Below are 72,089 nucleotides of genomic sequence, written 5' to 3'. Positions count from 1 at the left end.
GAACCCTATCTCAGTCACTGTAAAGTAAGAAAATATCGAGTGCACTTTTCTAAGATTAAGTAACCATAAATTAAATATTGAACTTGGAAGACATACAAAGCCACCAACCCCACTACATCAGAGGCTATGCTCTACATGTTAAACCATTGATGACGAAAATCACTACTTACTTCACTGTATTAAACACACTCAAGAAAGAAATATACTCTTTGAAAAATTATCCAGACAAAATGTAAATGTAAATGTCCACAGTCATGAAGACAAATTATTTCACTACATCCTGTCAAATAATGAAGCCGTCAATATCAACTGTCACGTGTCATAAAATATTAGCGTGTATATGAAGCAAAATGGTCCGTCTAAAAGTCTGCATACTCAAAATGCAGGAATTGTTCACTGGAATACGTACTGGTCCGACAAGATCACCATTATTAAATACAGTTACACCGCTGTCCACACAACAAAACCTCGTTAAACTGAACCCCCGTTATTAAGTATTTCGTACGATGAAACTGATGGTCTTTGCATAACTGTAATCAACAAATGTTTAAACATTCCGCTGTTCTCGAGACATGGATTGTTCCATATAATGTCGATAGTCCTAATAAGAACCAAGTCATTTAGGAAAACAAAGTGAATTTAAAATATAAGATAATAAGCTGTCGGGCAAAAGAAAGTAAACACTTGGAAACTGGATTGGACCAAACGATTATCAAGTTTACAAAACGTTCCAAGACTAAAACAAATCGCAGAAACAGTTCAAACTTAAGGCCCAATACACAACTATGATACCCGTATCATATACATCAGAATCGGATAACCACTTCTTGTTTGTTTCATTCAAGCCACCAACAAACTGGGTGTATACTTTTGCATCAGGTTTTGCAAAACCCTAAACTTAGATCCTTGTCCCACTTAACTTCGTTATAACAGAGCATTCACGATATGTGAACTTATAAGGGAACTTATGGGTGAAAACTCGCATTTTGACTTCTCGTTATTTTTAAAACTAAGGTATCTTAGGAACACAGGAACACAATGCACAATTCAATTATTATTTATTAAAGATATACTTGGCAAGAAACAGTGGGACTAATTTTCTGTAAAATCCCATTTTCAGACTTAAAATAATAATTGTTGTAATTATTTAGATACAGTGACAGAAAGTAGATATGCAGAGGAAATGTTGTGAAATACTGCTTTAAATACATTACGACTTAACAAGGAAAAATAAGATAGTTTGTACAGTCCGCAAAGATCTACATTTTTATGGAAGTAGGGTGACGTCTAACGTCTTTCTATATGAGGTCACAGCACAATTGTATCCTAGCAACATAAGGTCCCTTTTCTCCTGGCGTGTCACATAACCGATGTCGTGTCATCCGGAGTTGAAAGTATATTGACAAACCTTGGGGAAAGTATATCGTGTAACTAAATGGTAACATTTGTGAGAGATGTTTAATGTTTCTGTACATTCCACAATAGCATTACGTAACGACACTGCCAGTGCATGCATCACGTCATTACTGTCATAGAGTAGACCTTTCTTTACCTATGTCAATAAACACGGTTTTCCAAGCAGTTGCATCTTCAATAACATACCAGACATAGGATAAAAAAACTATACTTGTTTCACTTGGCAGGACATTGAAGCCCAATGTTTGAGAGGTTGATCACCATATATATTCCCCTTGGATTGTGAATTCCAAAATTGGGGCGGTCGGGTAGCCTAGTAGTTAAAGCGTTCTCTCGTCTCGCCGAAGACCCGGGTTCAATTCCCGACATGGGTACAATGTGTGAAGCCAATTTCTGGTGTCCCCCGCCGTGATATTGCTGGAATATTGCTAAAAGCGGCGAATACCAAAATTGCAACGGAAGTAAATCCAATGGTTTTAATGTAAATGAATGTTTGAAAGTGAAAGACTGCAGATATTGGTATACCAATGATATATGTAGTCGTATTAACCAGGTTTAACTTCAACTCTACTTAAAGATATGACCAGTATTCGGCGGTGACATAAGTTGTTATTGTCTGTTTTTAGATTCACTGCCCGTTCACGTGATTCCAAGTGTCACGTACGTTGGAAAACTTTCAAATTCTATAGTTACGCTCAAGAGCATATTCCTCCGGTTTAAAACTGCTGCCTCGTCAAGACAGAAAAGACAAATCCTGACAAACAAAAAAATATCCGTTAAAATTGCAGATAAGTTTGTTAAAACAAATGGGAAACATGTTTCCTCCTCCCAGTGGAAGAGACGCTTTCTATCGTGTTTTATCTTCCAGTCATTGTTATCATCAAGAGCATGTTTCGCCCTGACAAGTTTCAATTTGTTGTGTAACACAGTCTGATTATTTCATTTAAAATGCACTATACCAGTCCAAGGTCTTTCTTCAAGACAACCTATCACCATTTTACAGCAGCTTATCTTCACGTACGTTTGCACTTGAGCGGATTTTAAACCACTCAAGTTGTTAACTGGCTTCGAGTCGCAAAGATAAAACGAATTTCCATATTCCAAGTATTTCATTTGGCGTTTTACTGGCCCAATCTCATGTACATATCTACTGTTAAGTGTTGTTCAACATAAATATTTTCCAAATCGGTTCAATCTCCCTCTCTTAGCCAAGCAGCTGTTCCCACTTCAGCAGTTACTGTCAACACGTGCGTCTCAGATCTCTTTGGCAGAAGAAATGGAAACGAGGGCCGCCATTTTGAAAAATGGCGGGGCGGATAAACAATACTGAATTAATTACTTTGAATGGGCAAATTTGTTTACTGGCCCAGCCAGTTCTTTCCAACGTGTAAATTGAATGTCGTGGTGAAATAGACAACTCCGGAAACATCAATCATCATGTACAGGAGGAACTGATCTGGTATGTGTCACGGGAATCGACAGACATCTTGTTTCCGAACCAAAGAAACAGGTTTTTCTTTGGGATTTAAACATGTTGCAAATCAAATAAACAAAGTTTAATTTGGATTTCAAGTGGCACTTTTTTCAACCTTTTAGCAGGTCAGTCTTGATGATGTATGATGATAAATCAAGATTGTGTTTAAATATACTTTAATTGTTCACGCAAATATACTTGTAACTTTATTTTTAAAAAAGGTTTTAAATTATTCAAATAGATATTACGTCGAATACAACAGAACATCGAACATAATCACTCTATATATTGTTTTAGATGATGTATTTTTATAGTCTCAGAAGATATCCAACATGCAGTTGAAATCGAAATGCTGCTTCTCTCGAACTACTGATAATTCGATATATTTCCGCAGACCTCGTGTCAATGAGGTTTACTGCACAATGATTCTAATTTATGTAGGTGTTTTAAAGTGAACATATAGGTTTTGATAGTCTTTAGTCACATCATATACAAATACCTTTCGCTTAAATTGATCATGGGTTGCTATATGAGTTTAAAAAAATTTATTTTTGTATTATTCCTGTCAAATAACGACGAGGACACCGAGAATGGACCCCACACTTTGTACCCATGTGAAGAATCGAACCCGGGTCTTCGACGTGACAAGTTAACCGCTATGCTACCCCGCCATCCCTGATGGCAATTATAGATGAAACACAATAAACATCGAAACCCCCTTAATCCGGACCCCCATATTTGCACGATCACCATTGTGAGCGGCAACGTTTATTCAAATGACCGTTACGATGTCGCTGAGAACGAATCGTCCAGATTAACAGGGTTCTCTGTAAAATGCTATTGATACGACAGCCGGTCAGGGGGTGAGAAATGGTGGAATGTGTCTACACGAAGTGTAGTTGAAACTAGACTGTCAATCATCCATCTGTCACAACACAATCTCCATGTGCCTACGTAACTCTGAATTATGCACAGCGGTAAGTAACGCACATGTACAGGATACGTCCTGTGGAGATGGCTATCAGCTGAGTGCATGTCGGTGTATCTGACGATATGATCACTAGCGAGTGCCTCTAGACGAAACAAGAATTATCTGCTCTTGTACTCGCAATGTCAGGGTCGCGCACCGGAGTCAAAATAGTTTCTTTGTCTACACGCTCTTAACTATACATTAAAAATGTGAATTTTCACAGCATACAGATCAACAAGAGCGATAAATCTTGAATTATTTAGAATTGTACTTGATTCTATGTGTCTTCCCGTTATATCTAGGCAATGGGGTAGCCGGGTGGTTCAAACGGTGGACCGTCATACCATTGATCCGTGTTCGATTCCCGACCTGGGTCCACGACACTGGACTATTGCTAAGACCGGCGTGATACACACTCATTCACTAGTTAAATCTTAGACTTGTGTATTCGACAGGATTGAATACGAAGTCTGACGTAGGAAGCCAAATGTAGGACTACTCGTGAAGGAAGCCACGTGTATCAGAGATCTTCGTTGTTGTCACCATCACCATTTGTACAACGTGGAGTCAACACTTCATTTTCTTGAATAAACAATGGGGATATATTGCCAGAATGATTGTCAACTATTGACTCGGATAGAGCGAAATCAAATTAATACCCCTTCCATATCATCCGTTGTTATGGGGTAGAACGGGTAGTCTGGTGGTTGAAGTGTTTGCTCGTCATGCCAAGCAACCGAGTTCGATTCCCTAAACATGGATATGCCATTCGTATTTATGAAGTTCCATTGTGAAGACACAGCGGAAAGTTTGAAAAATTGGACGGTCGTAAAGCCAAGCACAGAACAGTTTCGTATTTGCAGGGGTGAAATAGTTGTTCACACCTCAAAGTTTCTTTCCCTGTGAAACTGCAGCCGGACATCGTTGATGGGAACTTGACTTAACTTGGACCACAAAATTTGAACAGAACACAAAAATGCCAGGAGAATTGTAAATTCAAAAATCAAAGGCCCCAGAGACTAGACTAACATTTAGTCTATGAAATCGTATAATACACAATACTCTTCTCGCCTCTAAAATTAAACCAATAATGTTCCTTATGCTGATATCATAGAGCTTGCTAGAGCTGGCTAGAGCTTGCTAGAGCTGGCTAGAGCTGGCTAGACTTGCCTTTGCATACATATCTAGATTGTTTTGTTTTTCATAAAATAAATATATTCCCCAGTCAGGGTGCAGGACTACCGAGAGACCTATCCAAAAGACCTACCTAACGCCAATACAAATACAAACTTTAAGGTCTCATTGTCATAGTTAGCTTGTACTAGCTGCTACTATACCGCGAGTCCATTTACGTGGACAAATACAAGCCGTGTGAACTAAATTTCAATATGGACGTAGTTAAGTGCACAGCTTGTGAGAAGACACTACGTAATTCCACGTGTTACTGCACAAGCTGTGCAAATAGAAGCTGGTCTCGGACAGAAATGACCCTTGTGTACACATATTACAGTGTCCATCCCATCCAGTTATCTAACACCCAAGTGGTCACTCAATCAAAGTCACGCATTGCATCAACACTGTAACAAACCATCAAGTCACTATGTAAATTTCACTCAATCACGTACTGTTCCTATTTAGAACGTGTTTCGTTATCTAAGTCATGGCTAAAGCATCGCATGGAATAGCTGCCTCACAGATCGGGGCGATTAGGTTGCGATTAGATTAGCTCTAAATTTGTACCCTCAAACCGCATTAAGTCGAACCAGTAATTTTCAACACCCATGAATCAGGAGCTGGTCTTAAGTGGTCATTACAGCCGATCGGTAAAGACCGGCGTTGTGACGTCATACTTGTTACGTCACGACTATTGAATACGGAGTGACATCCCTAGAGGCTTTGAACGTGTCTGTAGGACATAAGCGGCAGGTCGCGTCAATGGTAGAGTTATATTTGGGCGATTACAGTCGTGAAGAGTCGTCTGTGAAATTTAACACCTTCTTCTGGTGTTTAATGAAGTTTGGGCCGTGGTCTGTGATTAAAACGAAGTTAGCGTCAGTGTTATTGATGACGGGGGTTAGGGAGGGGAGAGGGCGTGAGGGTCGGGGTTTAATGGTAGGGATTAGGGGGACCCAGGGATGGGATGAACCACTGATCGGTCAGCTGTATCCGATTCCTTGGTCAGTTCAGGAGGAGTTAGCCATCAATGTACGTTGGAAATAATTAAAGCCCATGTCACGCATCATCATGTCCTTATCAGCTGGTATGTGTCCATTTCATTGTATCATCATGTTGTTCATTGATTGTACTTTTGATGAAGAGGAATCGTATTTCGATACCAAACGTTTGTCGTGTCGTAATGGCGAACAAAAGAGAGTGAGTTTATGGAAGGTTGGGTTTAATGTAGCCTTGAACATAGAGTGAGTGAGTGAGTGAGTGAGTGAGTAATCATGAGTATATAGTTGTACCTTCATGTGCAAATAAAACATACGAGATATTCATAACTGTTTCACACAAGTTTCACATACCTATCACTACCCGAGTGAGTGAGTGAGTGAGTGGGTGGGTGGGATAGTGAGTGAGTGAGTGAGTGAGTGAGTGAGTGAGTGGGTGAGTGGGTGGGTGGGTGGGTGAGTGAGTGAGTGAGTGAGTGAGTGAGTGGGTACTACTTTAGTTGGTGACAGCAAAAGGACGTCAGTCAGTCGAGCCTCGAATTGACAGTGATTCCTAACAACTGGAACACGAGGCCATCGGTATTTACCCCAACAATGCACGCCTATATGGGTTATTTAAATCAGTTACATTCCAGATTTAGCAACGGATGCTTTTAGTTATGAAACAAGCACATAGACACTCTATCAACACAGCAGATTCACAATTTGTGTTGATTATTATTATGTTTGTTTGTTTGTTGTTTAACGCCGCACTCAACAATATTCCAGCTATATGACGGCGGTCTGTAAATAATCGAGTCTGGACCAGACAATCCAGTGATTGACATCATGTGCATCGATCACGCAGTTGGGATACGATGGCATGTATCATCAACCAAGTCAGCGAGCCTGACCACCCGATCCCGTAAGTCACCTCTTACGTAGTGTAAATGAAACTCCATCACATATTTAACTTTCCCTTCGTCATATGAAATATCTTGCCGATGTATCTCTACATAAACATGTTACCCAAATTAGTACAAATGTATTATGACTCATAACCTTGTACAAATTAAAGTAAGCAAAATATAAGCAATATTCCCTCTATATTCAACAATATTCCAAGCCCAACTCTGTGTAAACATATCTGCATTCAATGTGAATGCCAATGTATGTTGAGTATACATATATTTGTCTTTCAAGGAAATAAACTTACTCGAATCACAATGGAAGCGACAAATTTGCGAGCACCTGGTGTCATCACCTGGTGTCATTTGATGGTGATTCATCTACACATGATTATAATATAAATGTTTAGAAGGAAAAGTACAATCGAGAGATCTCAGGATTATGGAAATGGTTTTGTTGTCTTTATTGATAATCCAGAAATATGTTAATCCGAACGATTTACCTTCGGTCCAGTGAGTTAAAATCTAACGTCGCATCGGCATTATTTCAGCCAAATAGCGAGTGAGTGAGAACGCCGCTTTTAGCAATATTCCAGCAATATCACGGCGGGGGACACCACAAACGGGCTTCACACATTGTACCCATGTCGGGAATCGAACCGGGTCTTCGGCGTAACGAGCGAACGCTTTAACCACTAGGCTACCATACCGCCCCTCAGTCAAATAGCGATTAACAGGGTTAGATGTATTTGCAGGACACACTTACCCTTTCAGAACATCTTGTGTCGTCACTGATTTTCAGTGATCCATTCATATAATATTCACCTCTATTTTGCCTTTTATCTGTTGCGGTGACTAATTGAGACTGGTAATTCCCTTGCTTTGACGTTTATATTTGCAGAAAGCATCCAAAATGTTTTGATATTTTTTAAAGGGGCATTATATTGTTCGTATGCATATTAACTGGTTCTAATAACTCGATGGCGATTGTTGGTATTATTTTATACTCTTATTGTCCTTCTATCTCATTGTTCTAACGACCACTGGTCCATTTGAAATCACCATTACTCAAACTTGACACCTTGCCAACGATTCCAGCAGCACATGTTGCGACCCCATTCACCGACATCATGGGGGGTATCACGTGACACCGTGCAGTGGAAAGAAATCAATCACGTGACAACACCTTCACCAGAAATGATCACGAGATGTTATCGGAACCTGTCTACGCGTCACTCGGCGTAGGAAGCGGCTTCACTTTTAGTCCGAATAATGCTATCACTTAATCTCGGAAGACACCTATTCAGCTTGTACATTTCGTTGTCAATAGCGTGTTAATTTCAAGGTCCGTAGGTTCTTCATCAGGCAGGGAGTGGACTTGTCATATCATCACTGTCAATTTCCTCACCCCAACGCTTTGACGTCGACCATAAACAACTTAACTAAATTGGCAAAATATACAGGATCGAGGCTTAAATGGACAAAACCTGGCCCCAGTCGAGCAAATGTGTCGCATTCTACCCTGATTGTGCGGCCAATGCATGGCCAGAAGTAATCTCGAAATTGAATGTTATCTTGTCATCACATGGTCAATATCATTATAAAATCTGTTATATTTCGGCCTGTACATTGATAACATCGCGCTGGGCCGGTGTAGTGTTACATGTCGACCTGTCTTCCGGCAATACTCTGGTAAACAGGAATGACTCAGACTCGCAGTTTTGAAAAGGAAAGAATTTCCGCATATGACCCCCAAACAACTAATAGGTTATTAACAGACATACTCAGGGTGCTGTCTCCGAGGTTCGAGGCACAGGAATGTGTATATGCATGTATATTTAGGATACACGTGTACATCCGCATTAAAAATAAATTACAATGTTTCAAAAATATTTCTCTGAAGGAACGTTTTTCTCAAGCCTTGCAAAACACAATATGTCACTGATTTGTTGTTTGTTGTTTACCGCCGCACTCAGCAATATTCCAGCTATATGGCGGCGGTCTGTAAATGATCGAGTATGGACCAGACAACCCAGACAGACATCATGAGCATCGATCCACGCAATCGGGATACGATGACTGACTTGCATCAACCAAGTCAGCGAGCCTGACCACCCGATCACGTTAGTCGCCTCTTGAAACAGCATAGTCGCCCCTTACGGCAAGCATGAATTACTGAAGACCAATTCCCCGGATCTTCACGGGTCCATATTTCACTGGAAAGGAAACGGGGCACAGTCGTCTCTACACATTACACATGGGTATGACAAATTTAGATTACAAGTTAATGAGCTCTCTCGTGTTATTTCAGCAACAGCCCCGCTATATGACGGCGGCCTGTAAATAATGGAGTCTGGATCAGACAAACCATTATAAGCAACGATCAACGCTTCTGGGTCAGATAACATGCATTAACCAAGTCATCGATCACTCGATCCATATGTCGCTTCTTACTACAAGCATAAGTTGTCGAGGACCAGTTCTTACCCGGCTTTATGCTGTACAACATTCCTTCTCTTATGTGAGCCTCGATCCTCTAATCTTGGGTTCAAATCCCAGGTTCGAGCTGTTTATGAACCTTGGTCTGTCAGCAACGTGCTACTGGCCTCACCAGAGTAGTAAACATAAGACTTTGAGTCCCCGATCCCACGCTTCAACTGAGGAGTACGGTTTTACGCCACTTTAAGCAATATTCCAGAAATATCACAACGGGGAACACAAAAAATGGGCTCCACACATTGTACCCACGCGGGGAATCGAACCCGGGCCTTCAGGGAACGCTTTTACCATCAGGTTACCCCAACGACCCGCGGCTATATAACTGACATACTGTGCAAAGTGATATTAAGATGAATTCATTCACTCATTATCTTAACGGAGTGAGGTGCATGCAAGTGGTTAAAGCGTCCGTTCGTCATTTCAAGACCCGGGTTCTATTCTCCGCAGGGGTACACTGCTAGTGTTCATACCCCGTGGATGTCCTGGATAGAATGTGTCTTCAGGAACAGATGCTTGTCTTACAAGCGATTAACTGGATCGGGTGGTCAAGCTCGCTGACTTAGTTCATGCATGTCATCGTATCCCAAATGCGTAGATCGTGCTCGTGATGTCAGTCACTGGATTGTCTGATCCAGACCCGATTATTAACAGTGTCAGTGAGTATGGTTTTACGCCGCTTTTAGCAATATTACAGCAATATCACGGCGGGGGACACCAGAAATGGGCTTCACACATTGTACCCATGTCGGAATGGAACCCTGGTGTTCGGCGTGACGAGCGAACGCTTTAACCACTAGGCTACCATACCGCCCCGATTATTTACAGAACGCCGTCATATAGCTGGAATATTGTGAGTGCGGGGGTAAACAACAAACAAAACCTAGTGTTCCCAGAATATTACTAAAATCGGCGTAAGACCACACCCCAACTCCTACTGACAAAGGTATAGAGCTTGTTCATGCTGTTGAAATATTCTGAATATGTTGTAGTTATTTATAACATGTTCTCGGAGACAGCAACAAACAGGGCGTGGAGTAACTGTACTAGCACGCATACATAATGCCATGGCTTATGGTCCCCGTTGCAATATTTATGATCAAATTGCTCGTCTCGGCGTGTATGATGATGACACCGCTTAAACCATTATATAGCTGACACAATACACACATCACATTACACTTTAAGTGTCCTGTCCTAACTCAGAAAATCTACATCATTAAATGAGTTTCCCAACAAAAAGCTCACACGAATTCCCAACAAAAGATCACACGAGCATAACCCAGGCCCCCATTACCGTTGGACTTCTTATTCAAATTTTATTGCCAAAATATTCACCAAGCTAAGAACGGCGGACTTTTTTCAAGGGGAGTCGTGTGACAAAATGGATATTAGCTTTTGGAACAAAACATGGACTTGCCATCTCGACTGTTAATAAATCATATTTTCCTAATTTATGCTTAATAACTGTTGATAAAGTTTGGACTTATTCGCAATAACCGCTCTCTGGAACTGAGGTCTTCCGCGTGCGTGATTGACATAATCTCTCGCCACCTGCGAGCGTGGTTGTTTGTTAAAAGATAAAATGTGTAATCACCGGCATGTATTAAAGATTGTGCTTGATCTCCTATCGATTTTGACTCAACACTATAGCTTATTGAATACATAATTATAAATCAGATTGACAGGTATCGTCCCAAGCCTTGCTTTATTAGCTAGTATGTCGGTGTGTATTTCCTTCTGTCCTTTACGGTTGACAACTTTGTAAATATGTGTCATTGATCAACTGTACATTGCAAACGATTTTGTTGACAAATAGAGTTATTGACTATCCAAATATATTTACATGGCGAATATGTATATAGGTTCATATATACATCTGTCAGTGACAGACACCATACCAGTTATAAGGATTGTTGAAATAGATGTTTTGTTGGATATTGTGAATTTGGCAAGGTAAATATAGTTAACAAAATCGAATATCACTTATATTTTAATTTGTGGAAAATATTACGTATTACGTTTAAAACCCATTCCTAAATACTATTGGCAAAAGCCTTACATGTTTAACTTAGTTGATATGAAGTCCAGTAACTTCCCCAATCAATATCATAAAGCTATGTAAATGTTTAAAATATGCATGTACACGTTGATTCTCTGTCCAGCCTTATATAATTTATGATGCAAATAAGAACATAAATGAATCTGTTTTCATGCCCCGCCTACCCCTATCTAATGTTTTTTTATGATCCTTTTTAACCATTTTTAAGAAACGACTAGCGTATTTTCCTACTCAGTTTTAAAATGTCATGAGAAACAAAAATACTTATAAATAAATAAAATATAATATAATAAAGGTGTCGTTACAGTGATTCCATATCAACACATAAACGTTTCGCAGCTGAATATGATACGCGGAATAATTGTTTGGTCAAAGCAGTGGACGGTTATACGCAAAAGAATAAATATATTTTACATTTGGTTGGAAAACACACCACAATTAACACATGTGTGAAATGTACCACAGTGTATAGATATATTTATTGTCATCTTTCAATGCCGTTTCTATATATAAAGATATTGTTATGAATTTGTAAAATAATTAATTTTATTTCCAAATGAACCTTTGAGGTCTACACATTGAAGTGATGGAATGAGAATTACAGAGTGACACATCTTTGATCTTTGAAGGCAATAAGATTATTTTGAGAATTAAATTAAATTTTGATAATATGATATTGGACATCTTAAGTAAATAATTTATGGATATGATTAGCAAAAGTCGTTCCGGGTGTTGAAATGAAATAAACATTAAACGCCTTCGCATAGTGAGCTCAAGGTGTCTGCAAGAAACGTCCATGCGTATATCTGAGTCACGCAGAGCATGGAAAATACATGACTTGAACGTTCAGTAGATGTTTTTGTTGAGCGTTGCCAAGTGACATGTTCGTTTTAGGCGGCGCACAAAAAATCTAGGTCGTTCGATTTGAAACAAATACAATCAAGACATTTTCATAAATTGAAGTATTTTATTATTTGGATCATTTGTGAATGACGAATGTCTATGTACAAGGATGTATTTTAATGACACAGCTAACCAATATATCAACAACTCTGAAACAACAGACAAACTCAACAATTATCAACACATGTACAACAACCTCACACTGGGCAACTTACACGACAGTATTCATACTAGAAGCAAAAGTATCAATACTATATTTTATTTGTCAAACTTTCGATGGTGTAAGCATCGAGAGTTTTAACTACTAATGTAATGTCGTGTATGTTGCGAACCAATTTAAGATTGTCTAAACATTAAAATCCTGATTTGGAACAATTTACACATTTCGTATCGCAACTTTCACTATTCTAACTCGTCCTGACAGATTGTTCGCACCGAAGAATGTCGAAAGTTTCCGGAAATTACCGACCTGGTGTTCGGAGATTTTTTTATATCTCCGGTGGCTGCAAGAACTCTGTTTGTTTGGACTGTCACTTTATCAAATTAAAGTTTCATTGTCAACTACGGAACACTAAAAGCACTAAATTCTTGCATATGTGACGATCACAGCTTGGGGTATTCTCATATATAAGGCACGACCGAAAATACTGATTGATTACTTACTTATATGCAATATATTGTCTTTAAGTACACAAGAATATTCACAGGGTAATAATATCAGTGTCATATTGCATAAAATAAATATCCTTGGTCGGTATTGCAGTTCATTTTTCAATTTCATCATGACATGCATAACTGTATGCATGATGCATGCAGTGTGGCGCCCGTGAAACGATAGCTGCGATCTAGCACCTTTGTCAACACAAACTTATGCATGATGTGTTTTAATACGAACATATCACCAGAAACACAAAATTGCACTTTCATCCATTTGGTCGAAAAGTCGAAGCATTACACAAGGACGTCATTCATCCTGGGAATTATAATATCATTGGACAAGTGGTCATCGACGGTATAACTTCCCGACGTCGTCGTGTCGTCATCGTTGGCGTCGAAACTGAGGTTTCCATCGTCGGGGAACATTACTTGGGAATTCTGGGCATGACCGTTCACATAGAAAGGGCCATCGTTGAAATTGTCACTTTCCGTAAAATTTCGATCAACGGGAAGATCCGATTGGAATGTCACGTGCTTGGCAGGTCTTTGACTTGATGATCGAATACTGGACTGACTAGCATTCGGAGTTTTGTCGAAACCGAAAGTTCCTCCGAATGAATTGGTAGACAATTTGCCAAGTCCTTTCACATAGTCCGATGCTTTCTTTTGACGATACATTTGGCGGGAAGACATGGTTGTTGACACTGAAAACAACAAAAATAAATAACTTAAAAAAACATGAACAGAAAACATTTTCCTTTCACGAGGAGACAAACACAATTGAACTCATGTAACCCTAAAAGACTAACAGTTCGGAGCAGGAATATGACCGTTAATTTCCCATCTATGTTCAGTTTGTTTTCTTTTTCATTGCTGATTAGATTTCAACTCTACTGTTTATTAGTTCTTTTGATATTTTTTTAAAAGTGAGTGAGTGAGTGAGTGAGTGAGTGAGTGAGTTGAGTTTAATGCCGCTGTGAACATTTTCTTGCCAAAGTGAGAACCAGGTGAAGATTTTTCATTTTTAGGTTTTAAAGGTTTTTAACTTCATCATACAATAGAGTATTTAATTCTACCGAATGTCCGTGCATCTCAAATATATCTGTCCTATACTATTTTGAAGTGTGTGGAGGCTTATTCCCGGGTGTAGTAGTAGTTGTAATAATAACAATAACAATAATAACAATAACAATAACAACAACAACAACAATAACAATAACAACAACACTACTACTAATTGCGCAAAACATATTTTAGTAGGATTACATCATTACAAAAAAAGGAAAATAGTAAAAAGATCAATATTGTCCACAAAATCCAAAATCCCAGAAAACATTAATTTGACCTGTGGCTGACCAATGGCTGAAGAAGCCGTCCTCCAACGTCTAATGACAGTATTCACACAGCACATGCCTAATTGCCTGCCTCCATTAAGTGTCTCTCTGTTAATCCCTATTGGATTGTGCTGATCTGGTGGGGCTTCAATGGAACACCGACGTGATGATTAGCACGGGGATATGTCGTTAACGACAGTGACAACGCTTCGGTCAAATCTGACCTTTTCGTGATAATGACCACTGTAAGACATGCAATCTACATGCTTTTATTGATCGATCATAATGGTCACTCAGTGCGGTCAGTCAAGGAAAATGGAAGTCAAATCTGGACTTGCGGTTGACGTGGTCGGGAATATATTGTTGTCGTTAACGCTTGTTTAGTCGGGATTAGGCTAATGGGAATAGGCTGAGCGATTCGGTTACTTCTGGTTAATTATTGAAGTAAAAGAGTATTTTTGTTTCTCTATAAATAAATGCCACATGTTATAAGCAGTGGGAGTGAATCATAATTGTGCGAGCCAATGATTTTAGAATATAATACATTCAAGACACATTTTATCCGCGCCATAATGGTTTTCTCTGACGGATAAAGGTTCGATGTGGTAGCCTAGAGGTTAAAGCGTTCGCTCGTCACAGGTTCGATTCCAGTGCGTATATGTTTGGAGCCCATTTTAGGGTCCCCCGCCGTGATATTGCTGGAATATTGCTGAAAGCGGTGTAAAACCTCACTCACTCACTCATAAAGCGGCGTAACCGCTCACTCATTCGTTGGACGATTTTAAGGAGTACACACCTTTCTGAGTGACTGGGGATACGCGTCCGTGACTATCCTCGTCACTTCCGCCTCGACCACTGTCACTAGTAGTTGTCTCCCCTGAAGTATCGCTGTTGGCATCGTCGCTGCTGCGTCTTGGCATCTAAACACAAACGAAAATAACATCATTTTTTTTATTTAAATGATATAGACCCAAATTTCAGAAGGGGTAGAACGTGTTGCTTAACATTTAAGGTTCAATAGTTTGCCGAAACTAATACCGGGAACAGGAAAGGAATTCTGAAACGCTGTCTTTATTGTTAAAATTCAGAAAACAGTGTGACCATTGGACAAGTTTTAGATAATAAAGATATGCGTTAAATCAAAGAATTTCAATAAAACGGTCACTTTACAGACAAAGAAATAAAGAAAGTGTGTACTTACATTAGAATCGACGCCATGCATTCTAAGGAGATCCTTGTGAATCTTGAGCGCCGTCGACCACTCGTCTGCCGTGGTGTTGCCCGGATACATGCCGTCATCGCCAGGCTGGGTGCTCTGTAAACAAAAAACGGTAAATCAAGAACCGGATAGATGTAGACTTGATCAATAACATAACACTATTAGGATTGTAACAAATACTGTCAAGCTGAAACCATAAGACCGTGGTCGGGGTGGGGGGTGATTACTCCTTCAGTTCAGATCGACAGACTTATACGAACAACCGTTAAGGGTCGAGGAAGTTCACATGCCATTAATACCAGGAGATTCTCTTATATAGCACAATTCTTTCTCACTGGAAAAAACCATCAAATATGAACTTTATTCATTCAGTATTTTAGGCCACAGGCCCATCATACAATGGTACTACAGTCGTAGTCAGTTTGCTCCTAATACATATCCCTTTATATATATAAACATAGGTTTTTGAAGCATCAATTAAAACCCAGCAATATTTGTTTTGAAGACACATCGACTGATGTCACTGAAACTCCGAGCGAACAGGGAGACCCATCCAGACATTCCGGTCGATATGTTGATAAACGCCGACTTACATACAAAATACATTCCTCCGTAACAAAGATTGGTACATCCGGAAATGTGTTAATCCGGTAGTATATTTATCATTTCGGATTAACGGGTTTTTATTGCCTATGTATAATTTAGATTTCATAAGCAGGGAGTCTCACGTGGTCATAAAAGATGCCTTCAGTGCAAAATTAGTACCGGAAATAAAGCCATAAAACAACTAGTACGTACCGGAAAAAGGCATATATACAGTATATGTGGGGGTTGGTTGGGTACGTTTTTCCCCAACTGCTTTCGTCTCGTGTTACTAAAATCGGTTTTGCTTTTTTTGGCTATGCATGCCTCCATTCAGTCTCAAATGTCAACGCCGGGCAATCAGCTCGAGCAATCGCATCTTGCCTAACATCTCGAGTATTTTGCGCAACTGTTGGAAACTTCCGAGAGTCAATTTCAAGACATGTGATGTTTATCCTACAGATAAAGTTTGTGAAAGGGGGAAAATATTATCACAAGCCAGGATTTGTCTAATAATACGAGCAAAGCGTTTGAAATTTACACAACGTAATACACCCGTCCACCCGCTCCCATAGGCGGTTCGAATTCTACATTCGTCAAGAACAAAAATCCAATTTGTCAAGCCAGTGCTAAGATTTAGTCCTTACAAAGTGTTCATTAACCGTGAAATTGAAATACAAGGCCGAATAGATGTCTTAGCACAGTGTTGGTATGTACTCAATTTCCTTTTCGTGTCGCTATCGGAAATTATGTCATTAGGGGGTTGATTTGTCGGAAGAATTGGCGCTGTTGAAGATAAGATTGCCCCGTATCCCACCCGAGGGAAGGTCACGAAATATCCCAAATATCCACACACCCTATTGGGGTGTAATCGTGTGATATACTCATACACCTTCATCGTGTAATATGTTTACTTTGACCTATCCCTGTGAAGCTAGTCTTTGTTAAACTTTGCGTAACGGTAAAATGATACTTGATCCGTGTGAATATGTCATGGAATGGGCAACGTCCGATCTGTTTCGTAACAATTAGTCTCTCAGACTAATGGAAGATTTTGTCTATGTGTTATTGAAATACTTAAATGTTGAGGTTTGTGTAAGTTTGTAAATTATTTGTTTATAACAGACATGGTCAGCTGAGATCATCTTAAAACAAAATGAATTTCTTAAATCTGTGAACATTCTGTCTCATTCATGCCTGAGGTTTTTTTTATCACTGTTGTGCATGTCCAATATACCTTGATCTTGTTAAACAGAGTTTTTGACACAAGAAATAATAACTTCTATTACCGTATGCACCGATGACGAAGATGTTCAATTTAGAATCTTGCATAGGTTTCTTTACTTATTATTAGAATTATAAACTGACGAGTAAAAGAAAGCATAACTTGAAAATTGGAATTGACGAAAAAATTACAAAAGTTATCAAAACTGTACTAGACTGAAAACAGTCGCCGAAACACTGTCCAAAACACAACCATAACACCCGTAAATACATAACCATTTCTTGATTGTTTTCATTTTTAACCACTATCAAACATGGGCGCATACTTTATTTTGCCTGGCAGCTTGGTATTAAACCTATGTTATCTAATAACAGTTATGGGCTATGTATATTTACATATATCATAATTGGCTTCTAATAATGAATACTTCACAACATATTTACTAAACGAACTTTGTGCATGTCTTTTATAACACGAATAGAACTCAATAAACTTGTAAGCTGGTGATTTTTCACGATAATATTTTGGCAAATGATGGGATCTTCACTCAGAGGGTACGTGAATACCAAGTGGTATTATTAAACATATTAAATTACCAGGTAAAGTTAAATAAATAATATTTGAGACCATACCCACATGTACATAATAGTACACTTCTTGAGCAAAACAGTTTCCACGAAAATTTAAACATGAGAAAGTAAAGTAATACAACTTGAAAACACATACTCATAATAGTACACTTCTAAAAGAAATATAGAACAACGCCAGAAATTAACCAGTCTCCATTATCGGACGAAACAGACTCCACTGGGTGTTGAAGGCAAAACTAGTAGTAAAATATTATGAATTGATCACTGAAGAACGTTTCAAAAGTTTATTGAGAAACACATATGGAAGTAAAGTTGTACAATTTAAAATTTAAGCATGTGGTGAATGTGTACCTAACAACCCTGTGCTGAAATAACACAGTATAGTGCATGTCGTTAAGTTATGGTAATTTATGACAATCCTTATCTTAGGTGCTAGCCATTTTATGAAGACGTATTCCTTTACGTGTTTAATTTGGATATAATGTGTCAACGTTTGAAGAAACTGCCAAGAAATATTATGATTAATACAGTTTATCTCAATATACCTATCAAGTTATTACACGTTGTCTGATGAAGATAGCGAGGTGTCTTTAATATATTCTTGTCGCTCACAACCAGCTTATTCAAAGAGGCAAGGGTTAAATGAGGCGTGCGGTGCCATATCATTAACGCTTGTTTAGGCCGGTTGGGTCAGTGGGTGGTAAGTCTTAGCATGTACAGAGTGAGTGAGTGAGTGAATATTGCTTAACGCCGCATCAGCAATTTTGCAGCTATTCGCGGCGATAGCATGTACAGAAGCTATACGGGTCTTGTGACCAGAAACGTTTGAGATTTAGGAAACGTCTCAGTGATTTCATATACGAAGCTATTCGCTTAATATGTAAGGGTAATTTTGAAGAAGGATATTATCAAGCGCATGACAATACTGTAAAATTTAGAAATACAATCCATCAGATGGCGTAGCGCATGCCCCGTAATAGTAATAACAGTAAACAACATTATTTATGTTGTATGTATTATCTGGATGGTTTTATTTCATTTTGCTGTTTTGTATAATGCTTTTCACACTCAACTTACTGGTTTCAAATTCTATACATATATTCTCCAAAATGTTTGTTTCAAATATCTGAAAATCGTTACACAATCAACAACAAAATCCCAGCTAACGATCGCAACATCAGCTGTGCAATCTACAAGAAGCCATGTCTGTTGCATCACGCCGACACTCGAGATGTCTATTGCTGACAATGCTTGTCAATTTCATCTATCTGCGTAATTAACCTAGAAATGTCGTAACGAGCGTCAATCAAAATGTTTGATCTACGAAATCGAACACTTATGCTCTCAGCTCCCGTGTCGTCAACACTGTAGGTAAGAGGGTCTGGTTTTCCGCCCGAGGGTGGGGGTACGAGGCAGGGGGCGGTGGAAGGGGGGACGTTAACGAAGCATAGGCAATGTCGTGTATCTATGTAATTAATTGCAGAAACAGACTCGTCGGTTGTGTAAGATGATGTTAATATCAATACTGAAGCCCTGGGTGGTCGCAAATGCATTAGATGTAATCTGCGATATCCCATCAGCATTTGTTAACGACAATTTTGTTTATTTTAACGCGCGGAACGCTGAGGTAAGAGATTGTCGAACATGCTGGTTACATGATAAGATGGTATCGAATTACTTTAATCACAAGCAGCTGATATCTTCGTCTGATAGTCTCCTTTCGTCCATGATATTTAATATTTTTTAGGTTTTATTTCCATTTTGTAAATAAAAAATAGAATTGAAAATTTTGAAACTTAAACAACTTTTCTAAATAAAACTATAGTTAAAAATGGAAATAAAAATCTTCTATAGAAAATAAGAACTGGGTTTTATTTCAACATCGCGTGTGGACAGTAATTATTTTAATTCTTTACAATAACATATACTCGGTATATCTCGCTCGGTGTTGTTGTAAGGATTATTAGTTGTCAATCAAGTTTAATTTGTTTTACAATTAACATGGTTCGTTGGCATTATGTTATTACATACATGCACTGAGTGCTCGTTGAGACAAAGAATAAATCTGTTTAGATAATCGCCCCAGGCATGTGCTATTGACAACTCAGGTCGACTATTTACTTGCTTATCATTATGTTTACCTTAACAGCACATGCCATTTTTTGACAACATGTCAAACCATGTTTTTAATAAAAACAGTATGACAGAAGTGTGATTTAACATTATTTTGTAGATTAGAGAAGATCAAACTAATGGTATTTTTCAATTCAGTTTCAGATTACATTTAATATCACAAGAAGCGTCACTCGCCGAGAAGACGTTTTTTTTTAATTTACAGCCTACACATGTTTTTCTTAAAGCACGATGTCAGTTGGATATCGCTCGAAATTTATCGTTGATAATATATATCTATCAGCTTACTTTCTCAGGGCCTAAAGTGCCGAGAGGGGAGATAAAATTTGACAATACGCTTCGTCTCGGTGACTTTTCCTTCCCCCTAAGACGCTCTTATCATCAATATCCCCTTCAAAATCTTGTATTCCCCTACTATCAGAGCTCGACAAAGACCCCTGGGCAGTGCTTTGTGAAGCGACGCCTCTTACCCCGTTCAGAGCGCTGAATGTCAAATATTTGGGTGTCGAGGAGATGAAATGAAAGAGACATGCACAAGGATGGACAAGCAGCGGGTGAAAAGTCTGTTCTTGTCGAAACGAACACAAGTATTTGTCGTCCTGGCCATTAAAATACCCCCTTTCACATGAAATGTACAAGCGTCAATTTCACTGAAAGAAACACCACATAACATGTGACGGACAGCGAAGGCTTACACAGTGTCTGTATGTTCGGGTTTTAATCACCCTTCCCCACAAGAGGAAATAAAAGAACATGTTTTATTGGTTTTATGATCGGGAAGACGGCCCTTGGTTATTTACTGTTGTAGTTTTATGCAGTGGCTGGATTATGAGATTCTTGTCAATGACATCTTTTACCCGAGAATGAAAGTGATCTCGAAGCGTGAAATATAACAATAAATTTTCCACAATAGAATTACACCCTCGACCTAGTTCTTTGTCAATAAACATTTCATAAAGTGTGATCTTAAGAGAATTTTATGGAAAAATATATTCCTTGTAAAGTGATCGTAATAAAGATATGCGTTTTACATTGAGTCTATGAAGCGATGTTTCAAATGTTAATGTTTTTGCAGAAATTAAAGTTTCACCCCCGTTGATATATCATAAACTTCATGGACTCGTTTAATCCAGAGGATTGTTGAAAGTTTATGACATATTATTCATACGAATATGATCATTGCTCTAGAACTTTATGATCCTTTCAATAAAACCTTGAATTACTAGAATAGAAACTGAATGACCAATACTTACAGAGAATATCAATGGCTATTCTACAGCAGAACTAACAGATACATATTTTCATGTGTTAAAAATTACTGACATTATGCTGAAAATAGGATTTTACTATCAGTTTGAATGTGATGTAATTAAGTACACATAACTTAAGTAACGAAATCAAGCGAATACGATGACTGAGAGTTCAATCTCAAATTAAGGAAAATGTGTTTGTTTTATTTTGTACGAATCTATTCAAAGTTAAAGTTTTATTACCGACAGATCGTAAAACCGAGGTCTAAACAAACACTGTGCGTAATATGGGGGGCCGATATTGGATGCGAAGTCACAGATAATGAAACCTTTGAAGGAAAAGTTCTTGAGGTATGTGCAAATATTTTAAAGGTCAACCACAGGAATATATAACTATTGAAGGACCATTTCCTCCCCCTTAGGGCCTTTATTTGACCACCGCTGACCACCACGATGACCAATTCATTGGCTCATCGAAAAATTGTTACTTTGAAAGTCAAACGCCTGAGCCTGTTTGCTCGGCCCCATGAAGCACACAACAATTGGGTAATCTTTAAGTGGGCAAACTGCTCTAGCCCTCATTTATGTTAAAATTGTGTAACATAGCGCACAAGCTGAAGTAGGGTTGATGGAGAATTCACAGTATGTTTTCTTTCGCTGTGTCAATCTGCTCCCGCGGTAGAGATGAAAGGGCTTGTCATTAAGTATTGCACTAAAAGGTGTTTGTAGTTACAGAAGAATGGACTTTGAGGATTGGGAAAGAATGAGGTGTTTATATGGTAGATTACCCCTGGCCTGATGCAATATTAATGCATTTGCTACTGGACAATGGAACAGATTAAGCTGCCATAAAACAGTCGGGGGGTAATATTGTTGAAATGGATGGTAGTGTGTTGTCGCTATTTGGATTTGTTGGATTGATTAAGTTGATTGATACGCCTAGGAGGGAAATATATATATTTCATGCCGAGATGTTGTTTATCTTACAGATAGAGACGAGGCTATTAAGATACACTGACAAATGATTGAATGAAATATACACGTTTTTATCTTTTCTAGAGCGGGTGAATTTCAACAGATGCCACATTTCTCATCACAGAACCTCCACCCATGCAGAGTGTAGATCCAATTCAACAGCACTTCCCATGAAGAAATAATGTGAATACATGTATATGACTGCATTCAGATTACCTATTCATATACAAAATGCCATACTGTGAACAATAGAAAATATTTGATTTATTCATGAAATGTATATGGTATATTTACTTATGGAACATATTGGGACTTCATAAGGTCACGCTTCTATGTCACGTGACCTAGACTGCGGTACTAATTACAAAGAGCCAGACTAGTTAAATCCCCCATGTCCGCAGGGGACAGAGACATGTCTATATTCTGATATCGACAATGTAATCAACGTCGCTGCATAACGCCTACATTGGAGTTTGATTGACACCAAGGTGTAGATTTCCTAATATGTGATATACGCAGGTAATACACAGGAGCGGGATGAAGTAATATAACGGAATTAGTTGTGTAGATGGTGGCAAAAATATTTTATATAGACATAATTATGACATGTTAGTTTAGTAAACACCTAAGTTAGAGAATCATCAAACTCGTTTTCAATAAGGACTTAGGAGTACATAATAACGAGAACGATTAAATAGATGAATATTTGAGAAATAATAATTTAATCTCAAGAAATGTGAAGGTCTGCTGTTGGAAAACGAGATGAATATGAGAAACTAGGACTCTCTGTCAACACTTTTTTCATTCCCCAAACGTGCAGTATTATGATATGATCACGTGATTGTATTGTCTTGTGATTTTGTTAAAACTCACCCCTCCCCTTTGGCATAAGCAATGTTACTTATCTCATGCTAATATTATACCCCACAGATATGTAATTTGGAATGTATAGTTAGAGATGTGGCCGATCTTCAAGATAAGAATATATCCCGTCAACATTGTTCGAGATAATGAGAGTGTATATCTGTCAACCGACTAATAATGTCAAAATGCGCAGTGTCACATTTTCAACTGTTTAATACTCAGGTCATGTCGAAGAAGCGGAATTTTTGATACTGACATGTTTTACATCTAATCTGACAGATATTTATATAATAGATTTATAGATATATAAATATATTTACCTGAGTGCCATCTCCGGGTCCCAGTATTAGCTTGCCATGGCTGTCTATAGACATGTGACTGGACACCTGGGAGTCGAAGGAGACGTCGTTGCGGATGACGATGGCGTCGAGCGTCTTCACCTTAACCTCATCGTTTTCAGCAGGGATGGGGTGCTGTGGTACCGAGTCCCCCCGGGGAGTCTTCCTTGCCCGGTCCGCCCGCTTTATAATGAGGATCGTGACAATGACTACCACGGTGACGATGCCAGTGAGGCTGCCAAGGATGACGACAACGATGGCGTTTTCCTCCGTCATACCGGTGCTTTCGTAATAAGTTTCATTGCTGGCAAAAATGTGAACCTCAAGCGTAGCATTCGAGCTCAACTGTGGAATCCCTTGATCAGTGACGATGATAACCATTCGGTATTTTCCGACATCTTCCTCTGATAATTTTCTTTTCAGAAGCAACTCCCCCGTGTTGCTATTGATACCAAACGTGTCCGTCTCCTCCCCAGCGTTTGTCTCTGGACCCTCCCAAGTTGGGGGGACCCGGCGTTGCCCCCTGGCGACGTAGAACTGAAAACGAGCGTTGATCCCTTCATCAGAATCATTAGCAACAACGGATAGAAGAGGTGATCCGGGGCTTGTGTGGTAGGGGATCGCGATTGACGAGTTGGCAGGATTGGGAGATTGTATCTTCGGCGGATTGTCATTTTCATCACCGACTTCTACTACGACTGTAGTTGAGCTACTTAGAACGGGCACCCCATTGTCCTTTGCCCATACCTTAACCTGAAATTCCTTGACCATCTCGCGGTCCAAACGCCGGGTAGTACGCAGCTGACCACCGGGTAAGATTTCAATCGGAGGGTCATCGGAATTGTCATCAATGCTGTACATGACTTCGCCATTCAGCCCGGTATCAAGATCCAAAGCATGAACTTTGTCAATTTCAGTCCCAGGTGCGCGGTTCTCCATAACCTTGAACTTGTACAGATTGGACTGAAAGCTTGGCGCCACGTCATTGACGTCATCCACGGTAATCATTAACGTCGCTGTCGCGTTTCTCGGAGGATAACCTCTATCTCGAGCTACAATTGGGACAGCCATTTTGGGCATAAATTCCCTATCGAATTCGATAGCAGATATCACTTCCCCAGTTTGCAATACTTTCAGTCCCATTTTATCAGCGTAGGGTATAATATAGTCGATTTCCCCGTTCGAGCCTGAATCTTTATCACTGGCTCGAACTCTTGTTATCACGACCCCTTTGACATTCTCGACTACAGAAGCGGTGTACACGTCTTTACTAAACACAGGCGAGTTGTCGTTCTCGTCCTTGACAAGCACCGTGAAATTGATGGTAGTGTTAAGGGGAGGATTTCCTGCGTCCTGACACGTCACCGTGACGAAATGCTCCTTCATCACCTCGCTGTTCAACGGCCTCACGACGATGACCTTATATTCATTAACGTCCAGTCCTTGTAGTTCGAACATCTCGCTGATGATGTCGCACCGAATTATCCCATTCCTGCCAGAATCAAGGTCAAGGACAGCAATATGGGCGACTACGGTGCCCGGTTGAGCATATTCCGATACCAAACCCCCATACAGCAGATTAAGGTTGATGGATGGTGGGCTATTGATAGTGTCTTCAACATATATCTCAACGGCAGCTTGAGATATTAAAGGCGGACTCCCACCATCTATACATTCGACGTAAAACTTAAACCTTTCTCCCTGGGCTCCTTCAAGAGAAGAGACAACAGTTACCTCCCCTGTTGTGGCGTTGACGTCGAAGTAGCGTTTCACGTTACCCGCTTGTAATGGGCTGAACCTGTAGTAGGCAACGCCGTTCTCGGGGATGTCTACGTCCGTTGCCGTCACCCTGAATATTGCCGTTTTTTCCAAAGTCGTTTCTCGCACCGTGACGTTGTAAGAAGCGGGGGAGAAAACGGGAGCGTTGTCGTTGACGTCAATAACGTCGACCTTCACGTTGACACTGCCGGTGGAGGTGGGGTTTCCGCCGTCTTTTGCAAAGATTATGATTTGATAACTGCTAGCAGCTTCTCTGTCCAGCGTTCGCCTTACAACGAGGCTGACGATAGTTCCTCCATCCAAACGGCTGACCACGTGTAGAGTAAATGGGCTGTCATAGGGGGTTAGTTCATAACTCTGGAGCGAGTTGTTTCCAATGTCTCTATCAACTGCCCCATCAATAGCCAAAGATGAGTTCACGGAAACAGCTTCAGATATTTCCAAAGCTATGGATGCTTTCGGGAAAATGGGCTTATTGTCATTGATATCTTGTAGATAGACACTTGTCCATATCTTTCGGAAGTATTGACTTGTCGATGATTGAACTGCCACTTCTAGATCCAACACACACTGAAAGGAGAATCCACATATATCTTCCCTGTCGAGCTTCACAGCCGTGTAGATTTCACCTGTCGTGTTGTGAATTGTAAACAAGGCACTGTACGGGTACCCCTGCGTGAGGAAGCTGTATCGAAGAGTTCTCATCGCATCGTCAGATAATGCTGATTGCAAATCAGTGGCATCAGATATACTTCCTACATACGTTCCAGCCTTCTGTTCCTCGTCTATCCGAAATGTCAAATCTTGACTGACACATGTAGATATCAACACAGTTGTCAATATCACGACATACATCTTCAAACCCATATTGACCGCTTCACAGTTATCCCACTCGAATCATAATCCACGAAATGGACAACACTGGTAGAATCTTGTTAATATCCCTCTGATGACGTCTCCGGAGCTTGTGTATTTCCTTGTGTCAACATACAGCTGAGGTCTATTTCCCTGGAGATCTTGTCGATTTCAACCTGTAACACAAGAGACACACTTTAGAGAAACCGTGTTTGCTGCCAGATCACTCCACGATAATTTGGTTTTTCTGTAGCTCCTCTAAACATGAAAAGGGATCTAATGTAGTTTGTAAATCTCTGTCCAAACTCACAACGAACAACTACCAAACATGCCTCTATGACTCTGGGTATCCGTGTCTGTCACAAACTCATCTCTCCTTGCCCACGCCTCGCGCTACTATCAACACAACCACGGTGTTTCAATGTGCCATGATCATGTTTACAGCTCCTGTATAAAGCCCAAACCACGCCCCCTTGCCAATCAACCAATCATAGCCTATCAGCTACTGACTCGCGCCGCAGGGAGCGCGCTTTTCTGACAATGAATGGATTCTCTGCTTTAGCAGTTACTTCCCTTTGCCATAAGATTGATGTGCTTGAACAGTGTTATTCAAGTTAATTCATCAAGCATGAAATTTGTTATTTTTGCTGTTAGCAGAGGAAGGTCATTGTATAAACATAATATTTGCACACGACTAGCAGTTTTGACAAGTGTGAAAACAAATATAATTCGTTTAGTCGGGAAAGGGTTTCCATAATCCAAATGTTTTCTTGAACAATGAACATGTGTTCTTACCACATGTAAGTTATTATTGTTTAGAAGAAAGGAGACATGCTTAAATTAATGTGACTAAGCGGCGTTGACGATAAATGATATAAAGTTTACCATTTTAGATAGACAAGTTAAAAATATACTAAACCTAATCTATGTGTGAAATACCCTTGCAGGCAATTTTGTTAAGGCATGTTGATTGAATAAACAACAACAACAATAATGAAAAAAATAACAATAAAAGGTGTAAGAATAAGAGTATCGACTACTACTACTACTCCCGTGAATATCCCGTGAGTCCTTCAGAAACCCATGCTTTCCGCAAAAGGTGGCTATGCTTGTCGTAAGAGGCGACTAACTGGATCGGGTGGTCAGGCTCGCTGACTTGCAATTGGTTGATGCATGCCATCGTATCCTAATTGCGTAGATCGGTTCTCATAATGTCAATCACTGGATCTACTACTACTACTACTACTACTACTACTACTAGTACTAGTAGTAGTAAGTGTGGGTAGTCTTGTAGTTAAAACGCTCGCCCGTCACTCCGACGTCCCGGGCTCGGTTTCCCATATGGGTACAATGTAGGAAATCAAGTTCTGTATATTGCTGGACTATTGTTAAAATCAGGCCTTCTCATACATAGTTTATACTGGCACTGATAACGAAGACAAAGAGTCAAACAGATTCCGACCGACAAACCACTAACGTATCACACGGTCAGTTATGATTCCTACAGCAGTGATGACGTAATGTTATTCGTCATTAGCTGGGGCTCCTCCCCAAAGGCCTGCTGTGTTGATGTGTTGATAAGTATGGACTATGGACTGATAATAAGGACAGGCAGTTCATGCGGTGTGAAGCCAAACAATGGTATCAGGCTTTCATCAATATTTTTTCACATTATTGATGTACACTTGTTAGTGGTGATAATCATGCATCGTCTATCACCTATCATTGTTACGTGGGTAAGAGCATTGCGACATTGTGTAACAGACAACTGTAGATGATTGGACAATGAAAGACAAGATGATGGTGATAATTGTGTTTATTAATGCGGACAACACCATTTCTATTCATTCATTCATTCATTCATTTGTAAGAGGAGTGTGTATTCGTTCGTTCGTTCGCTTTTGTAAGAGGAGTGTGTTGTCAGGTTGGGTGAAATAAGGCTGAAATACTACTGATACTGTATTTTTCAACAGAATATTTAGATTCTGATAACCTGTAGGGCCTAGGGTAAATAAAGGACTGGATTAAGTGCGGTGTTACACAACATCGTTCGTTAATTCGTTTCAGGGATGAACAACACATGCTATTTTAACCCCATCAGCCACTGTGGTATATATGTAATATATTGTCTTAGACGTACACCTCGCATACTCAGCTAGATGCTAAAACTCATCAAACAGCTTCACACAAAAGATACACCAATTACCATTAGTCGAGATAATCCTCTAATCCGCTAAGCCTGTCAATCTTTATCTATCGGCTGTAAATTACCGTTAGTCATCAAAGGCGATAGATGTACGCATACACCTCTCACTATCACTCAAAGACACGCGCGCGTCCCTCGAGAGTTATAGGGCTATCTGGATACCCGGAAGAGTCTAGGTCCCCCTTTTGTTTAAGGGGGATTATGTCATCATGTCTGCTGAGAATCTTACACCTTTTAGACCCTTGAGTGCAGTTAAAGGATTAGGTCTGTAATAGCAGAGTAATTCTCTCGTGCTGAATTTAATAAAACATCATAAACGGGAGGTCATAAATATCTTTACTTTGACACTTATCCTCGACTATGTGACACTTGCTGATTTTTTCGAATTCTCAGTAAGGAAACATACATATTTACATATATATTCTAGTTGAGATGTATTACATTGTACACAAGATAAAATGGGTAAAACATCGCTCAAGATAATACAATCTAAACAAAAATCTTCGAAAAATATATATTGTAGTATCGCTAATCTCCACGTGTCCAAAAAAGAGTGCCGTTAAAGAAAGCATGTCTTCGTACGTTTCTTTATTCAAGGTGCGTGTGATATCCTGTAACATAACCATTGCACGTGTCCTAATGTGCCATTCACTATGCCTAACGGTAATTGCCTATATTCATAAAGTGAAGTGGCACTGATCCTATGCCACGTAAGGCAGAGTCCAGCTCATATAACGAAGCACCAAGTGCCAATGTCCGAGAATCTCCGACAATGAACACCCCAGTGGGCACTTCACTGATGTATTCAAAGCTTCATAAATCGTTGTTTACTCTAGATGTCATCTCAAGTTACCCATGTTCTCGAGTGCCTCATTATACCCTATACATTTTCCTTTTTCGCGGCTGGGTTTAAGCCAGTCTGATTTCCATATCGGATAATTACCCATAATTGTCCCTCTCAGACGTAACCGAGTGGTCATTTGTAGAAAGACGTCACCTGACCCTGCGAACAATGATACGAGTTTCACATATACATAATAACACTACCTGTATAAGACGCTAATGCGGGTACATCACGATCTCCGCGCCTATAGAAAACAAGACCGGGCAGAGAATACAACCCTGTCGCAGAGATAGAGATATGCCATACGCGTGAAACAAATGGCCGTCAAATTACCACAGCATCTGTTGAGGGACTACGGTGGGTAAAAGGGAGCACTGGGGCTGAAAGGGACCCCCTCTGTCACTGTCTAGCCCCCCGTCACTTGCCCTGTGAGAGTTTCTCCCTAACATTAGGACTTGACAGGGGATTTGGAACTCTGGGTCTTATCTGCTAGATGGTCAGTGTGATAAGGATGAATAGCAAATTATTGTGTCGTTGCTTAATGTTAACTCAAGCTTAAATATGTTTTGTGCTACTTTCTTACGGATCAGTTTTGACACATTGTATTATTTGAGCTTAAGATGTGCTGATAAACACATTTTCCATTTTGATATTGCAGAAACATTTGAAGTGATAATGGTCTCTTGGTGGCCGATATATGACACGACGAATTATCCATGAAGTTATCAGATGCGCACACTAACACAAACGTTTGCCGCTTTGACGTGTACACGTGTTTTTCAAATATGACAAACTGAAACTTTATGATATACAATTTAAATATATACACTCAGACATTAAATATCTCTTCCATATCAGTAAGGAAATGTGACATATATTTGCCAGGTACATTAAGAGATTAGAAAATGAAATTTGGGGAAAATAAGAGCCACTGTTTATAAATATCAATGATTACTTTATGTAATGGTTCATGTCAAAAACTTTTTCAACACCCCTGCTATGATTCGTGATATTAGGCAGCTCATATTGCTATAGTACAAGAACTTAGCGATCGCTTAGACACCGCTACTTCAGTTTTACGATTCTATCTATTGTTTATTCGTGGCGAATACTTTAAATTCACTTTCACAACACAAAGAGGACGACATTATATGATACTTTCACACATTATTTACGTATAAATGTTTGCATGCACCATTTACATTTTTTGGAAACCCCTTTCTCTCTTTCCGCAAACCCCTGTCTCTACCCGCCACTCATGACTTCTATCCCCTGTGTGCCAGCACACTCGTCTCCAGTGACCGAGAACACAATGGAACATTAGGCTAATTTCACGGTAAAAATCAAAGCTTAGCTGGTATTGTCCAACCCAGAAGCTGAGGAACTCGATCCACCATGCGTAAAATGCTGAAAAACTTTTATCACTCTGTGCACGCACAATTTCAAGCACTGTCTCTCAGATAAGAGGAAGACCACGGTGGATTGTTCTTCCTGAGACACTGCAACGATTTCATCCAAGCCGCTGTTCAGTGGGCAGAAAATGTCCCCTCTCTTTACTTTCAGATTAACGAACACCCTGCAATTATTCGGCAATAAACAACGTGAACGTTTCAATGTTAACAATAACAGATGGGTTAACGTTATCTGTTACGGCCGCGTTATGGTATTGGCTGTCACAGATCGCTATCTGTTGTCTGTGGTACGGTCAATTGGTAATATAGGGATGGGTTAAGAGATTTGTGAACATAGTGCCGGTGGTATGTATATGCGGGTCGTGATACCATGTAGACCGGGGTTTTACCAACGCACGAAATGACGGTGGGAGAATTGGGCCACGTTGGTCTGTGACGACGTAGTTCCGCGGTAAATGAGGTAAAATAGTTGTGGTACCTCTTTAACTCGAAGTCTGAAGTCTGTGTTTTCTCACGGTGGATATACTTCTTCGTTATCTCAAAGTCAACGGTGCGAGTTACCCGTACTTCGAGACACGCGGAATGACGATATAAGACAAAAGTTCAATAATATAAAGGAATAAGCCATGATCATATAGTTACGTCGCCTTAAAGGACGTAATGAGTTAGTGGATTTCGAGTTAGCGAGGTGTTACGTGAACGTACATGCGGGACTTCACTGGTGTAACACCCCCTGTAATATTAGGGCTTGAACTTCAGTTTATTTCATATCTACGTGTTTAACTATCGTAGGTCCCATGTTTAAAAACAGGGTAAGGGAAATGGTTATCTGTACAAGACAGAGATGGGTGAGGGAATGGGGTGGGTATTTTACCTGTACTGTCCAAGTACCCACGCAAAACGCGTCCACGGGGTAGGGTCATGAAATAGTACACACGGGGGGTTTACCATCACTAGGTTCTTTCAGGAATAATTGGGATAGGGAATTGGGGCAGCGTGGTTCTGGTGATTGTCAGATTGTCAGATTAGAGATGTTGGTCAGGTATTGTGTTGGTCAGGATATACGACTGAATGTCCTCCCATCGGGGGTGGGAAAAGTGGTGCTTTCATGTGTCTGAGTCGTGGCAACATCCGCACTGTATCTACAGATAGACTGCCCCTGTTCACACGGCGTTTTACTAAAACTGAGAGAAATAGGGTGGCGTGTTGGGAGATAGCATTAAGTAGCTGGGAGTATTATACTGTCTTAGAGGTAGTCTCGGGGAACGACATGTGGGTTCAGTTTGTGTGATTGATGTCTGGCTCTTGATGACGCTTAAATCCCAGGGATCTACTCTTGCTTGGCCATATACAATTCTTATTTGATATCTTTATAAAAAAAATAAATCGAAATTGTTTTTGATATATCATTATTGTATCCACAATTTCTGTTTTTACAGTCGTGATTTCATTTTATTAATGGGGATTCGAAAATATAAAGAAAAATGAGTTGTTGGGTCGCTCTGTGAATAGGAACAGGCAAATGATCGAATGTGGCCTTATATTTGCTGTAATACCATTCCACTGTTTTAACTTTTATTTAATGCGTGTGAAGACGAGAACAAAGTAATGCATTCGTAAAGCTATATCAGACGAGATCGATAATTTACCTTTACTAAACATATCAATTAGTGCCTGAAAAAAGTGAAATCGAAAGAACCGATATTGTTATTGATGCATGACGTTGCTGTGTGGTATGGCTAATTTGATGTTGTTGGATATTCCTGAGTGGTATTGTGGAATATTCCTGCGTGGTACTGTGGAATATTCCTGTGTGGTATTGTTGAATATTCCTGTGTGGTATTGTGGAATATTCCTGCGTGGTACTGTTGAATATTCCTGTGTGGTATTGTTGAATATTCCTGTGTGGTATTGTGGAATATTCCTGCGTGGTACTGTGGAATATTCCTGTGTGGTATTGTGGAATATTCCTGCGTGGTACTGTGGAATATTCCTGTGTGGTATTGTGGAATATTCCTGTTTGGTGGAATATTCCTGTGTGGTATTGTGGAATATTCCTGCGTGGTACTGTGGAATATTCCTGTTTGGTGGAATATTCCTGTGTGGTATTGTGGAATATTCCTGTTTGATATTCCTTTGATGTACCCGGATGATACAGTTTGATTATCGCCATGTGATGTTGTGTGGTGTTTTGTGATATTCCAGTGTGATACTGCTTAATATCGATGTGTGATGTTGTGTTGTGTGATATTCCAGTGTGATAGTGCTTAATATTGATGTGTGATGTTGTGTGATATTCCAGTGTGATACTTTTTGATATTGATGTGTGATGTGTGATATTCCAGTGTGATAGTGTTAAATATTGATGTGTGACGTGTGAACTAGCTGTGTGATAGTGTGACGCTAGATGCACTTCTGATAGAGTTGTATCATATTGACGTGATGTTGGATGCTGTTAGGTGATGTTGGTGTGTGGTATTGCAGCGGAACTGCTGAAAGTGGCAGAATCTCAAATCACCCTGTCACTCAAATGAAGCATGCATGTTGTAGATCTGTGTACATTTCAAGTTCATCCGGTATCCGGTCTACCGCTGTTGTTAATAAACAGTTTAGGGTGTAGAGGGAGTAACGATGTCCCAGGGCCATCTCACGCTGCCGTACAACGACGCCTTTATAACAAGAATAAGGACCTCAAAACTATACAGCAGGAAGGTTAAACGACACATTGAAATAGTTTAAAACGGGAGACAAGCAAGCAGAAAAGCGGAAACAACTGCTCTGGAAACCAGCCGACGTCATGTACAGATAATAGGTTCACACTTTCTATACATCGCGACGACTCTCTCTTCAGGCACAGTTTATCCGGGGTGGTTGGGGTGGGGTGGGGAGGATGGATGGGTGGGGTAGAGAGGCTGGGCGGATGGGGTGGGGTTGTGGTTGCACGTCAGAATATCGCCAAGGGTTGCATCAGAAGTCCGTTTGTACGCTGATTCGCAACCCGGTATTCCGATGGGGAGGGTGACCGCGGGGGTCGTGTGTGGGTCTGAGAGAAAGGGGGAGGGGGGCATACAGGGTGGGGTCTGCGAAAGAGGGAGACCTTGGGCGTTGGTCATCATCCAGCGCGTTGTTATCGTAATCCCCGGGGTGAGGAAGACAGGGGTATTACAGGAATACACTGCCCCTGTTTTATGGGGATAGTTAATGAAGGGGTAAGATGAGTTGGAAAGATAGAAAGAATGAATGTTCAGTAGGGATGGGGTAAGGTTAGCGATTAGCATTAGTAGAAGGGTTGGATGGGGATGAAGCAAACACATCCAAATTTACGACCTAGCAATTTTAAAATATTTCAATAGGAACCCTACACGAGTTATTCGCTAAACCTTTGAAAGTAATGTCGACTGGTCAATGGTGTACATATATCTACAGTACTACATGGAAACAGTTAGGAAACTTTAATCGCTTTCAGATATAACGAAAAACGCCTTAGCAAGGAATTAGTTATGCTAGGAAAAATAAATATAACTCGATGATGCTAAATGCAACTTTTTTAGGGAATAATTTTAAAGCGTCAGCTCCAGAGACTAACCAGTCTCGATTATCCGACGAAACAGATTCCATTAGACGTAAAAGGTAAAACAGCGGTGAAAATATATGAATGGATCACTGATGAAGGAATATGTAATTATTCTCAGGTTTGATATTGGACATCTCTGTCACATTTCAAGTTTGTCTGACCAGGCATTTCCAGGAATCAGGAAATAGCCTTTTGTTATTCTGAGAATGTTAACGACAAGCGGCTCCAGATGTACACACAATGTACATTACCTAATCAAAATGGCATCAGTAGAAATGTACACTTTTCCAGTAGTAAATGTCAAAACCCAATTAACCCTATTAACCCCCTTGTCGGTTTCAGCGCGGAGATAAACAGTCAGTAGAAACAGGACCGTGTATGTATCTGCAGTTATCACGCCCCGACATTATCCCAGCTGAAGAAAATCACATGTTTACCAGACAATAAACACACCCAGTTGTGGCTGGGAGTGAAATGAACCAGATTGTGTCATGCGCCTTGCGAAACTGATTACATACATGCGGTGAGTGACCCGGGGTCGAGGGTCAGAGGTCACCAGCCACCACGATCCAGCGTGTAGATTTGGACATGGATGCTGGATATGGATGTCGATTTCCACGTCAGCTGTCGAGATATTCATGATTGATGTCGGAATGGTGAGACGATTGTCGTGTGTTGGTGGCAGCTATCGACAACGTGTAATTTGCTCAACACCTGGGTTATGTAATGTACATCGTGGTCGATTTCAGTAGGAGTGAATGTCATGGAGTGCATAAAGACATGATATTGATTGTTGTAAATTTGGACATCGGTGTTCATGTACATTTCATTGCGGTAGTGAATAGAACAGTTTCGTTCACACTAGTGTTAATTGAAACTCATAAATCTATTGCAGCTGTAACAATTCGAGGAGGCTAGGTAGCCTAACGGTTAAAGCGCCTGTCCGATATGCCGAAACCCCGGGTTATTTTTCCCTCATGGGTCAGTATGAAACATCTATACATTTTACAGGTGATCGGGTATACTAAAGTAGAGCTATAACACTAGTTCAAGTAGTGATGCTTTTTCAAAGAAAGTACACGATTACTGTACGCGAACTACCGCATCAGAAAATGCATCCCTCCTTTCCCTAACAGCTGTATCAAGTCACCATTTACAAGAGTGTTTGACCTGCCTGATTTGGTGTCATCGCATCCGGCCAACGCGGGTCGTTGTTCATAATATCAACCACTGGTTCATCTGGCCCAATGGCGCATAACAACATTCACTCACTTGTCACTTGGAGAATGCTTATATACCAAGGTTCCCACATACAAAGACAATTAATAGTAATCAACCGAGAATGTGCAGAAAAGGATTTCCATTGACCTTTGTAGATCACGTGTTACTTTAGATCTTCTAGCATTTGGATATCAGTCAATGGCTTCCTTTAAGTTAGTTTCAAGCAAATATGTTGTTGTATATATCATGTAAGTATATAAATATCCCATTATGACACTTGATAACAAAATGCGTATCGCTGTTAAAATGGTTTCCAAATATTCCTTTCACGCAAAAAAGGCTGAAAAACGTGAAGGAAATCCTTAAAAGCCTACAAGCGCCCTATCTAGCGATAACATTACTCCCCCCTGTCGCTAGACACAGCAACGAAATACATACGTATTTTATCACCTCATACGCTGTTTTCTCCTGTCTGAGAAATCAAACTGTTAGTTATAAACCCTGACATCGCTTCAAGTCGTGATATTTATCCACGATAACCAAACCAACAGTTTGTGTCACGCGAAAGCCCATGGCGGGAAAACGTGCGACACGAGAGCCTGGCTACTGCACCTGCGCACAGAGGGAGGTCTTCGTGTGAAGTGTTTCCAGCTGTAATCAACCTCATGTACAGACATTGCAAAACAATGAGTGCTCCCCAACAACGTATGGAAAAATTTCCCCGAGTCGCTGCACAGTGGGATATGTTATCTATTGAATCAAACCCTTAGAATTCTCTTGGTGTCAATTGAACATAAATAAATAACTTTGTTATTTCCGTCCCTCGACAGTACGCAGATTCAGACCATGGAATCTCCTCGTTCTATGGGAAAACTTTAAAAAAGTGTTTTATTTTAAGACCAGGTGGTCCAGCGTTTCAGGAGGAATAATTATTTTACAGCCATCGTGTCAATTTTACGTTTTTTTAAAACATCTACATTTGTTCAAGTTTGGTCAAGTCGAAGACAAGATTTATTCATCTCTATCTCTGTTAGGAACAACATGGGGTGAGTGAGTGAGTGAGTTTATGCTTTACGTCACATCGGCAATATTCCAGCCATATCGTGACGATGGGAACAACATGGAGCTGTTAATGGGTGGGTTTAAATCCTTCTACAGTTGTGATGTCGTATGTCTGGCTGTGCCCGCTTTAAAGCTCAAAGTGAAGGGAGTCTGAGACGTATAACATTTTGGTATCATCACGAACACGTGACTAGTGCTGACAAGCCAGGACTCATTACCAGGGCGAAACTGAGTGAGTGAGTGAGTGAGTGAGTGAGTGAGTGAGTTTAAATATACCTCTTGTCAGGTTAACGTGGGAGACAGGCTATGTCGATGCAGGTTGTTGTCGTTCATCTATCAGATGAAACAAATTCAATAACTGGGAGTCTGGGGCTGACAAGGGAAAGGAAGACCATAAGCTGATCGCGTTGGAGATTCGAACCCACGACTAGCGGATCCTGGCAGTATGGGCATAGGTGTAAGATAGGGGTGACTATTGGTGACTGGGAATCACTATTGCGATAACTACTGGTATAGAAAGAAACTATTGCGATAACTACTGGTATAGAAAGAAACTATTGCGATAACTACTGGTATAGAAAGAAACTATTGCGATAACTATTGATATTGAAAGAAACTATTGCAATAAATATCTATAGTTTTATATATCATTTAGATGGATTTTAGAGTTGAATTAAACCTTGGAACTGAAGTTTCCTTTAATGTGATAACCATAACAACAAATAAAAAGTAAAGTTTGGGATATGACTGATTTGTATTTTCTTTACCCTAATAATTTAAGAAAAAGAAACTTCCAAATTACCATGTATAAATTACTACCACTCATGATCAGAAGAAAAACAAATTTGAACAGCATTGCATGTACAATCGAGACTATCAATATTCCTAACTGAAATCGATACTATTGATCGGAAACTGATTTAACAATCGATTTATTGACTTCAAGTGCTTACCAATAGCAATATATCGATATTTCGATTGATCGTGACACCCCTACTCAGTACCTCGAAAATATATGAGTGAGAGCATCTTCCTTACTTGAAGTGGGTTCGGGTAGGTGATCTTACACTCGGGGTTCGGGTAGGTAATCTTACATTCGGGGTTCGGGTAGGTGATCTTACACTCGGGGTTCGGGTAGGTGATCTTACACTCGGGGTTCGGTAGGTGATCTTACACTCGGGGTTCGGGTAGGTGATCTTACACTCGGGGTTCGGTAGGTAATCTTACACTCGGGGTTCGGGTAGGTAATCTTACACTCGGGGTTCGGGTAGGTGATCTTACACTCGGGGTTCGGTAGGTGATCTTACACTCGGGGTTCGGGTAGGTGATCTTACACTCGGGGTTCGGGTAGGTGATCTTACACTCGGGGTTCGGGTAGGTGATCTTACACTCGGGGTTCGGGTAGGTGATCTTACACTCGGGGTTCGGATAGGTGATCTTACACTCGGGATTCGGTAGGTAATCTTACACTCGGGGTTCGGGTAGGTGATCTTACACTCGGGGTTCGGGTAGGTGATCTTACACTCGGGGTTCGGGTAGGTGATCTTACACTCGGGGTTCGGGTAGGTGATCTTACACTCGGGGTTCGGGTAGGTGAACTTACACTCGGGGTTCGGGTAGGTGATCTTACACTCGGGGTTCGGGTAGGTGATCTTACACTCGGGGTACTTAGAGGAAGTAATGCGGTCATTATGTTTGAGAAAGATTATTACTTACAACATATCTTTATATAATTAATATCTAAAATTGAACTTATTGTCATTGTGTTATTAAAAGTAAATACATTGAGAAACGCTAGTTCGGACCTCGATAATCCGGAAACCTCGCTTCCGGGATATTTAAAGGAACTTTCCACCATTCCAATGATTCGTTAATCCGGACGTTGTCACTGAGAACGGTACCAGCGGATTAACGGGACATGTACAGTCAACGGCGTTAATCCTACCGCTATCGTTCCCTTGGGAATGGTCCGGGTTGACAAATGCCCGGATTAAACACGGTTTTCATTAACAAATCGTGTAATAACATTTCAATGTTTCAAGACATTCGTTTCTATCAGCATCTGCCCGTCGACAAGGAAACAGTCTTTAGAAGTAACGCTTAATTAAATATAACTAGTAACGGTTTAACGAAAAATAACTTAGCGTGGTGTCAAAGGGGAATCACGTGACCTCAACCTGAACAGGTGTGTCTAAAAGGGGTATGCTTCATGTTTCACAACTGATACTTCTGTCCTACAAAATAAATATACCACACCAGTTTATTGACACCTGTTAGATTTGAGAAAGGCGCCCATGTCAACACGCGTCTTTATTTGTACTATTGGATATTAGACATATTTCACCCACCATCAGGCACGGGCGGAACATATTTCAATCAATCAAAACACATGGAATCAGCGCCGGCGTCGGGCTCGCCGCTGGCCGTGCAAATAATTTAACCGGAAGAGGTCAGTGACAATTCCCGGCATGCACAGAAGCCACTTCCTGGCGAGTCCTTTGAACAATTGATCTCTGTTAAAACATACCGGCGAGTGTGTACAGGTATTCAATGACCGCAGACACTGGGCCCACCTATTGACTATATCGGACGGAGTCAAGTGATAATTTATGTTAACTTTCTGAACAAGCAAGAATGTATTCCATGACGGTTAAATTCAATGGCCAGCTAAGGTATCTCCAGTGATCATACCTGTAGAAAAATAGCAAGACTCCTCTACTAAACATACACAACGTTTAACCGATGTCTTGGTGTTTTTGATTCTCATATTTTAGTTTTTACTTATTCGATTTTTAGCTAGTATTTCAGTCACTATAGTCCGTGTGGTATACTGGTAAATGTATTGTATACAGGACGGTTCCAGAAGGCTTACGGGATATGTATTATCTAAAAAAGGAGGGCCGTTTAACCAATCATCAGTGACCATTATTGATGAGAATAGACTTGGCTTAATTCAACACGTGAATATCTTTACTTGTAACAACGCTATATCTTTATGTAAGGTTAAACTGTGCCAAAGAGGCTGAGTTTCCAAGACGCACTTCATTACTATTTGAACCCGACCAGGTCTTTGACTCAAGCTGGTTATCTTGGGGGAAGCAGCAAATATATTCATCTTGAGCCAAGGATCTGTTCACATTTATATTTTCTCTTGAAATGTTCTGAAAATCGTACTTTTCCACTTATTTTAGCAATACCTATGTATTGGGTTGTGTCAGATGTCCAAATCTTACTATTGTATGTAAGTAAAAATAACAATTTTCAGCCATTAAAACGTGTCTGATTATAATAATAATACAAATATGTCAATGTTTTCCGTAAGTTTAAATTTGACATTTCCATTTGGCTAAATAGAACCATTATAATACTATGGCCAAATAGAACCATTATCATACCATGACCAAATAGAACCATTATCATACCTTGACCAAATAGAACCATTATCATACCATGGCCAAATAGAGCCATTATCATATCATGGCCAAATAGAACCATTATCATACCATGACCAAATAGAACCATTATCAGACCATGGCCAGATAGAACTATTATCATACCATGGCCAAATAGAACCATTATCATACCATGACCAAATAGAACCATTATCATACCATGGACCACTAGAACCGTTATCATACCATGGCCAATGTTTTCCGTAAGTTTAAATTTGACATTTCCATTTGGCTAAATAGAACCATTATCATACCATGGCCATATAGAACCGTTATCATACCTCCTCTCACACTTCATCAAGCACTATAAATATGTACTAACCGACATATAAACACAGCCTGCCTCTCCCCCAGTACTTATATTGATCAGATAAAGGCGGTACTGGAGGTAAGTACGCAATTGTAACTGTAGAAGTGATGTTTGGTAAATATTACACTAGAATTTCACTTAAAAACTCTTACCTTTAAATTAGGATGGAGTACGTCTACTTCAACTGTTCTGAGGAGAGGAGGTAAAGTCTGCTATGCCTTGACCACTGGTCAGCGTGTATGACCAACTGTCCACCCAGGTCTATTACATACCTGTACCTGTGGCCAAGAAAAACAACCTTTCATTAACGTCTTGTTACTTGTGCCTGGACGATTGTCCGAGCTCGGACATAAGAAAACATGGCCTGACCGCTGGGCATTTCACTCCCGAATCAATTACACTGATCCGGTCCGTTCAAACATTCTTTACAAATATGCATTGGTATAATACGGTGTTTGTATTCGAGCTTATCCCGATCAGTAACTGGTTTGTCACAAATCGTCGCCTCGCGCGAATACAACGTTAAACTGCATTGATCAAGACTCGATGCTAATTGATTCGCCAGAGTCGTAATTCAGTCGATTCTTCAATCCATTGTTGATTAATGCTCACAGGACAGCAAAGAAGTCGCGGTAATTTCTTGCGTAAATATCAGGAATCACCACTTTCCGTTGGCCGCTTTCCCATTGCACGCACGGAAACTTGTTGCTCGCCCTCGAGAAAGAAAAACAACACAATCGACGTTCCTCTGCAACGGATGTCGCGTTGGAACCGTGGTCGATGTGATGTCGTTGTCGGGATGCAGAGCTGCAAATATGTTTTACGTGGCTCAGACGTCGCTGAAGTCGTAGTGAAGTATTTGAGGGGTGAAACATTGAACCCTGAATTATTATGCAATTCTGTTTTTACAGAATTGTCAATGTCTTTAGAGGGATTTTAATGCCAAAATGTTACCACGTGTATTTATTTCAAATATTTAATGAAGTTTTGGTGTTATTTTGTGAATTTCAAGCTGTTTAAGAATTAGAGGCGATTGTTTATATTTATATCAATATTTAAGGAAACCTGGGTTTAATTGTGTAATTAAATTATTTAAGCGCACGAAATGATTACATGATTAATAAGAAAAGCGATAAAACTATTTCAATTGTCAAAAGAAATGTCTGCTAAAAATGAATCCATTGTACGATTATCGTAACCATTTCAGTTACATTTTATACGGAATATAAGACTTCCAAAAATATACGTAAAATTGTGTATTGTGTGTAATTTGAATAATCAAGCGGGCTTACTAATAAATTACATCTGTCAAAACATCAAATACTTGATGAACAATGATGTGTTGGAATCAAAGGCATACAGCCTCTTCTAATTAGTTCAATATATGATCCAGAGATTAACACAAGAAACAAAGGATTACACGACGTGACATTGTAGGACAACACACTCACTCAGCAGTACACCAACAGTCATCGGTTGTACGTGCCTCACACCTGTTCATCAATGGAATACTACTGACCAACACCAAAACGTGTTTTCTTTCAATAGAATTCACAACTTGTTGCTAAAATGAACTTGTCTTGTTGACAGACTGTCTTAAATACTAAACCTTTTCAAACGCGAACCGAGTCAGAATCACTTTCTTTGAAGTGGTCTTTTTGAAGTTGAAACATTAAAGGATGATTGCTTAAATATTTTAATACTCAGGTAAAAGAGAGTCTTTTTCAAAATAATTCTTCTCACGACGACAGTGCGTTCCAACGATGCTCCTCACGATCGTTTTTCGACACATAGATCTGAAACACGACTTCTGTTACTCTGGGATTTTCGCGACATATCTCGAAATAAAATTCATTACCAGAGTTAGCTCGGAATGTTGTGGAACACTTAATGTCGATTATTAAATATAAATTTCAACCCTGAAGCTAAGAGGTATTTTCCACTTCTACCCACCCCTTCTCGGTGTTAATGGTTTCTTCACTTCAACTTCACCTTCTTTCAGATCGGTCCAACGACCATGCTGGTGCAAGACGCTTACCCAAACTGACCCGAATTGTTTGATAGGCATTACTTAGAAATTGACGGATGACAAAGTAGACACAAATTATGGATAACAACTCTTTATTTACTGTAAAGCCTTATTTGACAACGATATAAGAGGTTATACCGAAAAGTCGCCTTTACAGTAAGTTGTTATCCATAAATTGGTTTGGCTTGGTTTGTTTGTTGTTTATCGCCGCACTCAGCAATATTTCAGCTATATGACGGCGGTCTGTAAATAAGCGAGTTTGGACCAGACAATCCAGTGATTGACATCCTGAGCATCGATCCACACAATTGGGATCGATCCAAAAATTGTGTCTAGTTTGTCAGATTGGTCTCTAGCACTCCCTTGTCTATTGCTGCTGTAAGATGAGACGGGTTCGGTCGGGTGGTCAGGCCTGGTGATTTGCCTGCATTCATCTCTCTCACAGTGCTTCGACTGTTACTCATGCGTTCTGTCACTCATGCTTTCAGACTTGATATTTTGCAGGCCGCCGTGATATACATGAAGCTAGAATGTTGCTGACTACGGCGTTATACAACATTCACTCACACGATGCTGAGAACAGTCCCGTTATGAGGGTAAATAAGTCCCCACAGAATCTGCGGGACTTATACATGGGGTGGGGGGTGGGTGGGGGGGGGGGGGGTGGGGGGGGGGGGGGTCAGATTTCATGGAAGGGTTATACAGTAAAGTACGTTTATGACGAACACGCTTATATTTCGTGTATATAGGTTGTATATGTGCCTATTACGAACTACGGTTATGGCGAACTAAAATAAATGGTCCCTTTTAGTTCGTTATAACCGTAGTTTACTGTATGTTGTAATAAGAACACATGGCAACAGAGTTTGGGTCAACGGGCTTTGATCAGTATTTCAGTTATTTCAGGGCATCGGCTTACTGTGATCGGAAAGTCCGCAGTGATGCAGGTCGCAGACGTTTACCACTTTGGCGAAACCCACGAGCACGGGTATGGTGCTGAGAAGCCTAGTACCAGATCGGGGCAAACCGGGATTCGAACCCATGGTCTTTTGATTCTGGAGACCCAAGACTAAACGTAGTGCGTCTGGTTGACTTACAAATAAGAATATAATATATATAATTTTACCCCGCAACATTGAGGTTTACGTATTATATTCATATCAGAATCGAACACCAGTCTTTAAACGAACTAAATCGTTACCAACTGGCCTAACGATGCCTCTGATATCCGTTTTAAAGCACCTCGGCAACAGTTGAACTATTGTGTATTTACGTTTTGTTAACCGGTGCATTTTACGAATTTCTATTTCCTGTCAGTGCCCCCTCAAATCGACCAATATGGTGTCAATGACAACCATCTTCATCTCCGATCCTTGAAGTTGAGAACAATAAATATGGCTATTTGAGTTCTAAACATTCAACCCAATTCGAACTCCGATGTTCTGGATTTTCTCCAGCCAAGTCCTGTTCCGTTTCTTTTCACGTCCAGAAATTACATCAATTTGCAACACGTCCGTATTTTCCACAACAATGAACAACGGTTGAAAAAATGTTATTTCTTATTTTCTGGCCTTGAATCGTCACGTGAAACATTCGAGGAAAATAAAACATCGCTAATACATGATAAGACACCAGTCAACAAAAGACAATGAAACGTGTAAATAGATGAGACAGGGAAGCGATCTCTGGTATGCGCGACCGCCGTGGTGTAGCATCTCACAGTCACAGGTGAACGTTTAGTTAAGAGTTACCTCCCCCTTTATTGCGGCCGCCACACACAAGTGAAAACAAATCACCCTGTTTAATGTTGTGTGGCCCTACTTGGGGATATAACAAATCTCATTTAGATAGTGGTGTATTCTACTGAACATTCAAGGTTAGATTTACAGAAGACTAAAACGACATTTAATTAAGCGTTTTCTCCCGCTAAAACCGACGATAAAACATTGTCCGTAGAAAGTAATGGCTAACACCGAAAAATAAATTTGTTTTAAATTCGACAATTGTAACGATGAGACAGTTGTAAAAGCTGAGAAAAAAAAGAAATCCATGTAATTGTAATAATACTATTAAAAACAGATATTTCATGATAATTCAATATTAAACGTCCAAAATATATTTCCATGTTTGAATTTTAACTATCCTAAAGGATCATATTTGTGAGTTGTTTCTTTCAGATAATTACGTTTCAACCAAGAATATGTAAACAAAAGTTCTTTAATTGCATGAGGAACGTTTCGAACTAATACAAAATTTCGAACTAACGTAAACTTATTTTAAACATTTCTTGGTGCCCCGGTGGGGCAGGATACGCTTAGCTTCTCGCGAACACCTGGTATCATCACTATTTGATGTTGATTCATAAACACATACTAATCATAAAGTCGGAATCGTAAATGGGCTCTGCTTTAAGCAGACATTTCTAATGATTCTGGAAATAGTTTTGTCGCTCTTACGTAACAAACGATCGGAACTATCAATAATCATCGAGGTTGACGATTGACATCTAAACTAAAAGGTCCGTGAAGATCCGGGGTAGAATAGGTCTTAAGCAACCCATGCTTGACGTAAAAGGCGACTAAGCTTGTCGTAAGAGGCGACTAACAGGATCAGGTGGTCAGGCTCGCTGACTTGGTTGATGCATGTCATCGATCCCAATTGCTTGGATCGATGCTCATGGCATCAATTACAGGAATGTCTGGTCCGGACTTGATTACTTACAGACCGCTGTCATATAGCTGGAATATTGCTGAGTTTGGCGTTTAACAACAAACAAACCAAACCAATTTATGGATAAAAACTTCTTTATTTACTGTAAACGCGACGTTTCGGTATAACTCCTTATATCGTTGTCAAGTAAGGCTTTACTGTAAATAAAGAGTTTTTATCCATAATTTGCGGCGTTAAAAAGCAAACAAACAAACAAAACAAAAATCTAAAAACATAATCCTGGTTTAACGTAAGTCTGTCTATTTGTGAGTTATTGGAATGTTCAGTGCGTATATTTGGAGATCCATTACATGAAAATGGGCCTTGTGCGTATTATAAATGTAGATTTCAATGTTTGAAACCAAACTTTTTGTGAAGACAATCGGACATCAAAGTGCAAACAGATATATAATTGGGTACCATAGAATTGCAATGCATGTCAGTTGCGTCCAGTCCAAATATTATGTGTTTACTGCGAAGAGTTTGCGATTCCTTAATAATATTATGACGAAAAAATCAAAGGGATTTAGTGGATTTTTTTCTTTCGCCTCTTAAATTTCAAGCACTTGCAAACACCACAAAACACAATAAGAAAAAGTGCATGATAAATACACTTCCTATTGGAATGCTTAATCCCCAAAGCCCCATTGTTCTCTGTTGCAAGGACGTGTTTGTCACCGCGAGAGTATTGCAGGTTGTTGAATCCTTTACAGTTAGTTTTAAAATTATTTAAGAATTTCTGCGTCGAGTAAGGGTCTTTTTATTATCTTAAGAAATTGCATAGAAACATTTCAACATTTGTGTGTAAAAGCTGTATGAATATGAGATGAATAAATGTGCGATTTAAGGTTACCGTACTTTATATCGCGGTGTTGTACTGAGTAGAACAGAAAATAGCGCATAAGACAAATATTATTTTATTTCATGGCAAATGTTATATAACAATCATACATTCCTTTTTGTGTGTAAGACATAAAAATCACATTTCTTTCTAGAAGAATTAATCTAAATATCATTGTATCTTTATCACTATTTTGCATCTGTTTTGACAGAGGATTGATTATTCCCTGGTGTTGACTTTTATGTTTAATCTTCCAATGCTGCTTTCTGAATAGTTGTAGCGTCTTATGACCCGTGAGGATCCGGGGTAGAACAGGTCTTCAGCAACCCATGCTTGCCGTAAAATGCGACTATGCTTGTCGTAAGAGGCGACTAACGGGATCGGGTGGTCATGCTCGCTGACTTGGTTGATGCATGTCATCGTATCCCAATTGCGTGGATCGATGCTCATGATGTCAATTGCTGGGTTGTCTGGTCCATATTCGATTATTTACAGACCGCCGTCATATAGCTCGAATATTGCTGAGTGCGGCGTTAAACAACAAACAGAGACAGAGTGTAACGTTTTATATATACTGATATACAGAAATAAGAGAATGGTCAACAAAGTAGCATGGCTTGTTTGGAAATTACATATGTACCACCAATGCGGCATTGAAGAGAACACAGTATTATCAGATGTTAACATTACACTTAGTTACTTACTTTGTTTTCATGAAGCAGTTTATTTAATAAATCTTTAACACTACTGCTCAATATGAGTTTCATTACATGCGCAAAATATGTATTGATCTTATGACCAACGAAGTATGATGCCATGTAATCAACCAAGTCACTTAGTCTGACCACCCGGTCCATCAAGTCGCATCGTACGATCTGTATAGGTTGCTGGGAACCTATACCAACCCGGAATCCTTAAGAGTTCGGTCACGAAGATATTAATATCCCCTAAAGACGTACAATACAACACCACTGATGCATATCATCGTGGAACCTGTGAAGAATAGGTGCTTGCCGTAAAAGGCGACTATGCTTGTCGTAAGAGGCGACTAACGGGATCGGGTGGTCAGGTTCGCTGACTTGTGGTTGATGCACGTCATCGTACCCCAAATGCGTGCATCGATGCCCATGATGTCAATCACCTAATTCTCTGTTCCTTACTCGATTATTTACAGACCGCCGTCATACAACAAACAAACAAACAAATCCTCGAGGAAATAATAACAGTTAATATATTCCGTTATCTCTCTTTCTGTGAAGTTAGAAACAATACACGCCTATTATGTCCATGAGTTGCCACTCTGGTGTTCAGTGCAGTCTCACCTTGTTCCCATTCAGGAAACCAAACGGAGCATGTTATTCCGTACATCCGAAAATGATCACAGGATATTGATTTTGACATTCTGAATAAATCACCATAGTGTTAGGATCGAATGATTGCACTTCTAAAGGAGACACGCTTCATTTGACGCTGTGAACAAATCACTTGAGGCAAATGGTATAAAATATACATCTACCTAAGGCATTTTGTGCCCGGGGTATTAAATATTTACACGGGTAACTTGTTCAAGTCTCTTTACAACACCGCTTTGTTTTTTCTTTATCTTTTGAAGTTGTTGGTATTTTAGATCTGTTACAGAAAGACTTATCATGATTGCTATTTTGCAATGTAGGTTCTCTTTCAAAATAATGTCCAATGATCCATTTTTACTTTTTATTTGTATTTCAACCCCGTAATGTTAACTTTTCATTTGGTTGATCATGATCCATTGCAACGGAACATTAGTAAGTGGGTATGGGTTTACGCCACTTTTAGCAATATTCCAGAAGGTACGGTGGGGGGCTCCAGAAATGGGCTTTCCATATTGTACCCATGTGCGGAATCGAAGCCGGGCCTTCGGCGAACGCTTTAACCACTAGGCTAACCCCCCCCCCCCCCCCACCCACACACACACACACACACCGACACAAACACAGAACATTAACTTGTAACGTTTCTTAGGGGAATAAGACGGTTGAACGCCAATTTGAACAGTGTTTCAGTTCCATCACGACGTGTCCGCTTGATTTGGGAGGGCAGCGTGAAGTGATGCAAATGTTTAAGAGCCCTTAAGTTGCACAGACTGGTCCGGGTTCCACAAACTGATCTTAGTGCGCCATGACTTTCGCATGTCAATGGTAAACTTTCGATCGTTTTAACACTAATATCGGAAACGAAACTCCCAATACATGAACTTAAGTCTTAGCACCCTCTTAGTATTTGTTCTTGTATTACAGTAAACTACCTTTATAACGAGCACGCTTATAACGAACTGACCGATATAACGAACTTATTTTTTAGTCCCGGCCATTTGTTGCATATATGCTGTATATATGCTTATAACGAACTACGGTTATTACGAACTAAAATGAGTGGTCCCTTTGAGTTCGTTATAACCGTAGTTTACTGTACTCACAAAGGTTTAATATTCGTGACGAGACCCGAAAAAGAAATCTTCAAAACTATATTCGTACCCCCTTTCTCTTTTCAGGTCAGTATTGGGTGCAAATCATTGTAAGTGTTACAGAATTCGTGGGTGTAGTTGAGCTGGGACGACGATACATATATCGATAGTAAGGTTACCATTATCAAAGACAGTGAACAGAAGCATGTGCCTCGATAGGTGTATCGCATCGAGAGGTCATGTATCGAAACGAAACGATACACGGTTATGCATGGGTGTCCCGTGCAAAAGATGAATGGCAAAATATGTACAAGAGGTCCTAAGTCATTTTTCATCAATAAACTCAAATCTACCACGCTTCTTTTCGCATTCAGCGCAACACCCGTGTTTGGCAATAGCGCCAAGGATCCCAGCGCCTTACGTCAGCTCGTGTTTCTTCTCGCCTGGCTGAGAGTGAGGTCAGGGAGAACTATAGTCACCTGACACAAACTAACACATCGTAAATCTCCAGCGAAACCTGTTATGTTAGTCTGTCTTACAGACCCCGATACAAATATATATCAAATACAGCCCATGCAAGTCTATAATGTTTGGCAAGTCTAGATTACTGAAAATGAAGAGAGTCATTGGGCTCCCTTTTATTATATTTTTATTAAGATAACTGAACAACTTTTTTCTGTACGATATGTTCATTTCAGAGATCAGATGTTAGTCTACTGTTATGTCTGACCGTACCATTTAAAGTCGCATCTGGATTAACAAGTTTCCGGATTAACGAATTAAATCCATGTCATTTGTAGGTGGGCGTTATTTAGCAGGGATCCGTACTCATGTACTAAGGGGTTGTCGGGTTTCTAAATATTGTTCACTGAACATGATGGGAGTTCTGAACAGAACAAGTGTTGTGGTTCCCCCAAATTGTTTGGTTCATCCTGTCCGAGATGTATGTCAGCTGTATGTGTTGTTGAAGCAGTGACACAGACACTAATCTAACAGATAGAGGAGCATCTGCCGGGGAGCCGCCGCGTCAATCTACAAGACATTAAAAGAAGGTACTTGTTGCACTGTCTGGCGCTCGGCATTGTGGGGATAAAACAAGGACAGGTCGGCTCGGAGTCGGTATACTGTGTCTGAGTGGGGTATCCATGTTCAACTGCGGCATGGTGCATCAGTGGGCTTGCACTTTAAAGTCCGGACTAGCACAAGCAGCCACTCTCTCTCTCTCTCTCTCTCTCTCTCTCTCTCTCTCTCTCTCTCTCTCTCTCTCTCTCTCTCTCTCTCTCTCTCTCTCTCTCTCACACACACTCACACACACACACGCACACGCGTGCATGCACCTCGCGATAAGAGCAATAATCTTGAACGCGACGTTCAACCCCATTTTACCTCACCTCCAACAAACAACACCCTTTACCCCCGAACAAATATTAAATGATTCCTTGTTACTACTGCTGTCATCTAAATAACCCATGTAAACAACTATCTGTTTTACTGGATTAAATTTTGATTTGTGTTTATTGAACATTTCAATATTTGCACATCCGCATTAAGATTAAAATGTTGTCACAAGAGGTGTCGTTTGTTTAAAAAAGTCAACATTAATAAGGTTATACAAACGGTCCTGTCAGATTAAGGGTACCATCACCATCACCTTGGTACATGGCAGCCTACTTTTAACCTATCAGAAAACAACCACAACAACAACAAGTCTCAGTCTACCAAACAATCCTTTGTTTTCCTGTCACTACCACATTGCAACTTAAAATTCCGGTAACTTTTCGTCATATGAAGTAATTCTTTTAACGCAGTAAAGTATGCATAAACACAAGGACTTAACAATCACAAGAGTGTTTCATTCGTTATTCAATATCTAAAAACAAAATTTACTTCATCAATATTTCAATCATGTGACAGCCACCAGTTAATAAGCAGGTATGGACCAGCCGTTGGGATACGATGACACGTAGTCAAGCGAGTCACCAGTCGGACCATCCAACCCATTTTACAACAAGCATTGGTTGCTAGGGACCAAACCCGACCCGGAACCGACAAAGGGAGTACATATGTTTAAAAGAGTGGAGATTCTTATTTACCATGACATCAGAGCTCCAGATAAGCTTTTGGTGTTGTGGGTATTTTACCCATGCATTTTAAAATCATTGGGTATCAGTAATTCTACCTGCGTATTCAAATTTTCTGTTACCCACTAGTTTTTACACATGTGGGTATTTAAGTTTAATATTTAAAAACACTATTCATCTAGTCCCTGCAAACTGGTGTCGTGTGGGTTCGAGAGCTTTATAGGACTCAAAAATACCACGATACTTCCACAAGAAAGTGTGATGGCAAATGATCATGATGTAACTGTCATCGTGGAGTTTGGCAAGGTTGACGGAATGCCCCTTTATAATTTCAAAATAAGTTGCTGATTTGCTAATCGAATACGCAGGGTTACTTCACAATATTTTGATGATACGCACAAGTTTTATTTTTGTAGCGTATCTGTAATGTTCGTTGCGTATTTGATACGCTTGGATTATATATAACTGTGTATTTCTGCATTTCTGATGCGTATTTCACGCAGATACGCAGCTTATCTGGAGCTCTGATGACATGTTTATCGGGATTACGGGAGATACATGACAAGGTGTACAACTAGGGTTGACTGATGAGGACATATTTACTATTGCAATTGTCTGTGATGGGCGTTAGTATTGCGATGTTAATATATAATTACAATTGCGATACACTGTAATAGTTGTATGACGAACACCCTTGTCTTCACAAAAATATTCACCATCCCTATAGGTGGCGCAGGTTGCTAGGGAGGTTGTTTGGGAGTGAAGAAGGCAGGGGACAGGAGTGTTGTATATAACATTATTGATATATTCTTATTGAAAAACAAATAGTGCATCCGTTACTACAGGTGAGAAGTGTACGTATCGGTATCTGCCACTACAGATATCGATACTTCTCATAGTCTAGTTAATATCGATGACGACTAATGATATTGCAAATGTCATCGACATATTGCCATCGGACCATGGAAAGCTCGATCAATCGTTTCACCTCTATGTTACTTACCCGAACTGAAAGGCAGCAGGGTGACAAGCACTCTCGAACTTAAACTACACGATGGAAATGTGTGCTGTTGAACACAGTGTAACAATACAGGAGATTACTTTCTCTGAAGATCAGAAAGAAAATTGTTGGAATATTGTCAGTAGAATAAATTGGTTCGCAGAAATAATGATACAGGCACCAAATGTAACACCGGGTATCATCACTGTTCAATAGTGAGTTATAAACATATGCTCTTTATGATACATTCGGAATCGTACAATGGACTGTCAGATTTCTTACGATTTTTGAAAAGGTTTTTGTCACTCTTAGTTTTAACAAATCTCTTAAAGAGAATATGACCATGAACTTTCTACACCATGAATATAAAACGTCAAGGCCAGAGACTAACCAGTCTCCATTATACGACGAAACAGAATCCACTGGGAGTAAAAAGCAAACAATTGATGAAAATTATATGACTGGATGACTGAAAATCAGCGATGAAACCAAGTGTTTGGGAAAACATATGCTTAAGATAATTTCCATAACAAGTACATGGTGCTTAAATGTTAACACATGCATCATAATTACCTGAATCCTTGAATGTTTTCTTCACAAAGTAACGAGTGAACCACCTTCTTGAAAGAATCCGTTTGAAACACAGAAGTCCCGTCACATAAATCCACAGACAAGAAGTTTAAAGTCAAAAGGCGTAAACACAGTCTAAAACCACTCGAGAGAACATCTAAAGCGAAAAGCAGAAATCACTCCGCCGAAGTCTTGGATCGTCAGACGCCTTTGGTAACTCTTCACAAAACTGGATTACCTAACGTCCCCGTTGAAGAGCCCCATCGATGTTTTCTGACTTCCTTTCAAAAGAGTTCTGCTTGTGAGACGCCGCCACCACCTGTAAAACAGAGGAGGAGTGGCATGAACTCTTGGCTTTACTAGATCAAATCCAGGGCCTCGGAAAACATTAAAGTGTGTCACAGGTAACAAAGGCAATCCTTGTTTCAATTCTTGGGAATGGAGACTTGGCGTTGTTTGTCTTTGGGGGTAAACAACGCTGGGGCAACACTGACAAGACAACACAGCGGCTGTTGGAAAAAGGGGGGTAGTAAATAGTCAACACTGCCATGTCGATTCACGTGAAGTATGTGCACCACGCTGCTGACGAATAGCGATGTAATTAGGAAACAATGAACCATTCCGAAGCGATGGAATGACGTTAAGCGGGGAGTTTGTTACTTGGAATTTGCTATGTTGGGGGGAGGGAGGAGGGGGGTAGATTTTAATCTGAAAACATTATTTTAATCTCAAGAGTTCCGTATTGGTTTTTTTGTTATTAACGCGGAACAGGGTTATCCGTGATCTGGTATGTACGCTATACAGTCCTTAGTAGTAGACTTTCCCTTCATGTCGAGAATTCTTCAAGAAGCTCCTGCCAACGATGTCGACATTTGACAACGTTTGACGTATGGATATGTATGATATCCGAAGGCCATACATTTGTATAGCTGAAATAGTACCAAACGCGGCGTAAAACCCTACTCACTCATTAATATGAGGGGACAACGTAGATGTAGATGTGTCACAACTGTGGCGACAAAAGATGCTGACAAACAAAGGTTCTGGTTTTGAGCGAATCCGGGATTCAAACCCGCGAGGAGCGGACCCAATCAGCTAGGGGATGTAACTCACAATGTATTGCGGCGTCCTAGCCCTTTGGGCTACCCTAGGCCACATAATACCTTCCTGGTGAAAACATGACGTATTTATGGACGTCAGCAGGACGACAAGGTAAATTGTCGGATATAGCGAAGTGGAACAGCGTGAAAGATGCGACACACATGAGTCTAATACTGACCCAGATATTGTTCGAGTCAATAGTGAACTACGGTTATGACGAAGTGATATGAAACGTCCCTGTACCTGTCCGGCATGTCTTATACTGTACATATTGGTGTCGTATATGTTGATTTTTCTTATAAAATACACAAACATTTTTCATTTGAAAGTTACAGCAAATCACACATGATTCAAATTTAAACAATATTCCTTGTTGTGTGATTTAAATTGTTTTATTCAAATGAATATTGAGATACATATTTGGCAATTTTATGAAATGTGTGTATTCCAAATCAGGCTTATTTTGAAATAGCATGTATTGTCTTAGAAGAAAAGGGAAATACAAATAACCTTTTGAAAATCTCCATCAGTTGCATAGAAATGTTTCTTTGTGTCGCGATGCATTTTCTTTGGCGAATAAATATTCAAATCACCGCGACCTTAAATTTAGTGACAAACAAGATTTCAAAAAGACAATGCACTTGTTTGTATGAACACCGCTCTAAACATAAAGCCCGGTTGATCCACAGAAATACGAGGCACGCACGGTAATAGATTAGCACTTCCAAAATTGTAAGTTCACACTATCACATACCAGGATCTTATTTTATCCGGGAGCTAAAACGGTAAACACCGTTTAAACCTTGTTGTCCCGACAAAGAGTTGACCATCACGCTTGTCAAACGGTTCAGAATTAGAATATTGAAACAACATCAAGATGAGAAAATGCGAGATTGTTTAAATTGCGAAAAGGCGGGAAACGTGGTAATGAATGCTTCATTGTAGTAAAGATGCGGGACAATAAACTGATACATTTAAACAACGTGTCACTATGGCGACAGAGATGAGGGTATTTGAGGCCATTTAGGGGCCGAGTACTCTGAAGAGGCAAAGACATTGAACGTTCACCTTGTTCAAGGATCTTCAACCTTGGAAATTGTCTCTATAAAATAGCAAACAGTAAATGAATTATTTTATAAAGCGTAAATATTTTAAGTATTCCTGCATGTGAAAATGTGATACATTTATCCGAGGTAGGTTTGATGTATAGCTGCAAAATGTTGAATATTGCTCTCCAGCCCATCCCTACCTCCCATCAAGTAAAACATTGAGTTGACAAATGTTTTCCTCACAATGAGAAACTCGAGTTTCAATGTTTTGAAACGAGGAAATATATACACATATATTAGATATAGATTACACAACTGTCATTTGACAAATGAAAACGTCAAATTATCCGGGGTTTCATTTAATCTTGAATCTCTGTCAGAAGCTAAACTTTGAGACGACACATTATGTTCTTAGAATTATGTAAGCTGACAACTGATTACACCAACTGAAGAAACGAGTCACTTTTGTACACAAACTCGAGGATCAGACACGGGGAAACGAGGAATTCGGTTCAGAGTAACTTGGATCAGATACAGAGAAACTAGCGATTTGGTTCTGAGAAACTAGGCTCAATCCCTGAGAAATGAGCGATTTGGTTCAGAGAAACTAGGCTCAATCACAGAGAAATGAGCGATTTGGTTCAGAGAAACTAGGCTCAATCACTGAGAAATGAGCGATTTGGTTCAGAGAAACTAGGCTCAATCACTGAGAAATGAGCGATTTGGTTCAGAGAAACTAGGCTCAATCACAGAGAAATGAGCGATTTGGTTCAGAGAAACTTGAAAAAGAAACAGAGAAGTTAGGATCAGATACAGATAAACTAGCGACTTGGTTCAGGGATACTTACATCATTTACAAAGGAACTAGGAATAGGTTCAGACAAGCTGGAATCAAGGACAGAGAAGACTGGATCATACGAAGAGAAACTTCCATCAGATACAGAGAAACTAAGGATTAGATATAAGATTAGCTTGGGGGTAGGTACTGATAAACTAGGGGTTATATACAGAAAATGTGATTAACAAAAAATCGGGGGTGTTGAACAGTGCCTGATATAAATTATGAACCTGCATATCCACAAGCCTGTTCACACAAGGTATATTTCGGATACAAACGAATGGAGAAAATAATGATTTTCCATTTGACAGAATATATTTCTTTTTTTCCAAAGTTTGACAAAACCCCTCACAGGACCGTTGCTCAAAGGTGTTTGATCAGGATTACAACTTTCAAGGCCTCAGTAGAGCTTTCAAAATGTTTTATGGTCGACATGTGCAGGGCATTTCCAAACTTGACGCAATAGTGACAAAAAAATATGCATGATGTCATTCTCTAGTCTTACTTGTACATGTGTCCCCGCGTTTGTTTCAGGTGAACAATTGACGTTGCATGTGTTTATGGCGGGTGTCACCGGTGGGCCAGTTTACGCTCGCTGTTTGGCGAACATCTGATGTCACAATTATCTTATAGTGATTCATAAACACATGCTAATGAATGTAGTCGGAATCGTACAATGGACTCTGCTTTTAGCAGAGATATCTTATGATTATGAAAGGGGCGGTGTGGTTGCCTAGTGGTTAAAGCGTTCGCTCGTCACCACGAAGACCCGGGTTCGATTCCCCACATGGGTACAATGTGTGAAACCCATTTCTGCCATTCCCGCCGTGATAGTACCGGCGTAAAACCATACTCACTCACTATAATTATGGAAATGATTTTTGTCGCTTTTACTAACACCTATCGATACTATCGATAGGCATGTACGTGAACGATTGATATCGTAACTTGTCATCGATATATGTTCATCGGGCCATGGAAATATGGGATGCATCTATAGTTGGATCAGTCGTTACAGGCCTGGCAACACGATGCACTCGGAGTAGTTGCAGACAGAGAAACAGATGGACGCAAGTCTACCCCTCTACATTCTATAGTATCATTCGATTTGTCGTTTGTTAGGGATCGGCAATGACGACATAACGATCACTATACTATTTCATTGAAATATGTACATTAGTTTTATAATTATCGTAAGAGGCGACTAACGGGATCGGGTGGTCGGGCTCACGGACTTGGTTGATGCATGTCATCGTATCCCAATTGCGTGGAACGATGATCATGATGTCAATTGCTAGATTGTCTGGTCCATAATCGATTATTTACAGCCGGTCGTCATATAGCTGGAATATTGCTGAATTCGGCGTTAAACAACAAACAAACAAATAATATAATTATATATTTATGTAAAAAAAATGCCCACGATGGAGCTGAGTGTAGTGCGTATGAGTAAATATTGAGTCAATAATGAAAACTAACAAATTTAATTCACTTCACACAATTTTCGATCGAAAGTCTTATTTGCAATACAAATATAGCTTGCACATTTCCGCCTTTGACTTGAATTGAACAAAACAGGACCCAAAGAAGCAAACAAGAACAAATAATCAACTTGTACCGTTTCACGTATCTCTACGAAACATAGTATAATTAGCCATTGTAAACCTTCCCATGTTGTCCAATGTCCCCTAGTTCTCTATAGTTATTCTTTCCAATTGAAAAACGGACCAAACATTTGCCACAGCATCGAGGAAGACACATACTGTCTGGTCCCGGTAGCTTCTTCATTGATGAGTTCAAGTCAACAGCGCCCACACTAGTCACTTACGAACACGTTTACGCAACTACCTCGTTATGTTTCAGTTCACAGAGTTGTGTTTAAGGGAACTGGACTGCCACTTAGCCAGGTCAATACCAATGGCAAAGGCCCGGAAACTGCTGGAGGCAGATGGAACTGCGGAGACTCAAACACTGACTCTGCGGAGAGGTGTGTACTGCAAGGCGCAGTGTTTAAACCCTCGTTTTGTGTGTTTATGTGTACATCTTTTTAAATTTTCAAGCTGCTTTCAAACAGGACATGTGACCTAACTTACGAGAACAATTCCGCAATAAGGCCGTGCTTTCAGAGGTGCTGTGAACCAAAATGGATATTATACATTTATCATACTTTGGAACAATTTTGCTATGGCTTTTCGAAAACCTCAGCTTTTTATGAATCAACAAATTAAGAGACTCTTACAGTTGGTGTTAAAATTCAAATTTCTTATGAAATGGAAAGAAATTCAACCATATTTTATAATACATGTACTGATATATTGTTAAAACAATTAAAATCCCAATAGTATCTTTTCCGTGTTACATTGAAAGTAGTGTGACCAATGTTTGCTAGGATCACATCCTTGTTTTTTTCGAACCTCCATGACTACCAGCCTCACTTATATAAACCTACCACAAGTATTCCTTTGTAAGCCTCTATCTGACACTGACATAGAAAGTCAAACCATGCCTGTTTGTGTTTCTTGTAGTAATGTCTTAACTGCTCTACCCTCTAATTCAACCCTTAAACTTTGAAATTTGAAATCATTCTATTTTGACATCTAACTCCACAATACACCATGTTCGAAGTCCCTTAATCATGTAATTTTCGCTTCAATTGCTGGATTACAGGGTCTGGCACGGTGTAAAGGGGTAGCACAAAGAGGTCACGGTGAGGCGTTGGGTCCTCCATCCTTAAAGAACCCGTCGACATGTAAAGAAATGCACTGTTGTGTCCCCTTCAAGAGGTGTAAGATTCCATGAGTGGCGTTATTAGAAGCTTTGCACAATACCCGAGGCACTCGAAGCCTCCTTGAGAGTTAATTGAATTTACACACTAGCAGGGGGGCTCCTTCGAGATGGAAATCCAGACTTGTTTTTAGCCTCTGGAAATTTAGAAGGACCTCAATAGAATCATGGAGCCGTGAAGGATGACATGGCTCCTCATGCTAATCACCGTATAACCATTTCACTATGGTGTTCCATAGGACATTGGACATGGTAAATGTCATTGAATCAATAAGATCCTGTGGCCAGGGTACTGGTGAGAGGTGACAGGGTGAGGGTGGGATGAGTGTTTGGGTGAAAGGCTGAGTGGCGGGGGAGGTACGATACTGCTAATTATTGGGAAGGTTGATGAAATACAATCTTTGATCTTTGATGTTTTTTTCCCCACAAAGGTGTATTTCGTTTGAAATGAACGTAAATGAGATTGAACTATTTTTTTCAAGACGGATGAGTATTCAGGTGGTTAAATCAGGCGAAATATGTAAGGATTAACAGATATAGAATATTTCATAGCTCAATCTTAGATGGTTAAATGTCCATCAGGATGTGATGAAATGTAACCTCTGGACATTTGGGGTGGGAACTTTGGTCAATAGAACGTTTGATTCGTGAGAATCTGAATCTAAACACAAAGAAAAAAAAGAACAGCATGGGTATGTTGTTTTCTTGATTTTAGAACTCGCAGATACATGTACTTCCTAATATCCATCTAATTTGTTATCTTCAAAATAACATTAATAGTTCTCTTGTGAAGGAATGCATGAACAAACACAAAATAAACATCCATAAAATTATTTACCACATGTTTGATACCCTGATTTTTAAGTATCGGGCTGAGGTAAATGGACAGTTGGTCACATGATTGAATGTCAGAGGCATGTTTAATGGCTAATGTTTAATAGCTTGTATAACCCTCGGTGGCCCTCTCCTCCCCGTGTATAGGCAGTTTGTGCAAAATGTTTGAACCACTTTTCTAGGTCTATAATGCAGACTGACAACATGTAAGACAACCTGCGATAACCTAACGATTGAGTTGTCAGCACGTTGGGAAAACTGAAGGACAAAAATCTATTCCGATGATCTGCTGATTTTCATGCACACATATTGTATTGCATTTTATACAAATTGTGAAATTAGTGATGAAAAGATTTCTTAAAATGAGTGAGTTGTGTTACGACGCTTTGACAAGTAATTTAGTTACATCGCGGATTGTCAGCTTGATGTGGGAGTTAACACTTAGACATTTACCACTTTGTTGAAATCAACGAGTTCGGGTGTGGTGATGACAAAACAATTTTCATACCAGGGAGATATTCTGATTCACCTCATGACAACTCTGTACAGCAAATTGTGGCGCATTAAACGACTGGGCCAACCTTGTCCCCTTTTGAATCTAGATCGATCCAATATATTTGGTATATTCGGCTACTTTATTCTTAGCCATTTACATCTTGAATCTACAACGTTAACATCTTGAGAAGAACTTAACACACAGGCCATCTAACCAGATTTACCCAAAACAACTTAACCAAATCGTCAACATTTTATCAACGTATTTTCTGCTACTTAAACCATATTTTCCCAGAAAAGTAACAACTTGATTTGAAAATGTGTAACCTCTCAAACACGGAAATAATATTTTAATGTCGAGTTTGAAGTTACAATTGTCATCACAGCTACAGGAAAAAACGAATGTTTAAAAAACAAAACAAATCTCACTGAACATGACAATTTCCTCTCAAATATTTTTTTCCAAATTGAAACCAGCCCTAATACCTCGGCTGCATCTCCTGTCATCCACAAGTGATGAAGGAAGGCGTCTCTGGCACGTCAATCTGTCCGTCAATTGACAAGTCAGATTAATCAATATCACCCGCAACTATGTTAAACCCGACAACTAAGACCACAACCCACTTTGTCGTAAGTCAGGGCACGTGGCATTATAATATTGATCGTTACAACAAAACGTTGCATCGGCCTTAGAAAGACAACAAGCCGAAACGTTAAAATAGAGCCATAACAAACGGCTTTCCCTAAAAACAAAGCGTTAGATGTAACAGGCAAGCAGGAAAACGACAACCTTGTCTACACCCCAGCAGAACTTGCGTAATTAAACTCACTCATTTAATTGTTCCAAGAGTTTCAAAATTGCAGAATATCTAAATTCATTTATTTAATTTTGTCGAGGGTTTGGCGGTGTCTTTGATGTTATTTTTTATAGATAGCATCTTTCTTACGACCGGACGGAGTTGTAACGCAGTTCAAACAGGAAATTGTTATTACGTTTGTTTTTCATGGACTGTTACCAGTTTTATTCTGAGAGCTGTTGCGAGCAGAAGGACAGTGAGAAATGCTTCAGTAGACAGTTATTCCCGTAATCGAGCACATGTGGCACTAAAGACATCAACGGCAACATGTTTTGACATGTTGTTTCTAACCACACGGTGTCATCATTGGGATTGTATGGCGTGAGTGATTTAGGGGTGTTCATGTAAGTATCTTTCATGTGGCGATGTTTAAATTAAATAGTGTAAATAATATGAAATAATAATATAAGTCCATAAAATAAAACCGTTTAATAAAACCAAAATTGTAACATCAGCATAAATGATTTCATTTGGAAAAAACCCTGATATACCAACGCTTAATGTACCGATGTGGAGAAAAACAGAAACGAAAATGTGGTTACACACCTTATTCACATTTAACACAGCAAGGGATTATAATTTTATAATACTCAAATATATCAGCCGTTATAATAATTTTTATATACGTTAGAATAACCAATTCCTTGTTCATACATTTGGTCTCATTTTAATATCATTTGATATTATTAAAGGTTCTTCCAGGGGTTTGAAAGTCGTGTAATCACAAACAAAATCAATGGAATTATCACCAAACAGCGTTTCAACCAAACTCAATCACTGGACATAATATTTTGTCACATTGGTGAGTATTGTCCACAACCTCCGGTAGCTGAATGATGACGGTATTCCTGCCAGGGAATAAGCTGAGATACTGTTGTTCCCAATGATGAGGCGGCCTAACTTCATTCATGACATTGCTGTGTTAAAATATGACTGAATTATATCTAACATGACTAAATTATATATAACATTGATGTGTTAATAGCATGTTTGAATTCATACATGGTCCATGCGTGTGGTTTGGAGATTACCCAGGCGATGGTAAATTTAACTCACTACGTCCAGTTTAATGCAGAAGTATTTTCTCATATTTTTTATTGTAATGAGGACGTTGTTTTGTCCACAAGTGTCTGTCAAACCATTAATGTCTATGTGTTTGTTGAAAATAAAGTTTGATGCCATACTTTTTTCTTTAGACATCAAATAACAAGCATGTCTATTTAAGTTGAATTTGTATGTTTCAGGCATTGGATTGTATGTGCTCCTTAAGCTAACAAAGCTGTCTGTTTGAACATTGCAACACAACAACAATAACAATAACAGTAAAAATGATCTTTCTTGTATGAACACAAAGAACACTCGCTGGTGACAACACCACTTTTATATTGTACTCAAAAACTCACACAATACTTCCGACGAGGATCTATGAAGAAAAAACAAATTGTATAGTTCTGTCAACAGTTTCTTCCTGGAATGTAAACAAAATCCAGTTCATGAAGTAAATATGAATTTATCGGACGGTTTATGGCCGGGTAAATATGCATTTTCTTTGTTGTCGGAAGGTGTTAGCGGATGTTTGATAAAGATCGCATAAAGCCATCACGAGTGCTATGTTGACTCACTGGATTAATGTACACACTATGTAGACTCTGTTCACCGTGGACAACCTCACCACAGAGTACGGGGACGTCTTCAACAAAGACACCATGGACAGGGGGAAAGCAGATGTCATTTGTATTTAACGGGATCATATAGGACTGGTACATTTATGAACACATATGTTAAAATATTTAATCAGATTTGATAATTGATTTGTACATTTTTTGTTCTTGATATGGTTCGTGATTGTCACACTCTTGACAAGACGTGTTTGTTACAGGGCCCTGTTTCACAAAGCGATCTCAGCGCTAGGGGGATCGTAACTCACATACATTAACATAGACAGACATATTCTATTTGACATAAGCCATGTTGTCACCTGGTCATACATCATTACAATCTGTATTGGGTGGCGAGGACGTCATCCATAGTTTGCATTTAGTTGTTGTTTCTCAACTGGAATGCTTCATGTACATATTTTCTTAATTGTTTCTGACCTGTTATATTTTCTGCTGACATCAATTGAATGAATTTATATACCAATTATTTAAATAATATTAATGTGGCGTGATCTGAGATGATGATATAATGGACATTTAATAACAAAACGAAGCTCGTCTTCTAAATCATTGTCCTCACAACTTGCACAAAGCATTTCGGTGGAATAGTCTTACGATCGTTCTTACACTAAGATTTCTTTGTGGAACGGGGCCCAGGTGATTATTGTTTAGTGCACATGACCCCACTTTAAGTCCGGATATTCGAATTTGGTCACATTTGTTAACTCTTTTGTACTGTTTTGCTTTTAGATTTTTAGGTACAGTTTTGTTCTGAGGATGTGTTTTTATAACCGTTTAGTCATTCGTATATTATCTCATTTGAAAAGGGCTTTGAATAACATGTTATTTCCGAATTCCTGACACAAATTCAAGCAGATATCGGGCGGTGAGACAGCTTAGTGGTTAAAGCGTTCTCTCGTCACGTCGAAGTCCCGGGTTCGATTCCCCACATGAATATGTGAAGTCCATGCGAGTTATAGGTGATATGGATTGGATGTCACTCACTCACTTAAGTGTAGGTGCAGGACTGTAATAATTGTGTTTCTTTTCTCATTTGAAGCTATGTACTATAAATGTCTATTCTCATTTATATATTTTACATTCATTTCAGGTGTTTCTTGTTAGGGTGGCTGATCTAATAACTCACCCATGGTAGTAAAAGGGGAATAATGTTGTTGCGGAGGCCAGATTCACTGTACGTGTTGTACCCCGTTAACGTGAATATTTGCTCAGGTTTTCATGCATTGGGCTGCTTGGTTCTAACTGGATTGTTCTGCCGTGATACTCCTGAAATACTGCTGACTGCGGAACTCAACAATTTTCACTCACTGTGATCATCCCTTAGAATATATTTTTGACACGAGAGGAAATTACTTTAGTTTGTGTGTCTTGACGCATAACCGAGATGATGACATTGTTACATACAGATCAAACAATCAGCTAAAAGCACCCGCATCCGAACCATGAGAAGTATGTATTGCACGTGCATTACGCGTCATTAATCTTTGATAACTTTTAAGCAAGAACATATTCTTTAGTTTTGTTTTGCAAAAATGAAACAAATGTGTTCTACGGGCCATAACTTATTGATCGTGATGTCATGGGTGCTTGATTCTTTTGTAGAGGAAACTTGATACGAGTTAATGTTATAAAAGCGTGAATTATGAATAGGAACTGAAGTACTTCGCATTACAACTTCTGATAATGGGTAGAAGAATGTGGCAGATGGTTACTAAATGTTGCAGATAGGGTCTTTTAGGGCGATTTTGGTTACAAGTGTCTTTGTTATTTTCTGATAATTCATTATTTTTTATATCCATCCCAATAAACAAATTAATGATACCTTTTGGACCCGCGTATGTTGACCCATTGAGTATTGATTAAATGTTTTATGGTCGGCAGGAGTGTGTGTAAAGGTTTGATAAAGCCGGTTCAATTGATACAACATGAATCAGTTTTACAAAATGGGAGAAAATTGGTTTGAATGGACGATATTAAAATAGTCCTACTGGTTTCTGTATGTGATAATACACAACGTTGTTGCTGTTATTAAAATAGGTTTGGTTCAACGAGTTTTGAAATAATTGCTAGATTGGAGTTGTCATGCATTTTACTCTTTACAAACGTGCCTCGATTTATGAAGCAGTTGTCCCGAACGTGTCAGTGTTATTTGTAACATGTAATAGTGAACATGTATCAACGGTACTGAGATTATATGTACATATATATGATATATTTGTTTCTTACTTGAAATACAATGAAACACACATTGTAAACAATCGTATAATTATCTCATGGATGTGAAATAATCGTTATCAAAATTTCGATAATTATCGAGATAAAAAAATCGAATTTACATATATGTACATACATATCATAACATAAAAACCTGAATATAGAATTAAAAGGGATACGAAAGCGTGACTATTTCGGAAATTTCGTGTATTTTATTTTTATCGTTATCATGATTAACTTTATCATCACCAACCTTCTTCTTCTTTTTCATCTTCTTCTTCTTCTTCTTCTTATTATTATTATTGTGCAGATAAACATTTAAAAAAAGGTATCAAAGAGATTTTGGGTGATCTTGGCACAGCCAGGCTGGTTATGCTCGTTATCATTATTGTTATTGTTATTATTGTTGTTATTGTTATTCCAACTCGACTCGAAACGAAATCACGAGTTCATGCCCTGACTGAAGACAGTGGTTAAATGAAAGGTGGTAACATAGAGCTCTAAACCAAAACACTACTATCGTCATCATAAACATATTTTTAGTACTAGTGCTTAACAAGTCATGTTCATGTCAACATGCACACCAGATTCACGTCTCCTTAGTGAGAAGGACGGAAACAGAACTAAAACTGTCGTGAAGGTTCACCACTCTCTCTATTGGAAAACTAACATGACACTGACATATAATGTACAACAATTCCTACCTAAAAGTTCTCATGCATCTTTTAAATGCACTATTTTACAATATGTTACCGTGTGGTATATACACGACAGCACCTGTATAAAAACACTTGACATAGGAATGTCTAACAGTCAAACGCTTACCTGTATATCTCCACACCATTATCCAGACATACTGCACCCGTTTGAACGTTCGTCTGATTTGGCCAGCATCTTGAACACAATTAATGCCACACAACGACAGGTCTGTGAATCATGACACGGACTGCCAGCTAGCGTCGGCCGCATGCAAATGTGTGGCAATTGAATATTAATGCCTAACCACAGTAATTATAAATGTTCATTTGCGTTGCAACGGTTGACATCATCACAATGGCGTGTTTCGTTCTAGAGGGTGACGCGTCCCTAATATAATCATCGGTATCACATTAGTACAGGGTCTAATTCATATTTTCCAAAATATCATTTATTTTTTAGTTTTTATTTGAGAACCATGCATATACACCCCAACGAATGCGCCACTACGTCACACGCTGTTGAAAATGATGTCAATATTTAATGTAGTCTTGTTTCAGCTATTTGAATATTTACACCTGTGCCAGGTAAAGCCATACTCAGATCGTATTTTATTGGCTAACAAGGAATCTTGTGTCTCCGCTCAAGTATAGCCCACTAGTCGCATGGCCGGTCTTTTCATAGCGTGTCGCTATGGCTGACTGATGTATCGATTTCGTAGAAGACGCTTGTTTTTTCAGATAGAACCTTAGATTTTCGTGGCAACGGACTGCCTTCAGTCTCGAATGACTGCAGATCAGGCGAGACGCCGTTCACGGCAACGTCTTCAGAATAAACAATATGAAATTTAAATCGTTGACTGCTCCGGGGATTTAACGTAGCGTCTCTATGTTTGTAGGCTTGTTTGTGCCCAGTGGTTTGCTGTCACGCATGAATTTTACGCTTACTTTAATAAGCGTCTTTGTTTTATTATTTAGGCTGTGGAGATTTGGTTGGTGTGGGTGTGTTGTATCCCCTCCGTCGTGCCAGGACTGAAGTGTGGCGTGTACCGACTTGACACTGACTGAAGAGTTAAAACACTGGGAGAACACAGAACTCCGAGACCCGTGGGAACAATGAAAATTTGAATCACAAAGTAACAATTCATGAAATATTAAATGGGTAATTTTAAAGTCGAAATTTTGCAAATTACCGAGATACGTAATTGTTTATATTATTTCTATATAAACGAGATGGTATGTTTCATGTCATGATCTTACAGTTTGATAAAATAAGAACAAGGTAGACACCTAGAAACACACATTTACGTCGATTTAAGCATTGTTTAAACCATGTTATGGCGGAAGACGTCAAGGTGTCTCATATTCAATATGTGAGGAATCGAAACCGGGTCTACGGCATGACTATCCGACGCGATAACCATAAAGCTACCCAAGCCTATGAAACAGAACGATCTTTCTGATACAGGCAATGTGTGTGTCCCCGTGTCCCCGCCGTCATATTACTGGAACGTTAAAGGGTGGGTGAAATGGGTCCAAGATTATTGCATTTATATAGCGACGTGCACCTACGTGTGTGTGTGTGTGTGTGTGTGTGTGTGTGTGTGTGTGTGTGTGTGTGGCTGCTTGAACTGGTCCGGAGTGATGCCGATTAAAAGTGCTAGCTCACTAAGATACCATGCCGCAGTTTTACATGAATACCCCACTCAGACACAGTATACTTGCTCCGAGCCGACCAGTCCTTGTTTTTGACCCTTAATGCCGAGCGCCAGACAGGGTAACAACAAGTACCATCGGTAAACGTCTTTTGGTATGACGCGGCCGGGGATCGAACCCCGGACCTTCCGCTCTCCGGGCGGACGCTCTACTACTAGACCACGGAGGCGGTTGGAACGTTAAAGGCGGCGTTTAAATCTATTCACTCACTCAAAGAAACAGTCAGCAATATCACAGCGGGTGATACCAGGGCTTCACACAGCATGTTGATGTGCCACCCAAACTCATTAAGATTCTACCAATCTCGTCTAATCAGTATTCGAGCCATATTAAGGCGGGGGAAACTAGGCATGGGCTTCAGTAATTGTACCAACGTAGGGAAGCAAACCCGGGTCTTCAGCGTGATCAGCGAACGCTTGGACCTGTAGGCTAGCCCACCGTCCCACTTTCAGTATGACAAACGGGATATTTCTTCTGCGTATATTTTTAGTCACCCAGATAAAATAGTCATTAACATTGCAATTTTCTCTTGGTGGATCAGTCAGTCATGTGAAAGAACAAATTTCATGTAAAAATTGCTAAACAATGGATTAAATATTACGTTGAAATAAATGTCATCGTGAAGTTGCCCGAACGTTCGCACCTTCACTGTTGCACACATAATGCACGTCGTAGTGGTTGTATCATTCCACATACAGTCATCCGGGCGGTGAATAAGCCATATTCTCACAATCCTCACGCCGATTATCTGTACCGTTTCTCCTAATACCAATTGCAATTTCTCTCCCTCTTTTGGATGCAATCGCTCGGCCACTGCGTTTATCTGTGTAGCTGAGCGACATCTATGGGGAACAACTTACAAGACACGTCCCTCTAAAATATAACGTCATTCAATTAATGACGTCATAAAGTTACGAGCGCATTTTCAAATATCCAGAAATGACGTCATGAATAATGATTTATCGTGATATAAACCACGCTTCGTTCTTCATTGTTCTTTGTGATCTTTCGCGTAGCTGTCTTATATGGTCAATTCAAAATGTACATGCATTACAATTATTTAGTCTGAAATTATAAAAACAAATATTTAAAAGTCAGCTTTAGTTTTGTCCGGACACGTTCTGCAAACCCCCGCCTGTCATATCCAAATGATCCCCACCAAATTGCCTCGACCACCCGTCCCCCAGCTCAGCACGTCCAAGAAACACTGGACACCACACGCGCTACCCTCAACCTTCTGTTCGTGTTTGCATAAGGAATTTTTCGTGTCGTTTTGCGCTATAATCTTGTTACTTAGGGGATGATTGCCGTATTGGTGAGGACTTGATCTTCCCTGGCTGGTAACAAGATGCAATCACAACACTCACGAAGATAAGATACGGCAAAGGTTCAAAAGTCACCGGGATCTGTTGGAACCCGAATCCCTGGTTCATCAGCAGCTTTGTCTGGATGAAGAATCGTGCCAGGGTCGGAGGGATGTTCTTGAGGTTTGCGAAGATAACTCAATTCAGTAACGTTGACAGAAGATTATTTTTTGTTATCGTTTTGAGTAACGTTTTTGGACGTGTTATGTTTTGGATACTTTTCAGAGCTTCGTTTCATTGACATTTTTGTAACGTTGATCTGAACACGCACATGTTCTCTCTTATCCCACGACGGCTTAGAATAAATATGGTATGTTAGTTTGTCTATAAGATGTTGTGTTAAAGATGTATTGTTTGTAATTGTGTCAGTTTCACTGATGATGTTTTTGTTACAGTATTGTTGACAAAAACCTCAGACCCTTGTGTAGTCCTCAGACCCTAAGAGTGAGTGAGTTGGGTTTAACGCAGCTTTTAACAGTATTCCAGTTATATCGCGTCGTGTCAGCTTAATTAGGGAGGAAAGCCCGAAGTGATGCAGGTCTCAGACGTTTACCACTTCAGTGAAACCCACGAGCACGGGTATGGTGCTGACAAACCTAGAAATATAATCGGGGCGAACCGGGATTCGAACCCACAATCATAGTTTTCTGGCGTGCCCAAGGGACGCAACTCCGCACAGCGAATCGCAGCGCCTTAGGCGACTGGGCCACCCGTGCCCCCTCAGCGTTAAGACGCTGATGGAATGACACAAGGGTCGGAATTAAAGGCAAGCATACCTCTTGCTTGCTTGATAACGGTGTTAGAACCTGCACCGAAACGTCCTCCTCCTTGTAATACAGAACTTGTTCATCCATGTATCTTATCCTTACTTAGTAATCCAACTTCTAAATGCCTCTCAAAGAAGTGAAGCATACCTGCTGACAAGACATCCTATTTATATTTAAGGACGTCTGGGTTATTTATTCACACAAACATTTAAACCAAACGCCGTGATATATACAATACTCGGACATAATGCGAAGTGTTCCCTTTTTTGTTTCCATCAGTATATATTGAAAACAGAAGCCAAGGATTGCAGTGTAACACATGTAATGAACATGATTTTTATACTGTGTGAAAATCACATTTATACCATGTATATATGTTAACGATTTCAGAATACCTAGATTCCAGGAAAATACAAATATCGCCTTCATTGTGTGTTTTCACTGTTTCTTTGACTGTAATAGCATGTAAGGAATCCATTAATTCTGTGTGACGTATACCATTCGTAATATGTTGAAAATTAAATAGATTTCAATCAGTCAAAAACATGATTTAACAGTAATGATCCTGAAACACGTGCCACGTTAACAGGTCTCGTTGTAGAAACTGATCCACCGAGAATCATTATAATTCTTCCACGCAGAAAAAAACATACCACTATTACTGATGTTAATTAACCACAGCAGTTTCCTCGTTATGAATAAATCCAGTTACTTTATCAGCTGATGTTGGGGACTGATCACGCTAAGGGTTAATCAAGACTGTGATTAACACCATCGCTTTTTTACAATGTAGTGTCTCAGTTTCAACAGGGAGCGATCATTATTTCGCGCGAACGCTTTCGTCCTTCTTATTCTATTCAAATATGTTTATCCTAGCTCGCGGATGTGTCCCGGAGGAATTGAATTTTGTCCACGGGTCGAGTCGCCAGGTTGACAAACAGCCCAATCTGTTCCGTCCAAAGATGGAGAAGAAAGCGAATTACCTGGATGGCTTACCAGGTGTAATCCAGGTGGTAATTAGCCACGGACAGTGGTCATCCTGGCTCGTGCCCTGGGCAGCCACGTGACTACTTGTCATTGACATATTGACATATTCTGTGACGACAATGGCGACAGATGTGTGAGAGAGGGCGATGATCACACTTTAAGTGTTAAATGTGGTGTAAGTTTCTTCCAAAGGTGACAGACGAAGTGAATGACATAAAATCTCTTTAGTGTTGGTTAAGATGTCGACATTGTTCCGTGGAATTGTCGTCCAGCGGAAGTAATCGAATTGGACCGGATCTGCGATCGTGTCATGGATTTGTAGTTGAATGAGAATGGATTTGTATGGAATCACATGTGGTGCCGGTTACACGTGATTATGTAAAATCGAGGGTCAATTCCACGCAGTCAATTCCCCAAGCTGGTATTTCCTCTTATATGACACAGGAATCTGAAGGTTTGATTGAAAGAATGAAAACGTATATCTTTTAACTAAAGGTGTGTTTGGTGATCCAGATGACATACCCATTCATTGTTTTTATTAGAACTTCCGGTTTCTGTGACTAAATGAAAGTGTGACTACACCCAAATGTCACATATTCTCCAGTTTTTCTACGAGTTCCAGGACGAACATGTGAGATATTCAGTGATTTATTACAAAAATTACCCTGGTCTGTAACATACTCGAGTCTGCTCAAAGCAAACCAGTGATTGATAACGCGAACAACAATCCACACAGCCGGGGTACGATCACACACAATAAGCCAGGCCACACATTGTAACAATCTGTTCTAATGGGGAGTAGACTCGCATGTTCAAGTCTCCTGGAGCAACCAGGCGGGCAAATAGAACCCGTGAGTGATGAAATATTCAACCACCTCCTTCCACATTTTGATACATCTACGTGACCCGTTATTCCGGACGTAGCAGTTCCAGTAAAGACGTGCGGATTAACGAGTCATGACATGAATTAATGTCCCATGTGCCCATAACAGATTTCGTTCTGACAAACGGGGTTTCATAGAGAAAAGGTAGTGAGTGAGTTAGTATGGTTTTACGCCGCTTTCAGCAATATCCTAGCAATATCACGACACCAGAAATGGGCTTCACAAATTGTACCCATTTGGGGAATCGAACCCGGGCCTTCGGCGTGACGAGCGAACGCTTTAACCACTAGGCTACCACATCGCCCCACAAAGTAGTGGAGCACTGAACTCATTGTACGTTTAAAGCTCCACACTATGTTAAACTATGTAGCTATGAACCCTTATTCATACTTGGGTTTCAATTGTTTATACCATATGCATATAAGGTAGAATTTAAAGTGTTCAAAACCATGTGCTCTAAACGAAGTATATTAAAAGTATTGTTGGGCATGTGCATTAAATTACAATAAAGCAGCTCATCACTGAAATAATTTACTGAAATGTATGAATTCCTGAAATCCATATGAACTTTGAGAAGCTAAACAAAACAAACAAAATTGTCAAATGACACTTGTATTTGTAACATTCTCACTTTCAATGTCCCGGACTAAAATGTACAAAATTCTGTGCCCAGGGGATGAGTTGCCCCAAGCAACGTTGGGGTAGATACACATCCTCTTGGTTTATAACTTTAACGTGACAGGCAACAATGTGATAAACAGTCATTTGTGTTTACCAGTTTCAGAAATAACTTAAGTAAAAGCCATGGTAAATGAGTGAGCTTGTTTTAACACTGATTTAAAAAGTTGTGCTTTCTCCGACGGTATGGTGCTGACGAACCTAGAAACGTAAGAATAACAATGATCATCGGTTTCTGGCACGCCAAAGGGACACAACAGGACAAACCAAGGATCGCAATCAGAGAGAAGCCGTATTACATCAAGTACAGTAAACTACGGTTATAACGAACTCAAAGGGACCACTAATTTTAGTTCGTAATAACCGTAGTTCGTAATAAGCATATATACAGCATATATGCAACAAATTGCCGGGACTAAAAAATAAGTTCGTTATATCGGTCAGTTCGTTATAAGCGTGTTCGTTATAAACGTAGTTTAGTGTACAGGAAACCTGCCAACGTATTGTTATGAAACAAATGCACATTTCGTATTTCTGGTGTCCCCCCCCCCGTGATATTGCTGGGATTTTGCTAAAAGCGGCGTAAAACCATACTCACTCACTCACAGTGAACCATCCTTAAAGTTCTGACATTAAAGTTACAAAAGGTCCTTCTATAATCCACATCTGTTGAGGCTTCGTAATATTAAATTGAAGGCCTAGCGGCTGAATCCAGGTCCTGCCCACAAGACACAGTGAAGCCAGTCTTGATGTTTCCCGTCGTCACATTTATGATAAAAGCACAATGTTCACTCGATCACTCAAAATTTCAAGAGGAACGAATCTTTAAACAAGTGAAACAAAATGTGCATAAGAACATGGACGCTTTGTGTATTGATATGTTTGTTTGTTGTTTATCGCCGTAGTCAGCAGATCGTAGCTGCGCACGACGACCTGTACAGAATCGAGTCTGGACCAGGCACACCGTGGTCACTGAATGAGCGCACGGACTATGATGAACACAACTTGGGAATATACATCAATGATACTTGGAGACATTGCTATGAATGCATGTGCCAAAATACCGATTGTATGATGAATCTGGTAAAGGAAATGGTCTCCCGCCCCGTACATATGACGTCATATCATTACAACAAGATGCCACTGTGATATTTGTGACATTGAAAACAGTGATTGATACTATGAGCACCCACACGCCGTCTGGCCACGATTA

At 39.8% G+C, this 72,089-nt stretch overlaps 1 protein-coding gene across 3 annotated transcripts; it reads right to left on the bottom strand.

Moving 5' to 3' along the window:
* Positions 1-13,162: 13,162 nt before the first annotated feature.
* On the bottom strand, positions 13,163-64,717 carry LOC124137477 (protocadherin gamma-B5-like). 3 transcript variants are annotated; one of them, XM_046503792.2, is made up of 7 exons: positions 64,611-64,717; positions 51,938-52,253; positions 40,414-40,539; positions 23,529-26,356; positions 15,572-15,685; positions 15,167-15,290; positions 13,163-13,740 (listed from the first exon to the last, which is right to left on the bottom strand). In XM_046503792.2, the coding sequence occupies exons 4-7, from the start codon at positions 26,190-26,192 to the stop codon at positions 13,331-13,333; spliced, it is 3,312 nt and encodes a 1,103-aa protein (XP_046359748.2). In that variant the 5' UTR covers positions 26,193-26,356; positions 40,414-40,539; positions 51,938-52,253; positions 64,611-64,717; the 3' UTR covers positions 13,163-13,330. The 3 variants fall into 3 exon arrangements, with proteins under 3 accessions (XP_046359748.2, XP_048243953.1, XP_046359749.2); XM_048387996.1 differs by lacking the exon at positions 51,938-52,253 and having other exon boundaries at positions 64,611-64,691; XM_046503793.2 differs by lacking the exons at positions 40,414-40,539; positions 51,938-52,253; positions 64,611-64,717 and adding an exon at positions 26,491-26,590.
* Between the last annotated feature and the right edge of the window lie 7,372 nt (positions 64,718-72,089).

Source organism: Haliotis rufescens, unplaced genomic scaffold (genome assembly GCF_023055435.1).
Source record: "Haliotis rufescens isolate VD_foot unplaced genomic scaffold, xgHalRufe1.0.p SCAF_7, whole genome shotgun sequence".
In the NCBI taxonomy this organism is placed as follows: domain Eukaryota; kingdom Metazoa; phylum Mollusca; class Gastropoda; order Lepetellida; family Haliotidae; genus Haliotis; species Haliotis rufescens.
Note: the sequence above shows the minus strand (reverse complement) of the source record. Positions and strands in the feature narration are given on the sequence as shown.

What these genes read in the sequence shown, in the direction of transcription:
- LOC124137477 (XM_046503792.2), bottom strand. Translation starts at nt 26,192, where the DNA reads ATGGGTTTGAAGATGTATGTCGTGATATTGACAACTGTGTTGATATCT. An exon ending in GACCCGGAGATGGCACTCAG is followed by an intron (nt 15,686 to 23,528) that starts GTAAATATATTT and finishes TTTTGTTTACAG; the next exon opens with AGCACCCAGCCTGGCGATGA. An exon ending in ATCCCCAGTCACTCAGAAAG is followed by an intron (nt 13,741 to 15,166) that starts GTGTGTACTCCT and finishes TGTTGTTTTCAG; the next exon opens with TGTCAACAACCATGTCTTCC.